At 39.2% G+C, this 60948-nt stretch overlaps 2 protein-coding genes across 2 annotated transcripts in view; one reads left to right on the forward strand and one right to left on the reverse strand.

The window, feature by feature from the left end:
• Window positions 1-1092, forward strand: part of nt5c2l1 (5'-nucleotidase, cytosolic II, like 1) — an 11424-nt gene extending 10332 nt beyond the window's left edge. Inside the window, exon 18 of the mRNA XM_063478651.1 lies at window positions 1-1092. This exon is cut by the window's left edge and continues 677 nt beyond it. The gene's annotated coding sequence lies outside the window, so the exon portion shown is untranslated.
• Window positions 1093-16090: 14998 nt separating this feature from the next.
• On the reverse strand, window positions 16091-60733 carry sppl3 (signal peptide peptidase 3). The gene is made up of 11 exons (XM_063478652.1): window positions 60183-60733; window positions 33153-33230; window positions 28269-28360; window positions 27965-28084; window positions 27661-27739; window positions 26339-26451; window positions 25711-25817; window positions 22538-22701; window positions 20813-21003; window positions 20546-20655; window positions 16091-19335 (listed from the first exon to the last, which is right to left on the reverse strand). Exons 1-11 carry the CDS (start codon window positions 60206-60208, stop codon window positions 19264-19266), a joined length of 1152 nt encoding a protein of 383 aa, XP_063334722.1. The 5' UTR covers window positions 60209-60733; the 3' UTR covers window positions 16091-19263.
• Between the last annotated feature and the right edge of the window lie 215 nt (window positions 60734-60948).

Consider the following 60948-nt stretch of genomic DNA (forward strand, 5'->3'; position numbering starts at 1 on the left):
GGATTGATTCTTGTGTGGTTGAATGAGTTTATTTTTATACCCACAACAAACATATTAAATAGTTTTATCTGCTTAAACAAATATTTAATCTTCCAAAAAGCTCTCATCACTTTTATACCAGAAACATTTATCTCACAGCTGTTGCAGAAGCTCGTCTTGATCGTTAAACTTAAATAAGTTACATTTATTTTGAATACATCAAAGCAGAAGCAGATGTTAATATCAGGAGCCTCCATCCGGGTATGCATTCATCATGGAGAGCACTAACATAAACAGATGTGATGCAATCCATGAGCAAACACCTAAACACACTCACAAATATGTGTGGCTCTGCAGGACACAGGGCACCTGAACATTTAGCATTTGTTCTCCTTCTGTATCTCAGGAACACACACGCACACACACACACACACTTTCTCTCCGTTGTTACTGTAGGATTTCAGCGCTCATGCGTGATTGCGGATGAATTTTCTATCAGAGTGTCACGATGGTGAAAATGGTGAAATCCTGTACCATCAGTGACACTTCACTCTGGAGCCAAACTTCAGCTTCACAGTGATGTGCTGATCGTGTTATTTTATTTATTTATTTATTATTTAATTTATTAACTACTTAGAGCATTAGTAAAGATGATGGAATCTCCTGTGTGAGGAGATTAAATGTGAATCTAACTTAATCTAAAGTCATCAGTGTTTTAAAAATATTTCAAACTTTCAGCTGCTTCAAGATTAACACAGTTGAACTTTTTTGCGTTTTTTCGCTGCTTGCTTCAGATTGTTTTCAGATAAGCCACGAGAGGTAAATCCAATGCTCAGTTTTCAATCCCTCCTCCTCCTCCTTGTCAAAACAGGCACATAAACATTTCCTCGATGATTTCACTTCTTGTATCGGGGCTATTTTGGTTTATTTGGATTTCTGCCTGCCCATTGTCTGTTGGTCACCCGTGTTTATTGTTGCTGTTTCTTGAGTCATTGTGTTCGCTTTGTCCTGTTGTATTTTCTCACCTGCACAAATCAGCTCATTGCTTCTGTTTAATCTGCTTTTGAATGAATGCATTTTGTGAGAATAAACCACACTCGGCGTCCGCTGCTATTTGATGTTCAGTGAAACTAAAGCAGGCTCTGATGATCAGTTTGTCGCTGTGGTAAATTTTCATTTCATCATTAATTATTTATCGCATCAGCACATAACGAGCATTTTGTGATTGTGTCAGATTCACTAGTTGCCTCTGCACTACAGCGCCTGTCCTTTGGATGGCATTAAACTGCCTCTCTGCAGCAGGGATGAATCTTTGAAGAGGGTTAAATGATGAGAACGGTCAGCACATCAGCAGAGAGGCTGTGCATCTTCATTTATCTCTCGGCAAAGAAAAGAGCCGAGAGAAACGACAAGTTTGCTTTTCTTTGCAAATGTACCAGCTCCCATTTTTAATTTGAAAATAAAGCATTGCTTCCTGTTTCAAATATTTTGAAAGTTGCTGAAATACAGAAGAGATTATATAAAATAGGAAACTTGTTCCCTGCCTAATATACAATAATTTCCTTTTTAGACTTGTCCAAAAATCAGACTAACATACAAATCTACCCTATGCATCACACAATAGCCACCATACCGCTCTCTGATGGAAGAACTGTGAATCATAACTGTTTGTCTTTAAAATAATGTAGCGTCTGATCACTCCTTTAATAGCCTAACTGCTTAAATAGAGGAGGAAGAGGAGTGCCATCAGGATCCAAAATAGGGCCGTGACATTAATAGAGTTTCACACCAGCATTATTTTTGGCAAACAAAATTCACAGCAATGATTTTTATCATGATATTAAAGGAGAATTTGAAACACAAGTAGCCATAATACTGTTGGTGAAATCCATTAAAACGCGTATATGTTCTCTGTTTTGGGGGGAAATGAATGTGACTCAAAATCCAAGTGCACAAACATGGTGAAAGAGTCTGTGGTTATGAATTTCTAAAAGCATATAATGGGGACAATTATGCAAATATTTTACAATATATGCAACATGTGTATTACTGCCACAGTTTAGATGTATTTTATCATCAGTCAGGGTTAACGTGGCACCCCGGCTGAACGATGACAGCATGTCTGCTCTCCAGAGAGCTCATCACACCGTCGAAGCATCCAGAACCTGCTGTTTGATTTAAACACAGTGGCTAATGTGCTTTTGGTTGGAGGCCTTTCTGAACTGTTTGTTGCATTTATTAGAACGTGAAAAATGTCACCACACTGAATGGCTTTGCAAAGTGTGAAAATACCAAAGAAATCGTTAATAATTCCAGTTATTTGCTTTGTTATGCAGCGAAAACAGCATCACTGCACGTGAGTGAAAATGAATGGAATGCCAAAGTGGTTTTAGATCTGAGCCTAGAAATAAGATACTATTGTTCACAACAAACTAAAAAAAATCATATTTTATTTCTTGTTCATCATCTACTTTGCAAATGGAAGGTTCAGTGAATATAAACATTTAAAAATAAATTGTGCTTATTTACACTAAAACAAATGGAAAGTCTTGGAGGTGTAATTTGAAAGTTACTGGTGGTTTTTACTGCTCCGGCCCACTTACAGTCAAACTGGGCTGTATAAGGCCCATGAAGTCAGATGAGTTTGACCCCCTAATGTTTGCCATATGAATTTCAAACCTAATGATTTTCACTTGGTTGATCCTTTCCCTTTGCTGTGTCATTGTTTGTGTTTGCATTTACAAACATTTTTCGTCACTGCATGTGAAGCTCTGAGTGTTTTCCCCGTCTTCCATTTGACTGGATAGTCTACACCAAGTGAAATTTAAACCCAAATATATGCTTTTATTTTTTCCACGAAACAATAACACCGATACGGTTCACACGTACTCACAATAGTTGATTATTTAAGGCAGGATTTTTGCTATCTTTGTAAACTTTCTAGTTTCCTCTCAAATTAAAAATGGAGTTCTGTAAGTTTTGCAAAAAAAATCAAAATCAAAAAAATGTTTTTAATAAATGCAACACAATTTTGCAACAAGATCCAGAGCGAAAATCTGTTTGTGCATCAAAACTGTCGGAGCTGTGAGTGCACCCTGCTAAACAGTCCGTTTAAGGCCTGCAGGGATTTCAAAGTTTAGGTACAAAAACAGCCAATTTTCATGTTTGTTTGTTTTTTCACCCTCTACTTTCTAATTACTTTTTAGACTTTGTCACTGGAGTATAAAGGGCAATTTATATTTTTATGAGAATGCTGCATCTGCTGTGTAATCGTGTGATTTCATTTAAACCCATATTTTTGCAAGAAAAATAAAAAACAGACAAAGATGTAAATTTAACTGACTTTATTTAGAGAGAGGGTGACAGAGGAACATGACAGCAGATTAATGAGAAAGGTTTCATAAACCTGTTAAATAAATTATTTAAAAGAAATACATATTTACTTGGTTTAAGATCAATTATATAAATGCTTCATATAATCTAACTTGTTTTTTTTCCCTTTTCAAAAATGTACATTACCAAAAACTAAATCAAACACATTAACTCATGAGCAGTAGCTCCAAAAATAAATGACAAACAAAATAAGCACAGCGTTTGCTCTGTAATTGAGTTCATGTAATCATTTAATTAGCTTCTCTTGCCTGGAGTTTAACCGTGCATTCTCTGATTGAGGTTTTAAGCTGCTCAAAAAGCACTGCTGACATGTTGGGTTTCACTGCAGGATACTTGCTGCTCTATGCAGTCAGTTAACTGCAGAAGCACCACCGTCCCCCATTCCACACATTCCAGGATTTCCCAGCAAGCATTGCAAGCAAGCCTAAACAAGTCACGTTCTTTACTCAGGAAGAATTTCACACAGTCAAGTGACTGAAGCCTGCTTTTGCTTTCCCTCTAGTGAGCAATCACCTAGACCCACCTTTACATCTGAAACACCTCTGTCACCATTTAAAATGTATTATTACTATCATACGTTTTCTTTTTTGTCTTTTTTTTTTTGTTGTTGTTCCTTTCTGGAGAGACCTAATGAGATTCTATAAACCAGCTTTACTACACAGTCGCAGCAATCCGTCTTTTCACCTGAAATCTTTTACTGCAGCGGGGCAATCTGTGCCCCAAAATATGCTTCCTGTCTGTTTTTAATAATGCCTTGAGTCCTTCTGCAGCAGCTTGTAACAGCAACTGGACTGTGGTTAAACATTTCCACCCAGAAAGGTCCGCTGACAGTCATCAAAACAAACGTCTTTGCTCTCCTACTTCAGGGTTCAAACACGAGGCACACACACACGCGCGCACACACACACACGCACACACACACAGGAGCAGTGACACCTAATCTCGACACGGAAAGAGAAGGAAGAAAGAAAATAAAGGGAAGGCAAAAGGCAAGAGGGTGAGAGGGCCTTGCTCCCTACATTCCTCACAAACGTCCCCTCCCCCCATCGACCTGCTACCACCGAGGATGCTCAGAAAGAAAGAAAAAAAAAAAAACAAACCCACATACATTGACCTCCCACCCCTCCTCCTTTTTTTCATCTGCTTATTTTACCCCATCATCCATGCTCACCATCTCATTGACAACAGAACACCATGAAGAAAAAAGGTAGAAGTCTGATAAGAAGAGAAAAACTTGATCATTTAATCATTTTAACATAAATAAACTGCAGTGTCTGCTTTTACTTCAAATCCATCTACAGTTGTGTGTGTGTTTATTTTTTTTAAAGTTAAAGTCACACTTTGTTTGGCGCCTGATGGGAATATGTGATGATTTCCATCACAAGCTTGACCCCTCCTAAAAATGAAAAACCCAACTGTACCATATGTGTGTCTTCTTCACTTCATGTGCCTTATTTGTGTACCATTACCTAAAACTCTGGTTACAAGGACTTATGTCAGCCTAGAAAATGTGTGTAAACTCTGCTCTGTAAATACAGTACTGGGCAAACAGCTTAGGAGGCTTTCTGCCACTACCTGCTATCAGACACTGGCTTTACTTCTACACAAGCTCGTGTGAAGCGAGCCCTTTAAGCACCAGTTTTAGTGTGAACTGAGGCCAAATGCTATGACAATACTATTGCACTGCTAGAATGGATGGTACAGTAGTGCAACATTGTCAAAGCAGCTGACCTCAGCATGTGTCAGCACGTGGACATGGGGTGGGGGTGGGGGGTGGGGGGGTTACAGCCATTCTTCACAGCCAAACTCCAATTACGCTTAAATAAGAAGCAAAGGTGTTATTTATAACAAAACAAGAAGGTGGGTGTTGAAATGCAAATTTACCTGTCTTCTTCTTCCATGTGGCTGATAACGTTTGTCGAGTGTGGACTTAAGTCTACAGGTTTCCGTGCAGCAGGAGACACAGTTGCATCACATTTAAGCACACCCGGGAAAAAAAAAAAAAAAAAAAAAAAAAAAAATCGCTCCACACGCAGGTTAAGAGTTAAGGCAGTAAAGGGAGGTTTGAGTGTCTGTTTCATCAGCCAATGCCCTTTTAATATTGCACTGCTCATCTCAGTGTCCAGTAGTGCAACAGAAAAAGGGCAGTGGACAACAACATGGACACAATCAGCCTCCACTGCACATACTGACTCAACTACCCACCTTGTTTTCTCAGCCCTGCAACAAACAGTCGCTTAAATCACACAAATGAATTAAAACACAAACACACACACACACACACACACACACACACAAAGTTGGATCAGAAAAAAAAGAGGAAAAAAAAGGAAAGTTAGTTTGCAAACTAACTAAATTAAACCAGAAACAAATTATTACTTCTGCACAAAGTCATGGGTTTAGCTCAAAAAAAGTTCAGCCCTGCAAGCGTGCATGTCCTGGAAACAAAAGTTAGGATGTCACAGATTAACAGTATAGCTTTTCAGCTGAGGAGTTAAATGAACTTCCCAAATTAAACAGCATTGGTTACTCTCACCCTGGGAGAATGGGAATTTCCCAGCATGTGGGCCCATACTATTCTCTCCAGTGAATGACATGCATTCTAATTTTGGTGGAGAAATGGGAGGTTGGAAACAGGGGAGGGGGGACACACAGAGACACACACACACACTCTCTCAAAGGTTTCAAAGAGCCAGGGCTGATAATGCCAAACTATAAAAACACATTTTAAAAATAAATAAATAAATATTAGTTTTGTGCAAAACGAACAAATGGTGGGGGGGGGGGAAATGAGCTAAATTATTTAACATATTCAAACTGAAAAATAAAGTTTGCATCAATACAGGAAAAAATTAGTAAACTGTAGCAATCCCTGGAAATAAAAGTGAAGCAAATCCTGCAAGTTTACACAATGGGTGCGCAGTTACACAACGTACAGAATCTATAGCATGACAGGAAAGAGGCGTTGCAAGCGTCCAGAACACAGCGAAGCTTCCTCATTCCTCAGACATCTGACGATTCCTATAAATACACCTCAAGGTGTTCCTCTCCCCCCCACCCCCCTTTTTTCTTAATTTTTTTTTTACCTGTTCTTGGGAGCTTTATCCGCCATACATCTCTGTGAGCGGCCTATACGCCTTCTAGAAGCGCTGGCTTTGCTGTGCGAGCCATTCCGGCCAGCTCTCACAAACCCACAGAACCATACTGACGACTTGTTAGATTGCACAACAGCATATAGGCTGCACTAAACGTACGCACACGCTAGCACCGTGAAAATGTCCCCCCACCCACCGAACCCCCCTCGGAGAGACCCACCGCACTAAGATAACGGCGCGATAAGGTGCAGGACGCGGGGTGTCTGTCCACAAGGCGTTAAATCGTGTCCTGATCAAGTTTTGAAGCGAGCTTCCAGATGCGCAGCGCGCGGGATTCACTCAACTCTTATCGCCGTTTTGCTCCTTTAGGTCACAGAAACAGGAAAATCTTCGTATCTCGACCTTTGCAACTTCCAAGTTTGCACTGAGCTCCTGACAATTTACGCACACAAAAAAGAAAAGAATTTAAAAAAATAAATAAATAAAAAATCAGCTACAACTCACAGTGGCCAACCTCCCCCTCCTCCACCTTCTCCACCTCCATAACCTCCTCCTCCAAAATCATGAATAGTATCAAGCCAGGGAGGGACAATCCGTTATGGGCAAAAAAAAAAAGAAAAAAAGAGAGAGGGGGGGGGGAGAGGGGGAGAAAAGGGAAAAAAGTTGTCCATAAAACAAAGAAAAGCAGCCCTCTCCACAAACCACACTTCGCGTTCCGCTAGTTTGAGGATTCGAGCCGTTATCCTGCGAGGCTGCGGGCGGATACGGATCAAATCTGCGGAGCTCGGAGAGTCAGAAAAAATCGCAAGTCTTCCATGCACAAGCACACGGCCTCGCAGACCCGGACTCCATCTTTGACTACTTGACATTCAGAGCCTGCCGGAGCAAATTCCTCGTTTGCATGCCTCCCGCTGATTGGCCTCTTCTTGCGCTAGTCTTTGCTATATGATGCGCCATTGGTTTGGTTTCGGCGTGTTCGACATTTTCAGCGCGCACGGGATTGGCTGCGGGCGTGGAAGCGTCACAGCGTACAACGAATACCTGATTAAATGTTTCCCATTCACAAATTTCTCATCATCTGCCCCGCACATTATCTGGATACTTAATCACTAATTATTGCGTTTACTGCGTGGCGCACAAACCTTTTGTGCGCTTATAAAGGAGATTATGGTTGGTGTGTAATTGGTCTCTGAGGGGACAGTAAGCTTCTCATTAGTTAAAATGTGGACTAAGTCCAGCTTATTCTCACGGCTTGGATAGCTCGGATCAGACCATCAGGAGTGACCCAAAATTTAAAATAATCGATTTAATATAATTATGACAGGAAGGCGGAAGTAGTATGTAGTCCATTGTGGACGCCGATATGCAACCTTTATTAAAAGAAATTAGAATAATAAATTCAACTTGGACAGGCTTTAAACCACTACGACAGTTTTTCTTTTAAAGAATATCCATAATTAGCCTGTATGGATCAGCTTGTGAGGGATCAATGCTTGGATCGGATCACACGGTGCTGGAGGCGGACCTACTGGGCGCCTCGGCCCCTCGCAGAGCTTTGATTGACGCACAGAGAGGAGTAGCGGGCTGTGAAATTTGGCATTCCTGGCCAGAGGAGCTGAAATAATGGCATTATCCAGTGGGAGAGGGCCCACTTTTTACTCCCCACACACCCACCCGACTCTAGCCCACTCAAAAGGGATCTGATTGTGCAGCCAGTCGGCAAAATATGTTTGATGTAAGGCGAGGCATGATGGATCCGGTGAAGGTTTGGGCCAGTGATGTCCCATCTGAATCCACACAGAGAGGCTTTTTTCCCCTCCTGTGACTGTCCGCATGCTGGACCGAGTCCTGTCAACGTTTACTACTACCTCTGAAACTGATCATAAAGACCAATTATGGTATATATATTCTGATTTTATCACTGCTGCTGAAGCCCATTTTCACACATTGTTTCTGTCCTCATTCATAACCCAATAGAAACAGACAGAGAGGAAAGCAGTTTTAATGAATCTGATAAATACACCAGGAACACTGGAAATCTGTTTAAAAAAAACACTGACATGCAATATGTGAAAATGAGTGGATCCATATTAGGTGGATGTATGAAATGGATCTGTTTTTCACATTAAAAAAATAATTTATTAAAAGGAAATAGACAGTTTCAGAAACAATTTGGAGAAATGAGCTGATTCACTGCTGCTTCAGGCTGGATTTAAAATAAAAATCTGGTTTCACAAGGAGTGAAAATGAATTATTATTATTGTCATTATTAATAAGCATATTTTCAAAAATGTTTGAGGAAAGATTAATGAGTATTTAACAGGATTGAGACATAATTACTTTTACAAAAAACCCATTTTACTGTTTCAAAGACACAGCAACGACTAATCTATGATACGACTTGATTATTTGTTAAAATGAATTTATATGTATATATTTTTTAAGATTATAAAACTGAATACACTTCATTAGACTCTGTTCACACTTGGTTTACTTTGGTAAAATAAAAGGAATCAAATTTAGAACGTACAAAGAGATACTTTCTTTTCAGATTTGTTCATTTAAAATGTGACACAATTACATATTTATATTTTGAAATAAAATAACATCAAACAAAAGGTGATAAAAGACATTTATTGATTGGACAATTTCAACCATTTTACAGCTAAACTCAAATCAGGTTTGTGGTTACCAAAGGTTGACTTTCAGTTGTGTTTAATTCAGATATGACGATTTGCATTCTTCAGTTCAGGGAAATCCAATTGGATTTTTTCAATAACTGTAATTTAAGAGATTTACAGAACTGAATAATTTATTCTGTAAATAACAAAGACTAAAACAACACATGTTTTATGATTATTTCAAACATGTGTTTCCTGATTTAAATGCAGTGTTTGACTCACATTTACGAGGATCCCACAATTCAACCTTTACATTTTAGGTTTAAACTATAAACTGTTAATAAAGCAAATTTGTTTACAGTTTCTGATAAAGCAGCTATCACTGAAAACACGCCAATAATGTCACCATTCATTTATGCATATATATACTGCAGTTCCTGACACATCTATCAGTTAATTTTACACCTTTTAGGACATTTTATCTACAGTTCTGACATTTAGGGCTGATGTTTCCACACCAAATGAGCTAATTAAATCTGATATAATTTAATAAATAAACCATGAGTTAAAAGGATCAAACAATTCAGTTTTATCAGATTTTTTCAAATATTTTTCTTCTTTGGTTTAACTTTAAAAAACATTTAGAAGATCAGTATTTCACAAAACAGAGATAGCTACACTTTAATTAAACTGGTTAATCTAGAGGACACTAAAGAAGGAATACACCTATAGAAAAACAGGATGTGGTGCACTCAAATCCTCCTTTCATTAAGCAAATAACAGAAGCAAAAAAACATATTTTTAAACATTAAAAAAATGTTTCATTTTTCACAAAATGTTTCTTCTGAGCTCGAGCTTGGGAGAAAATTACCAGCTAAAAGCTAAAAAAAAAGGCCTGACTTTAAACTGCTGCCTGTGTGAGGTGTCATGGGGGCTGAGAAAAGCCTTTTAAACATGGGAGTTATTGTTCCCTCTCTTTTTCCCAACCTCCCATCCTCCGAAAATGTACCTCCTTTCTTCCTCTGCCCTTTAACCTCTACCAACCCCCTATCCCTCCATCTTACGTGTCTCTCCCCCTCAACATTTCCTCTCGCCTCTCGTCGGCTGAAGACCAAACAACAGTGATGGATCGTCATTGATAATTTCCCACACACAGAAAAAGGTTAATGGAGAAGGTTTTGGTCGGTGGAAAGAGGTGTTTTCTGCTTCATCTTTTTTCATGAAGTAGCAGCAGTAGTATTAGTGGTAGTAGTGGAAGACGTAGTAGTAGAAGACCCCACCTCGAGCACCGGCTCCCTTCCTAAAAGAGGTTTCCCCACCTCACCTCCCCCCTCTCTCCTCTTTCTTGAAACAGACTCTATGGACTGCATACATGACATTCCAGCTGTGTGGGTGGCACAGCCTTTACAGCTTCTCCAACAGTACACATGGCTCCTAAAGCACAACAGCAAAGGAGCCCACGATCCATCTTCACTTACACTTCATCACTTCAGCTCTGTGCCGCGGTTTTACCTGAGAAATGTAATCACAAATGTTGATGGCTCGTTATCTGATGACCCAAAAGTTCACAGGGCAGGACACGTGAAAGAATAAGTCACAAGGCGGCACATTTTCCCCCTCTTCTTTATCTTTATCCCTGATTTTGTGTTTTAAGAGCTTTAAGGAGCTCAGAAGCATTCCTGGAATTTTGTTTTATCACCTTGATACCTCATGGCTGTTTAAAAATATGTTTTTGTTATAAACATGATTTTTCTAATTAGTTATATGTTTTGGGAAATAGCTGTAGGCAGCAGCTTTAATACACAATTTAATATGAAAGATTTTCATGTGCCCTGTATCTGTGATTAATATGTAGCTTTTCCATTACTGGAGTTTTAAAAGCCTTTAATAGCCAGTTATATGTCATATAAGTAAAGGCAGAATCTACAGCAGTGTGTACATTTGTCTGGAACCTACCTTTGTGTTTAAAGAAAGCTCATATTTTTAATACATTTCCATATCATATATAACATTTGAACTATATCTTTAGTAAGTGTAATCACAATACTTTTCGTTTTGCTCTTCAGTTCACCTCAAAAATGTTCTCCATATATACATGTAATGGCAATAACTATGATATTTAGTGGAAGGAAATAGTGAATTAACATTGCGCATGCACATGTATTAAGTCGCTCAAAGGTTTAATTGCACCTTTTGTACTCTTACGGTCAGAGACTCCCTCGCCTTCACTATACTTTTGTTTTGAGTGTAATTCGTTTGTTAAAAAATAGACAAAACACACAATAAAAGTTGGTGAATAGAAATTTGACTGAAGGCAGAACCATCATTTTTTTCTCTGATAGAGATCATGATAACGTCGTTAATGTAAATTACTCAGCTTCAGGAATCAAGATGACAAAATTGGATACTGGGACCTACAAACCCTACAAAAAATGTTCTTATAGCTGGTCACAACTACATTATCATGCACCACAAACCAGTGATCGAAGGTTTATGGCGGTCTTATAAAAGTTAGGGTGAGGGTTATTAAAGTTAGTAAAGTTGGTAGTTTTTAAAAAAGATGAGTGGAGTTTATGAAGAAGTAAAGGGGATATCAAAAATAAACAAAATGCCTTTCATTGCTCAACTAAAAATTATAGAAACTGTTCACCAGTCTGCTATGAATCATGTCAGCGCAGGTTAATAATTTCTGATTTTGCTTGTTGACACATGTTCTGTTTGTATTTATACAGCTCAGTGTCACAAATTTGCCACAAGGGGCTCAATCTGTCCCCTCTACCCAGAGACTCCCAGCCCCCCTTGGAATAAATAACGGGGAAAAAACTCCTCTTTGACTTCAAATGCATCAGTAATAATTTTATTGTCATCATATTAACCCAACAGCTGAGCTGTAGTGGTAGCAGGGAGTGGAAGCACCAAACAGCCTTCAGCTTCCACAGACCTTCATGCCTTCACTCAACAGCACCCTCCATTAAATCAATTAGTCATGAGGATCACTGCAGAAACTTACTGAAGCTCAAAACCTGCGGGTGGGAGACACTGATTCCTCTCCTACGACCAACAAACAACAAACCTCGTCCATAACTCACAGCGAAGGCTACGTCAGGCTTGGTTTTCCCCCCTCACTTCCACCGGGCGAGTGCAGGAGCAGAGTCCAAAGGATGAAAAAACTCAACCCCATTAGCTGAACTTCAGAGGAATTCCTCACTTTACATACGGAATGCACATTAGGTCAAAGGGCAAAGGGCCAGAGGGGAATCCACCCCCGCCCAGGCAGGCAGGCAGGCCTTATTTAAACAAGCCAGGAATGCCTGGTTTGAGGAGAGGAGAAGAAGGAGAAGAAGAAGGGGAAGGAACCTCTATGCCATTAAAATGAGTTAAGGGGCCACTGCCAATGAATACCAGCACTTTTTAAATTACCCGCACTGGATGAGTTCATCTGCTACTGACTCTGAAATTTATTACGAGCTTTCCCTCATTAGATGTTTACTGCTTAGATGAGTCTTCCTGTAATGATAGGTGAAATTACTATGTGTGCTCAGATGTGCCGTGCAGACTGAGGAAGTGCAATCAACCTCTGAAACAGAGAAGCTCTGAAGATGGACAATGAATACATATAGACTTTATACTCAGTTTAGTATACATACTGACAGTATTGCATAGATTAATATAGGCTTGTTGCTGTTTTTATTAGTTATGCCCAATCAAATCTGTTTTTTGTGACTTTTGCATTGTTTTTTAAAACTCTTGTGCAGAATTCATCCAAATATTTTTGATATTATTGGAAAACCTTTCATATGAATTGTGTTTGGCACTCCTTAAGACACACCAGCGAGGCTTATATCCACATTTGTCTCTATTTCATGTGCAGCTTTCACACTTAGTACTAGACAAATATCCTGAAAGTTCATTGGATTTTATTGATCTTCTGTCCCCATAAATTAAAACAAAGGATTGATTCCTACAGCAGTTGCTGGCTAATTGGGACTGTGTCTTGACCTGCATGTCTCTAATTTTAGGATCAAAAGGAGAGAGCGGTACGAGCGCCTCTAAATACAAAACCCTGCATTCCAGGCAAGGGCCAGCCTCCCGAGTTTTAGGACCATCTCGCCAAAATATCTTACAAATGACATGCTACAATCCCCATGACTGTGGTGGAATTCTGTCCACTTCAGGGCTTCAAAGCTGTGCAGGAATCGTGGATTGCTCTGGCCAATAGGTGGAGGGGGATGGACCCTGCCTGCTTTGACCTCAGAGACCTTCCCCCCCAAAAAACCTCCCCCAGCCACGCACTCAGTGTCCTGCCCTTCATCCACCCCCTCACCATCCACACCATCCACCTATCCACCGAGCCAGTCAATCAGTCAGTCAGTGGGTCAGCCTGTTCATCTGTATGGCAGTTTGAAGGTCTTCTGGGTGTCTTTAAGCAACGACGAGCACTCAATATGGAGCCATTTCTTTCAGCACGAAACCCCAGCCAAATGTTACACCAGCATCTTTTCATTAAACTGGTCCCTGCTAGAGTAAATTGGCTTCCTCTCCATAAACGTTGGAGCTCAATCCTGACCCTGCTTGTACTCAAATATTTTAGTGCTGATCTACCACAGCAAATCAGACAAAATGCCTCACATCCACTACAGATACAAGCATGGAGTGAAGATCTCAACATTATTGTAAACTCTTGACTCAGCGTCTTTGGTCTGTCATTGAGGCAGCCATTTCCCCCCATTAAGATCTCCCTACGGAGCCCTGCAGAAACTAATTACTGTACTTTGATGAGAGCACACCTTTCATTTCTGTTAACTGCTTAATCAAGGGATGATTTCTCTCTTTGATTGTTTGATTCTGCAGCTTTCCGCTTCTCCCAGTGTAGCTTGGCTGTGAAAATGTGAACTGTATAACGCTGCGGCTCATCTGCGTGTTGATACATTGGGTGAAAGCTGCTCATATACACTGGAAAACAAGCTTATAACATCGGCCAATAAGTGAAAATACACAAGCTGAGTTTAAGAGTAAAAACCTTTCATAACTGACTTGTGTCACAGGGTTTTCAGATATTTGTGCTCTGCTGCCATCTGCTGGGCGATGTTCATGTTGCAGAGAATTATGCAACTGATAGTTAATGGAAAATTTCATCTGCGATAGGAAGATATGGGCTCGATTCTGTAGCTGCATATGAAAATCGCCAGAATCTATTACCAGTGCATACATTCTACCTTAAAAATGGCTTGAAATTTCTGTTTCTAGGCTGACAATATATTTTTCTTCATTTTTATCTAACGTAAATGGGAAAACCTGTAAGTTTATTTTTACTTCTTTCTTTTTTTTTTCTTTTTTTTTTTTAGGTTTGTTAGCTAAAGTATTTCTCCACAGTGTACATCATAAAATAGAAATCATAATCCACTATTCTTACTGTGAGCAGTTTCACATGGGAACTATTTTCTTTCTACCAATTTACACCTGCAAACCACATCACTGCGCCTACTGAAGGGTGCGCATAAACGCGAGCAGAGGCTTGGGTGAAGTCTCCGACACACATACGTGGTATATTACTTGGACCAAAACTCTAGCTGGCTTCTGTTCTGCCAGTGGAGCTTGTGGATATTACAGGATGCTGACACACACGTTTCCTCCAGTGGTTTCTTTTAAACGCCGTATATTGGAATTCAGCGGGGGGTGACTTCAAAAACAGTCTTTTCTTTGTTGGATATCTGTTACCTTTACTTGGTTGTACTGCTGATGCCTTCATCATCCATCTCTGGTGTGAGTTGATGATTTACACCACAGAGCTGATGAAGAGTGTGACACCCACTATTTAGTCAATATTAGCATGTCATGTAAAATTGTTGCATACGAAAAAGTTTATTACGCTCACCTGCTATTTTATTAGGCACACCTGTATAACTGTTCCTTAAAGCAAACATCTAATCAGTTAATAAAATGGCAGCGACTCAGTGGATTTACACATTGTCAAGATCACTTGCTGGAGTTCAAATGGTCGCATCAGAAATGGAGAAGAAGGGTGATTTAAGTAACTTTTGAACTTTGTATGAGGCAAGTGTGAGTATTTTAGAAAACTGTTGATTTACTGAGGTTTTCCCACACAACCATCTCTGGAGTTTACAGAGAATGGTCTGAAAAGGAGAAAATATCCAGTGAGCTGCAGCTCTCTGAGACAAAATGCTTTGTTTATTATCAGAGGTCAGAGGAGAATAGCAAGACTGCTTCAGGCTGATAGGAAGGAAACAGTAACTCAAATAACCGTTCAGTACAATCGAAGTATGCAGAAGAGCCTCTCTGAATGGACAACACGTCGAACCTTGAAGGTGATGGACTACAGCCATAGAAGACCACGCTGGGTAGCACTCCAGTTAGTTGAGAGCAGGAAACCAAAGCTACAATCTGTTAAGGCTCGCATGAACAACAGGACAGTATTGGGAAACCTTCACCTGGTCTGATGAGTCTCAATTTCTTCTGCAACTTTCTGACTGTAGGATCAGAATTTGGGATATGAATACATCCTGCCTTGCATCAACAGTTCAAACTGGTGGTGGTGTAATAGTGTGGGAGATTTTCTTGCAACCCTCTGGGCCCCTTAGTACCAGCCGAGCATCATTTAACCACCGCCGCTTACCTGACGTATTGCTGGTGACCATGTTCATCCCACTAGGATCAGTGTACTGATCTTCTGATGGTTGCTTCCAGCAGGATAACACACCCATTCACAAAGCTCAAACCACCTCAGTGTTTCATAGCACATTTGGGATGAAATGAGATTTGCCTCATGGATGTGCAAAAACTGTGTGATGCTTTCATGTCAAAAAGGACCAACCCAGTATTTAATAAGGTGTGCCTAATCAAGTGCTACCTAAGTAGAAGCACAACCTCCCCCCCCCCCCCCTTCTTCAATGGCATTACCGATCATGTATGACAAACCAACACAGGAGATGGAGTGCAATCGACCGTGTTACTAACAGGTGACCCAAAGAAAGAGATGCACTCTTGTTACAGTTAGAGTCATGTTTATTTACAGCAGAATCCTGAATGAGGGGGGAGAGGAGCAAAGGGGGCGGGGAAGAGGGGTTAAAAGGAGACAAAGTGTTTTTAGATCAAGCGCTTCAGGATTCATGTTTCACTACACAGTTCTTAATTTATTTTATTCACCATTTTTCTATACAGAATCCATTCAGCCGTAATATCAACTCAACCGACAGAGCTCGTGTGCTCTGCTGGAGGGGAAGAGAGATGGAAAGAAAAAAAAAAACAAAGAAAAAGAAAAAACCTAAAGCACTAAACTAAAAATACAGAGGGGCTAAAAAGAAAACAAATTTCTATAAAAAAAAACCAACAAAAAAACAAAAAAACAAACAAACCCCAAAACAAAAAACCCCCCAAAAAATCCACCATGATCATCATTAGTTATTTATATATGCATATATACACATATACATACACACACACACACGCGTATGTATATGTGTATATAAATCTATATATTTTCTGCCTTGTCCATGAAGAGGTGAAGGGGGGTTTTCTAGATCCATGATGTCAGTTATGACGACTGCAATGAGCAAACTGCCAGAAATCCCGAAGCAGACAGTACTCAGGTCAAAACTTTCAGTCAGAGCTGACCAATCAGAGTCCTTCTGACCTGCAGCCTTTGTCCTACCCACTGACAGGAGTTCATAGGTCCAATGTCTCCGTGTTGGCCAGCAGAGCTCAGCACTGCAGTAGCCCTGTTTAATGCAGTCTGAGAAATGATACACTGTACACTTAACATGCACGGCCAGGTAGCATAAAAAAGTAAAAAAAAAAAAACAACAACAAACAAACAAAAAAAACAAAACAAAACAAAAAAAACACCCCAAACCCAAAAAGCCAGCAAAATGCATCCAGACATCTTCAATCACACACTTTCCAGTATACATTAGATATTAACTGACAAGCACCACAAAACAGTGGAAAGACCAAAAGAAAAAGAAAAAACAAAAAAACGTCAGTTAATGGTGACAGTAAAAACATCCTGTGGGTTAGCTTCAACCTCAATTATTTCACTGATTTCTGAATGGTGTGACTGATTCATGACTCAGCTCAATGGATTCAAACAGGTCCAAACACACACACACACACACACACACACACACACACACACACACACACACACACACACACACACACACACAAACACACACACCATCCATCCACAAAACCTTTAATCTGTAGCTACTTTAATCTCAGTAAGCCTTCATATCCAATGACCCTCCTCTGCAGCAGGCTTTGATTTCAAACTCTCACAATAGTCAGGTTTTCATCGACTGAGGTCAAACACTGACATTTACAGAGTTCAGATCAGATGTCTCGTTTGATTTGTTCTTTTTGTGGTTTGTTGTTGTTTTTTCTTTCTTCCTTTTGTTTGCCAAAACACAAAAAGACTTGTGTATTCTGGAAAGAAGTGTGTTTTCAAGGCCATATATAAAAGGTGTAAATTTGGGATGTGCAAAATCACTGAAACATGTAGTTTCAGGATAAAAGTAACGTAGCATACCTTCAAGTTACTTCAACATTCATTTATTTGAAACAAACAAAAACAACACTGTTTACATTTCCACCTGTCTGAAGAAAAATGACCTCCGGTGAGTTCTGTGTAAAAGTTCATGCAAGTTTTGATTGAACATCCAGCTCAATGCAAACCTGACTATTGTCGCTGTTTCTAAACGTCAGTGTTCGTGATTTCAAATTAAAACCATGTAAAACAACCATTCACTCATTCGTTCTGCTCGCTCTCTCTCTCTCTCTCTCTCTCTCTCTCACACACACACACACACACACTTTAACACTAGAACAGGAAACTAACTTTGCCATTGATCAGTAACAAAGGAAATTGTTTTTTTGTTTGTTTTGTTTTTTAAACCACACACACACACACACACACACACACACACACACACACAAATCCATCTGTTGATTCTATTGGACAAGTCGACAAACATTTAGAAAACTGTCTCCAATAGATGGACACTCGCTTGTCGACGCAGCTGGCAGTCAAAATTCACCAAAAATTCGGCTGTTGGCTGGCGTCAGTTTCCCACCCTGTTCAACATGCTCCCAAACACAAATACAAACTCAAGATACTGCAAATACATGTGTACACATATATACAAATAGAAGCGCCCCCCACCCGCCAACGCTGGGGGGAGGAGGCAGCTTAACAATTTATAATGCATCATTTCTGTATATGCCAAGAATAAAACTTTTCTAAATAAAATACATAGTTATCTGTGAGGGTGGGGAATGAGGACAGCAGATGAACAGAGAGGAGGAGCTCACAGGGAGTGTCAGAGGAGAGCAGGAGCGCCGAGGAGAAGCCATTATGGAGCGATGGTGGAACAGATGGGAGAAAGCGAAGGTGAACGAGGGCAGACGGATGGAAGGGGAAGACTCTTCTCCTTTACCGTGTCGCTGCTCATGGGCATTCTCCTGTGCTGCTGCAATACTCCACCTCTTCTCCATTTTTTTTTCAGTTGTTCCAATAATAATAATAATAATAATAATAACAACAATATTAATAATAATGACCACGACAATGCTAAAAAAATATATATAAACCCCTGCTATGTCTCACAACTGCAAGTCCACAAAAAGGGGGGAAGGGAGGCCTTGCCCTCGAGTTCATCTGAGTCATAGACAAAGAGAGATGCAGAGGAAATTAAAGACGTAGAAAAAGGAGGAAACTGCAGACAGAGAAGAGGCCTGACGAATGAGACGAGGCCATGTGAGGGAAGTGGCAAATGAGACCAACTATACACGTGTGAAAAAGGAGGGGGGGGGAGGAAAAAAACGAAACAAAGACAGGGAGGGGCAGAACAAAAACAGCATGGGCAGGATGTGCTGTAGTGAAGAGGAAATAAACAGCAGAGAGGAAGCAGAGATGAAACAGGGAGGATATAGGGACCAAAGATGAGTTGTGTCGGGGCGTTGTGATCCACACACTGGTGTCCCATCAGAGGGTTTTCTCAGAAGATTGGTGGAAAGCATGAACGAGTGATGACAACATGGCCTCACTGTGAGTGTGCCCTCTCTCCTTCCCTCGAATTAAGGGAGAAAAAAAACCCAACAACAACAACAACAAAAAAAAAAAAAAACTTCTCCGTGCTGGTCGCTTGTCCCAAGTTGTATCATACCTCTAGGAAGCGAGAGCTGCTAGACTTAGCGTGGAAAGGCTCAGACCACATGCGCCGCAAATCCCCCTGTGGGCCACAAACACCAAGACAAACACAAGTTAAGAGTCTTTAAGCGAATCACTCAAATGTTTCCTAATAAACTGACACTGACTAGATGATGATCAACAGAAAAAGTAAAAATAAATATCTCTGCCCCATACAGCTGTGCACATAAGCTGTAAGTGGTCACTGGCAGATGAATCAGCACCTAAAATTATTCTTCACTACTTAAAAGTACAGTGTATAAAATCTCACCACTAGATGTCAGTAGATTGCAGACAGCAGTCAACTGAATTCTGTTTTCTTACCCCTCCCAATTCAACTGCGTAAGCTACGGTGGCCCCTGTAGGACAAACAACTCTCGCTGCTGTTCATCCGTAGTGAGTGCAGATGGTCAGTCCGCTGTTTACCTCAGCTGTCAATATGCCAGGTGTCCACCTCTATTTAGGAGGAGGCTGTAAAACTTTGTGAAAGTAGTCTGATACGAGGCAACGACTCAGTGAAGCTCACTTCTGTCTCATGAAAGTGATACTGAGGTGAGTTATCGAGGATATCCTGAACCTTTCTCTCAGTAAGCGCTGCCATTTTTGCTGGGTTAGGTCAACATACCTAAAAGACTATCGGCAGGATGGCGATGTCCATCTCAAACACTGTATTCAAGATGGCAGGCCAACATGGTGGCTTCCACAAAGTGGCGCCTGCTTCTATGTTCTGTTTTGTTTGTTTTTTTAAATGGACTAATTTTAAGTTTAAGAGTATTCACTGGTTTGTTGGAAGGCAGGCATACACACACACACACACACACACACACACTGATCTGTATATTTATGAGTATGACAAGTTTTTTTATTAAATAAACTCTGACTGAACCTTTAAATACACAAGTATGAGTTTCTTGTTGAAGTCAGATGAATGTGCGTTGAAAAAGCATGCTGACATTTTATCACTGTCTTCTGATTTTCCCTAGTTTAAAGTCCCAGTAACCAGTTTATTAAACACTTGTGCGCAACATGGGCAAGCCTTTAGCACTTTCGAAGAAAATGTTACCATTTATAGAAACTGAGTGCAGTTTATAGTTTCACTTAACAATTAGATTCACACTTCTCTAAAAGCAGCACAAAGCAAAGAGCTTATTTTTTCCCCCACACGTAGTTTTTCTTTCTTTCTTTCTTCTGTTATTTCTAAATCAGAACTGCAACAGCTAGATTTTTGGCATAGTCCATGGCTGTTATTATACCTTCAGGTAGGCCATGGTGAGCAGAGGCAGCAGGGTGAAGGGCACCAGGTAGAGCAGAGCGGGCTGTGCAGCACGATGGATCCTGGAGGCCACGGTGGCAGTCAGCAGTCCTGAGGAAACATCAACAACATGTCAGAAATGTCACAAATACTTAAGACAAAACATTTTGAAAGGTCACAGCTTAAAAAAAATAAAAATTCACCACTGCCTAACACTGAGACAATATAACCTTGACCTTTTACATCCATCCCTTCATTGATTGCTTACCTACAAAGTATCCGATGAGAGTGCAGTGGAAATAGGAGACGCGCTGCATGCGTCCAGACATGTTACCGGGCCCTGGGACTTCCCCGGTCGCTTGCTTCTTGTAGTTATCATAACGCAGGACAAAGCATAACAGCAGCCCTGGCATCACGATGTCTCCTATTCCCAGCATCGAGAAGTGACTTCCTGTGGAACTGCGCAGAAGCAAAGAGCAAAAAAGAAGAGATGATGGCAAATCAATTCCTGTGTCTTTTATTTCCATTTCATCACTACTTGGCTAAAGCCAACACAAGGTCCTGAGCAAATATCAAACTGAAATCGGACAAAAGTCAGTCGCCGTGGTAGCCGCACTGTGGTTACTACGTTCACTGAAACAGAAAAGGAACTGATCGACAGCTTTAGGTGTCAGCTTCAGCTGTATTATGTTAACTGCAGCTCTGTTAGTGCTACTAACATACTAATTTTAAAGGGGACCTAGAACTGCTTATTACCAGCTATTATTTATAATAATAATAATAATCATAATAATAATAATAATAATCCTTATTTAACTTATAATTCAACCTACACCTGGAAGACACTTGTGTCTCCTCTCCCTTTAAGCCTAGTTTCTTCTGACCTGCTGCGCTGGAGATGACCATATTAAGTATATCTCCTCTCTGACATAATACAAGAGTCAAAAAACTGTCCAAAATGGAGCACTTAATGCAGTCTGAGGCTTGAGCTTCACTTGATTTTACCTCGGTAAAGAAAGTTATGCAGAGTAAGATAGAATATGTGACTGGTTTAGTTTGCTAGCAGGATCATGCAACAAAATTATAGCTGGATTTACAGTTTAGATGATTAACCTCTGGCGTTGGTCCAAATCTGGGTTTAGATTCGGTTTTCAAGTTTCCATTTGTAAGGACTGTTTACCATTGGAAGACGGGGAAAAACATTTCACATCATATCCCGAAAAATATGCAATTCAAAAAAAAAAAATAAAAAGGAAAAGGGAAAACATTAAACTAAAGGAAAGATATTAAACTAATATTGATCCAGGGACTCGATTCATGCAATTCAATCCTTTAATGGAGGTATAGAGAATCAGCAAGGTCATGTTTGCAACTCATTCTATGGCAGGAAATAAAACATTAACAGCTGTTTTCTCAATTAATCAATATAACTCCAAAGCAGAGTATGAGGAAAACATAACACACCAAACCTTTCTGAAGCACAAGCACGTGTTTTGTCTGACGGTGTCTAAGCTCATGTTCAGGGTGTCATCCAACACAAAGAATACATCTTCATTGTGACAAAGGGACACAAACAAACAAAAAAAACCCCCACAAACTGGTATACTAATTCACTGACAGTTTCAGCTCTGTCAGCTATTAGGATGTACCCTTTAGCATTAATCTTGGGGCAGATCTTAAGAGGTAGTTAAAATGTTTGTCCTTTGTTTCCTGAAGGTGTTGTAAATTTGTTGGTGACACCAACAGCCGCGAGATAACAATACTTTAGGATTCACCTCGTGGGACCCGAAAGATGTCTTTTCAGGGGTCGGTAACATTTAGCAAACTTAAATGTCAAAAACCTGAGCGGAGTGATGAAGTGAGCATCAGTGACTAAATAAAGGTCACACATCATGCACACACAGAGGCTGATCACAAGCAAACGACTCGGTGATCCCGAATGAATGTGTACCAATCACACACTGCACTGCTTCATGATTGAGAGCAGCATTACCTGGGAAAGACGAGTTTGCCGGGCAAGGAGAGGCGGGGTACGTCACGGCCCATCCCCGGCCCCAAATGGAGCTTCCTGGACAGAACATCTATGGGATTTTCAGCAGGCTGAGTGGCTACTTTGACCATCACATTACTATTGAAGATGTATGCTGAGAAAAACACCTGGAAAGAAAGAGAGCCGGCCGTTAACATTTATCAGGCTTCACCACAACCCAAAGTGACTGTTGCTACTTTTCTCATAAAACTCAAAACACAATGTTTATGTCATGAAAAGCAAGAAAATCCCACTTAAAAGAAGGTGGCTGCAGCCAGTTTGATATTAAGTAACACGGAAATTCCACAGCAGGGACGGCTTATAAATTTGTCAATGCCCAAGTTTTGATAAGAGGCACCATCAGTATTTATGCACTTTTAATTCACTCTGACAGAGCAACTCATAACAGCTCTTTAATAAAGACAAAGCTACCAGTCTCAGGAGATTATGTCTGACTACTGTGTGTTTGCATTATGTGCTCTTCAGTCATAGCTGACAGGGCAGACTCTTCAAGAGCGTGTGCTCACTTTGATGTATTTAATGGAAATTCTACTGAATGCCATAAATGAAATGTATATGGCACTCAGCTTTCCTTACCTTTTTACCCATGTGAAATTCAAATTTCTATAAATCTGAAGGAAAGCGGCATGTTTGTTTGCAAAGCTGCTGCTGTACTGCTTTCCGATTCTGGTGCTTATGGGATTTGTCAAATTCAAAGGCAACTGACTTGGCTTTAAATTAGGGTAACACTCAATACTGGTGTAAAAATGTCTGTACTTAGCGCAAAATACAATTGACCATTTTTAAGCACTTTTCAAAATGCTGGTTGTTCTGGGAAAAGCAAACGGCTTCATCAGTGGACAGCAGACATCCACTTTTAACCCATTCCTTATTGCTTTACAAAATAAAATCAACAAAGAGAAAAAAAAAATCATAGGGCTGTCATCAAGTTAATTTTGAATTCTTCCTGAACATGAACTGGGGGCTGGAGCCTATTCCAGCTACTACAGGGTGAGAGGCGGGGTACAGGTCACCAGCTCTTTGCAGGGCTAACACATAGGGACAGACAACCATTCACACTTACATGGGCTATTTAGATTCACCAGTTTGCCTAAATAGCCTAACCTTTAGACTGTGGGAGAAAGCCGGAGTACCTGGAGAGAACCCATGCAAACACGGGGAGAACATGCAAACTCCACACAGAGAGGCTTCGAACAGGTGGTTGAATTGAACTCATGACCTTCTTGCTGTGAAGCAACAGTGCTAATCACCGTGCCACTGTGCTGCCCCAATCTTATATATTGACCGTTATTTTTCTTCCAGGTAGACGAAACATAAACAGATTTCATAAAATGGTTGAAGGTTGGTTTTTCTGTCCCTTCCTTTTCATTTAAATCTATATACTGACGGATTGAAACATTTTTAATAGTGGCCCTCCAATAAACTGGCCAGGTTCTCTTCTTAGATATACCGAATGTCACCCAGGTATACAACTACGTCCATAAGTATTTCGATCATAAGACACTTGTTTGTAAGTTCTGTCTTTGCATACCAGAGGCGTAGTTTAATAAGTTTTAATTCAAGAGATTTTAATAAGTGCTGCATCGTCTGTTTAGAAATCACTGCCATTTTCATACACATATATATTTTTATTTATATATGTCTTGACTCTTTTTCTCATTGCAGAAGCCAGGACTGCAGATGTCTCTGATAGACAACTGTCTAATATAAAATATGGATGCAGCTACCGGGTCAGAAAAATGAAGCCAGTGCAGAAGTGGGAAGTGTCTTAATCCTGGAATCGATCTGAAGGCGACTAGATAGTGATGGCTATAATTTCAAAAAGACTTCTGGTCCTATAGAGGTCTAAGGGAAAAAACTGCTTTCTGACTTTATGCCTGTATACACCTTCCTTGAGCTCAAGGGCAGTCAATCATTTTGGGTAATTTTGAATACGAAAATAAATAATTAAAAAAATTAAGCCTGTTATGTAAATCTTCGTCATGGCATGTTTCAAAATAGAGGAATTTCTGTGGTATGAATCACAAGTCATTAGAAAATGAGCATGTGGCTTCACAGTCAGACTTGTCCTTGTCACTTTTGTGGGGTTTTTACAATTAAGGAAGCGAGAGAGCAGAAATGCCTCAACTTGAGGCTTCACAATCAGGACTTAAGAAATGAAACGGGGGTTTTATGACGGCACACTTTTAAAACCGTCTCTGTCATTATTACAGTCGTTGTTCTGCTCTGGAGATCTGCTGTGAGCTGGAGGACAACTTGAACCCACAGTAGGTAAAGGGCTGCTGCTGTGATGCTGTAGCTCATCTAGGTTGCTGAGCAGAACGAGCGGTCTAAGACAGTGGAGCTGAAGACCATCCACGAGATGAACTTACTGCAGAGACAGCTAAATATCGCTCTGTTATTTATAGACACAAAACGTAAACCTTTTGTGCATGTAAACACAGATACACAACTATTTTTTTGTGTCTTAAAATATATTTTTTCCTCTGTTTTGAACAGCTCTAAGCAGTACTCAACACACTACCTACAAAATGGAAGAACTGTTTAACTGACCAGACATGGGGCTGTTGAAAGATGTGTAGCATTGTAAAATTAGAGGTTATTAAACAAAGAAGAGAGACATACCAAAAGTCTGCCAGAAAATGCTAACGAGACTTAGATGCTTCAATGTCTCAGTGAATTAGTGATCTAGTGTTTCCTGGTCTAGCACCCTCTGCAGCAAGATCACCTTCATGATTCATTTAACATGTTAATTCGATCAGTTTTGCTTTCTGCCAAATGAATTTTTAATTTTTCATGATTTATTTACTTTCTGCACAGCAGTCAATGCGATCAAGTTCTCCCCCAAACTCACTACTGTTCAATGTAAAGTGCCTCACTTAATCAGCAATGACAGACACCGGCCTGCAGGTTTGAGGAATAAATACAAAGCCTTTCATAATCGTGAATCATCATGTTTGTTTGTTTTGTTTTTTTTTGTTTTTTTTTTTATAAACAGAGAAATTTTCTCTTTGAATGTGTGCTTCATATATCGCACTCTGTTTGCTGCGTCTCATGGAAGCTGCTTGTATGTCCGCCGTGTTGCAGGTTTAATTTGGGTTGGGAGCATCTCTTACCCAGAAAACATCATAAATGAGCAGTCCTGACAGCAGCAGGCAAGACACCTTCAGACTGGGAAGTCGCACAAACGCTATCATGGCGACACACAAGCCCATGGCTAAAGCTGAAAGGAGAGGACAACACATAATTTCACATTTTCAAAAGAAATGAATGAAAACAGCAACACGATAAAGCTGTTCAAATTATTTTCCTACTTGAAATTGATTTTCTCAGGGCTGCATAACTGAAGATGAATACCAACATATACCTTTATATTGAGCTGGGAGTCTGTCATTACCTTTTTCAAAGTCCAGCGAACTGGAATGCCAGCTCATGGGTTAGTCATGTGGGTAAAATATATAACCAATGACTAATATTTAGCATGTACTTTTCCACCATTAGGAGAAGTACATCTTTAAAACTATGAATCATTACAAGCTGAAGATGTTAAAATGTTTACTTTTAGCATGCTGTGTAGCAGGGCATGTTAAAACAACACCAAATCACACACTGCAGTTACATTTCTGAAACCTGACTACTTTGTGTTTAAATTTCATTGCTGCGGATCTTATCTGTGGATTCTCATTCTGTTTGTAGTATGAACTGAAGCAACATTCATACAAAAGTTAAGGCAGAGCAATGTACCGTCCATGAGAAGCCAGTGTCCAGTCAGCACCCAGATGAGCACCAGCATAACAGAGAGTGAGAAAGACAGGAGCTCAGCCAGAGTGAAGCGCCCACAGCAACCAAACGAAATCCTGCAATGAGACAAAAAGACACAGAAGTGATCCACTTAAATCTCACAGAGCACTTCGGGGTAAAATGCAGTGCACAAAAACTTTTACAGGTGGATATATTTCTTAACTGAGGATCTGCTGCATATCGACTGCTGTACAAAGAACTTATGTTTGAGACAACTGATGTTTGGATGAGTGAGAGTGGGAGGTAAGCCTGTAAACCGCTTTACAGATCAAGTTAACACTAGTTTTTGTGGCAAATAGCGTGCAGGTGTCCATCTTTCAGCTGAGGAGTTTTCCCTGGGGTGTGGCACTGGCAGAGAAACCATTACATTGTGTGGGTTGTAGGGTGGAGCCTCAGTGGGTCAAGCTTGCTCTGGGGCATTCAGCTGATGCTTTGATGGATTGGGATCTGGGAGGGTGATGTCAGGAATTTTTGTCAATTGGCATGTGGGAAGCCGTTGCCATCATGACCATACTTTAATGATAACATTGCTTAAGCTGACTACTTCAAAGTAACACCCACAGCAAGGTTTTGGCACAGATTGTAGAAACAAGAGGATCAGTGTAATTTACTTCCTCTGTCAGTGGCTTTAATGCTGTGGCTTAATTCATATATGGATTTTATCATAATAAAAATCCAACATATGGAAACAGCCTTTGCACAGAATTTATTTGACACAGACAAAACCCAACAAAGTCTAAAGGGATTCTGGGTAGGTATGGAATTGTTTTTGGGTGAGAGAAGCAGACAAAGATTTACTGAAAACTAGATGTGGGGATTTGAATGTTTAAACAAAGTCGTTTTTATTTAAAGCATTTTCTTCCGTGTCAGTTTATTGAGCAGATGGGCTCTCCTGGTGACTCTGTGTGAACTCCCTGGTGGAATAGAATAGTTGATTATTCTAGATGTCTTAATCTAGAGGCTATGCTGAACTTTTAAATGGAAATTATATGGAGCAAGGCAATGCAAGAGAATTTATTTAATTTTTACTACCTCCAAACATTCAAAATAAATTTCCCAGTGGTATTGAGCTTTGCACCTAGTTTCCGTTCTACTCTGTGAAAATAATGCAAAGCATTTCCACCATACCGGGAACAGTTGAGAGGACAAGGACATCTGATAAGCAGTAGTAAAAGACCTTTTTGAATACTTTGTGGAAGAAACGCAAAACAGCACGGAGCAGTTGAGCAAGAGCCAGAAAGACAGTGAAACATGATTTTTCTTACTTGTTCTGTGGGGAGCAGGGTCTGGTCAGATACTGGCACATTGGCAACAAAAGGAATGCAAATGCAATTGTTGCAAGAACTGAGGAGAGGAACAAAACACAGCAGTTAAATCCAAAGCTCAGTTCACCTCCGCTGCTTGTTCCAGTGGTTCCTGTCAGTTTAACGGGGCAGCTAATGCCTTCAGTTATAATAATCAATGCAGTAAAGATGTTTCCCCAGTGCGTAATTACACAACAGTAACTTGGAAGCTTTATAATAACTCTACAGCTTATTTTTTTGTGGTATGTTCAAGACTGGTAGTTACCTGCAGTGCAGATGGTGAAGACCACCTGTACAGAGTCGAAGAAGAAGAACATGACTAGCAGAGACACTGAGGCTCCTATGGGCAGAAACAGGGCCTGTGTGGAGTCTATAGTCTGAATGCCTGAAAAAGAATTCAAACATTAATGTAAGATGGATTAAAATGCACAAAACAGGAATGGATATTATATGTGACTTTAAAAACAACGGTACGGGCAGAGAAGTTAATCATTCATTAGTTATTACCTGAAAATCCAAGAAAACATTTAGCATGCACAGTTCAAATTTGCCGTGTATGTAATACTTACTGTTGTTTGTATTGTTGTTATTGAAAGACCCCGTTGTTGAAGGGTTTCCATCCTTATCCTTGTCCTGGTTCTCACAATCCATGTTTAATGACCTGCACAAGGAAGGGAAAGAAAACCTATGCGTGATTCTGGCTTCCACAATTAGCTCCTCAAAAGCATGTACACTAGTATGAGGTGAAAACGCAATCTCTGCAAATCAGATCTCATTGTGGATGCTCTAGCAGCTCAATTTCAGGGTCTTTTGCATGATAAGCATGTTGCAAAAGACCTTCACATTTAGCATGCAAGCTTTTAATTTTATTTCATTTACTAGGCATAGATTTTTTTAATATTTGGTTTCTACATAAGCAGTGTATCTATTAAAGCAAAAAGACAAGAGAACTGTACCGCCAAATATGCATATTTTAATATTTCTTTGTCACATGTCAAACAGATAATCAATACTGAGTTTCTTCATATTGTGCAGGCCAGTCTGATGACTTGCTAATAAAGAGTGTGGGCAGAAGAGTGTAAAGCTTGCGCCTGAAAAAGCACATCTTTTCTTTGAGTCAGAATGCCTGACTCAAAAATCCAGTGACTGGAAACACTGAGTTCAAAAAAATGTAATCCTTAAACATTACCAAATTTAAACTTGATGCATGTTTTGAATTAATTATGCTTATGTATAATAGCTTTTTTTTAAGTCATACTGTGATACCAATTTTCCATTCTGGTACTATAAGCCATACTACCAGAAGAGGGTGCAAACTGAAAATGTGGAGAAACAGTGGAAATTACGTATGGATGCATGTTTATCTAAACAATTATAAGCAGACTTTATACCATTTATTGTTACACAGACAGAAAAATGCTCACTGGATATCTTTGAAAACTCGTTGCCTTCTCTAGCCCTCTTTTTTGCATTCTTTAACATCTATGGCACTTTTCATGTTAATAAAGTACAAGATTACAGCAAGATTACTGTCACACTAGAGAGGCTGGGATCCTACAGTTCAAACCAGATTTGATTCAAAGACAAAAAGAAAGTTTTAAAGCCCAACAACACAGTAACCAAAAAACCCCTGATATCAGTTACTTAAAGGTGCCACTTGTTTGTGGTTTGGCTGAGGTTCTTTAGATAGTCTTGTCAACAGCTGCAACAAGCTGATCTGAGATGCATGAGTAAGTCAAACTTGCTAATGTAAACCATCTTTTCAAATACACATGAAAATTTGGGAAATTCCAAAGTTTGGGAACATCAGTTCCCACCAAGTCGCATTTCAAACACTTCCTACACAAAAACGTATCTTGCCTTGGAGATCCTGCAAAAATAGTTTGAGGCCACTTATCACTTAATTAGCACTTGTTCAAGTTTTCATACTGACAGATTGTTTTTGTCCCTATTAATATACACACATGAGTGCTGCTGGTTTTCTCATTGTAGTATACTTGTGTTTGATAAAAAATAAAAATAAAAAATACAGAATTTACCAATTATGTAGACATTTGAAAGACTGAAATAAGACATTTTAACACCAATTAAGGCCTCATTTAAGATTACCCAAAATACAGAGTAACAGTCTCTAAGCAAAAAATAAAATAAAGCTCCTCAGTGGCTAGCCATCCTGCAAGGTCCTTGAAATTCCAAGGTATAAAAATGATACCTCCTCCTAAAAGAGGAGGTTAATGATAAAGACTAATGCGACCAAGGGAAGCATTTTAGATTAATACAATTAATGCATACAGACAGCCCTAAAGCCTTGAATAACAAACTAGTTGTTATTTACTATTAAGTTGTTACTAGGTTGTTATTGTTGGGTTTTTCTGGTGCTTCTTTCTTGTGCTATTTCATACAAGGTGTTTTCACATAGAAAATGTTCATTTATTTTTAATGTATCAACTTTAGTGGAAGTCTTTCTTCCTGTGTACATCTTTCTGTGTTTATTTTTCTATTTCCAGAGTCTTTAACATAATTGTGTTTAATGGTATTACGTTGATCCTATTTTTGTATAAATTATACTATGATTATGATTCTTGCCACATGGCCAGTTGATTTGCAGTGGTTCTGTCTGCAGATGTTTTTTATTATGCGATTAGAGCTCTGCTTTCCAATTGGTATTGGAATTTGACTTTTATATATCGTAATTATTGTTTCTCTTAAACTACGCTGATTACAGCTTATGGCTGAAATGTATCTGTCCTTAATACAGTGGAGTTTTTGTTTTGTTTCCCTCCGAGGAAGAGTGAGAGGGTATTCTTTGTGTTTTCTTAATTTGAGATTAATCAGTGTAATTGCTTTCATTTAAGGATCTGCAGGGACTCTGATGGATTGTCTGGAAAATATATGTGGCCGTCCCCATATTTAACCATCATATCTGCGCACTCTCTATAATGGCAGGCTGCAGAATTAAATATGGCCACCCAGATCAGCCACAAAGACTTCTGATTTCTAACGAGTAAAACAGAATGTCACGTTTTCTCTTCAATGCAGTTGACATTTATGTCACATGCATTTCTAATATAATTTTATATACACACATACACACGTCTCTCTCACAACGAGAGAGAGAATTTACTCTCTACATCTGTTTACAACGCACTTTATCACTTTTTGTTTCTAATTAAGATTTCACCTTAGCCAAGTTGGAATTTTTTTACATTTTGATTTATTTTTGTCATCACTGCCAAAGATTTATACTGTGCAAAATTAAATGGAATGCCTCCCAACAGCAACCGTCTCAGACTAGAATGAGCTGAGTGCAATAGGTGTAATTTATTGCACTCTGTTTAGCTGTCATTTCCAAATAATGACTGCAGTCCACTAATGACTATAATATTAACCAACTAAATTTTGTCTGATGCTTTGCAAGCTGCCGTGCTTGCTGGAGTGATGGCTGAGTGGCAGTTTCATGGTATAATCACAGCTATTTCTGTGCAAGTGGGCCTATATGAATGTTTGAAGTGTTTCAACCTTCTTTCAGTACCACAAAGTATATAAAACATTTTAAGGTCAAAAAAAAAAAAAAAAAACGAAAAAAGAAATGCAGTATAAATGAAATAAGACAAAACAGCAATAAATAATCAACTCTTAAGCTCTATTAACAAAGGGCAAGAGAGGCTCCCTTAAGATGCCCAATTTTAAGGAAAAAGTTAAAAATCAGGTTAGCATTTCCATAGCAGAGCTGTGAACTAAGACTTTAAAACAAACTTATTCTAAAACTGTGGCACAAACTATCCTGTTATCAGGAAGAACATTCGATAGCCTCAACTGGTTTCCTGATACTTGGTGTAAAGAAGCTGCCTGAGACACACCCACAGTCAAAGTTCAGCACAATTTTTTTTCTTTTTTTAAATTGAACAAAGTCAGACAGCAGAGTGCTGTATGTTTTTGACACATTCCTGGTCTCTTTGTGTAATGCAATGATGGACTCCATGGCAGATGTTAATGCTGTCAGATTACCTAGCTAGCAAATATTACCCAGCATGTGTGTAGTTTTGCAAATGTGCAGTTATTAGAGTTACAAATTGTTTATTGTTCACAGATTATAGTGTGATTTATTGATTTCTATCATATAATTAGAAGTGTGAATAAGGCACCAGGCACACAGGAGCTAGAGTTGGATGTCTCGAGACCACTTTTACGTGGTCTTGGTCTTATCTTGGTCTTGACGGACTCTGGTCTTGGTCTTGTCTTTGTCTCGGATCACTCGGTCTTGTCTTGGTCTCGCTCTCTCAGTCTTGCTGTCTCAGATTGACATAGTGGTCGGGAGATTTGGAGTCAACAGCATCCATGACACACAATGTATGGTTCAATAATGTGTCATGCGCAAAAGCATCAGCTCTAAGAGCCGTGCTTAGAGAGTGCTTTGTAGTGAATCAGAAGAGTCGACACCCATTGAGCGAGAGCCGGCTCTTCACTTAATTTCCTTTCGCTGCTCAGCTCTCACACAGTGGCTCAGCTATGCTCCAATCCATCCATATTGTGGCCAATCACATGCGAGGATATAGGATAATATCATTATGTGAAAAACAGAGAGGGTGAGAGACGCGACAGTCAAGTGGGGCGTGCGTCTGTCCTCTTAGTAAGTGAGTGAGACAGTAGACAGCGGTGAGGAGGGCTGTGCGAGTGCATCGCAAAAACACAAATATGCCTGACACCCGTAAACGAAGCAGCATCTGGCTGCAGTTTAAAGACTTTTTTGTCTCGGTCTCGTCTCGACTTTGTCTTGGTCTTGACTCAGTCTGTCTTGGTCTTGGTCTCGATACCCTCTGGTCTTGGTATTGTCTTGGTCTTGGTTTAGGCGGTCTTGACTACAAGTCTAACAGGAGCCCATTCCCCCACCCCCAGGCAACCACTGCTCTCTAGGGAAACATTAATATTCCCTGTGTGGTTGTGAGTAGTTGCTGGAGGTTGCTTGTTGTCACTAGGTGAATTTGGTCACAAAGAGTTATACAGTGCTAACTGAAAACCTTTGATAGCTTTGGTCACATAAAGACTGCCGCGGTCAACAGTAAAGCCCCTCAGGTACCAAGTAAGGAGAAATTTAGACTACGTGAAAAGTCATAGGGACTGTTTTGTGGGCTCACTGGTAAAACACTATGTGAAAATGTTATCATCATTTTGATCATCAATTCAATTATGTTTAGTTTTAATGATAGATTACACCTGTTATTACTGGGATGGGAGAAGATAATATATTCATACAGATAAATCACGAAATGTAAATTAGAGAGATGTCGTAATTTTGCTGTTTGCTAATCCAAACAATTAAACTAGAACTTGAGCATTTTTACTGACTTGAACACACACAAAAAAATTAATTTAAAAAAAAATGCCTACATTTTACTGCTCATCTACTGTAATAGAGACACTAAAACCCCTTTTCTTTTTCCTATTACACTCACCTGAAGCTGCCATAGACAATGAGCAGAATGGAAATGAGGAAGGTGGACACCTGACTGGAGTCAACTAGGGAGTACGCCCTATAGAAGAAAGAGAGACATACAAACATTACTTACTGCACAAATGACTATGTATGGACATTTAATAACAACAAAAGCACAACTGTCTCATTACTAACACAACATTACTGCTATGTACTGTTGAAGAGCAGTGACACATTAATCTGATAATTAACTGTGCTGCTGTCGATATTTATTTTACCACAGCTTAAGTTTTCAAATTCCTAACACTCAGATGCTGTTGTCAAGCGATTATACTTGATGTTTGTGTGTGTTTATGTTCTGTACTCTCCGGTCACAGCTGTCAGGGCAAAACTCTGGGCTCCATTCACTACATTCAATAGTGAATAATACAGCATATAAAAAGGTATTAAACAGACCAATGCCAGCAACCTCAATAACATCTCACAAACATAACTGCTAAGAATATGAGGAAATGCGATGAGTTTCACTGCTATAGCAAAGTGGCTGCTGTACTGGAGAGCAGTCTCACAACTGTGATGCTGATGGGATTTGTTTAACTAAAAATACAGTGGTCTGGACTCTAACACTTGGCATTATTAGACTTGATATTTCATCAGTTTAAACGTTTTTTTAATAAGTGCTAAGACATGCAGCAGCCAGGAAAAGAAGACTGAAAATAAGTGTCACATGCTTTAAAGTATGAGCAAAAAGAAAACAAAACACACCAAATTCACAAACACCAAAGTCTCTCTTTTTGTAACCACAAAGGTTAACAACAAAAGTCAGGATGATGCAGTGATGCAGTTTCTCTTCTGCAGCAGGAGACAACAATGTGGAGGAGTTAACTCAAGTGAAAAACATTTTTTTTAAGAGTTTAGGTACTGCTTTTGCTGTAAAAGCAATCAAACCTTTGTGGTTAAATGCTTCTGCTAGAATCCTTTATATATATATAAAAAACAAGACACAGAAAAAGTCAAAGAAATTCAAACATTTTCTGAACTTCTATGTGCCCACTGACACTCTGTTTTACACAACAGTGTTACACAACAAAATAAAAAATATTAACTCTTTACCCCTTGAAAGCCTTAGAGGAACAGTTTCAGTAATGTTTCAGGGCTGTTAGTGAAGGTGGTCTCTGCTTATGCAGCTACTCTTGGAAAAAAAATGGTCATTGAACCACATCTTTATTGATATATACTGAAATGTCAAACACATCATTAAGGGTACAGGGGAGGTTGTTAAATGTCGTCAAATATTGTGTTTATGGGGGAAAGTTTTAAGATAAAGATACTTTCCTGATGAATTTATGGGCTAAATCACTAGTTTCAAGTCCATAAATACATTTTCTTAATATCCCACCAAGATACAAAGTGCACCCTGGACAGGTATAAAACAGTACTAACACAGAAAGAGACAAATATTCAGCTTACATTTAACCCCACAGTAACACAAGATACTGAACTTAAGAAGAAGTTACTTTCCAATGCATCCATTAGACTGGGGATATGTGTGAATGTTAGATAAAAAGCACTCAGGCAGAAAAAGCTTTCCAAAAATATAAATGAATGGGTGGATGAGGCATGTTGTACAGAGCCCTTTGAGTGTTCAAATAGTGATTGTCACGGTCCACATTTTACACGGTCTCTGATTTAACCACAAAATATGAATAGTAGTAGTTGTAATTAGAGTATAAATAAGGACTATCACTATCAATAAAAGGTATGTTCACACAGGAAACCTCATGCTTTGTGGTTCAAATTTGGTCCAAACTCTAGTTACCTAGGTAACCCTCTAAATCAGGGGTCAGCAACCTTTCTGATGATGAGTGCCATCTAAAATTTCCTCAGAAGACAATGTGCCATATGATTGCATTAGCAATAAATTTAATAACACTCTATATTAACAGTTACACACTATATAGAACAACTTTATAGAATTATATTTGTTCGCAGATGTTGGCAGCTATCAGCGAATAGTTATCAGCTATTTTGAAACAAAAAAAAGACACTTTTTATCCATAACAAGAACAACAAATGAACTGTACAACAGAAAATGCAAATGCTTTTTATGGTCTCCTCACAACAATGATAAGAAAAATAAACTGAGCCAATATGGCATGTTTGTTGATACAGGGATACACATGTTAATGTGATCTCTGGTCTCCCACTCAGAGACACAGGTCTCCGAGTGTCCAGCATTCAGACAGCTACCTGAGGACACTCATGTGAGAGAAAATCTGCTCACACAGATATGTAGAGCCAAATACTGTCAATAAGGCCTCTGCAATGTTCTGAAGACAGTTAACCTTGTCAGGTAGTGATGTCCAGCAGGTGAAAATGCAAGCTCCATGAACACGCACACCTATGGATTCCAGCTGTGTTTGTAGTTCTGCAAACTTTGACCCGCTCAAAGTCGAGGTTTTCAGTTCAATCAGCTGCATTCCGATGTCCTCTGTGTCCAGCCAGTTAATGCGAGACAAATCCAGCTGCTCATTAAAGCTTTCTGGTTTGATCAGAAAACATTGGTCCATACACCTGAAAGTCCCGAAAACACATCGAGTCTTCGGATGTATCCGTGTATTTCCGTGGTGCTGATGCTGTGCTGAGCGGACAGCTCCTGAAGCATTTGAAGTGTCGGAATGTGGAAATTTCAGCATCGCTTGAAAAAAAAACAAAAAACTGCCAGCTAGCAACGTCCCTCTCACTGGTAGGCTAAGTGATTTTTAGCCAATTACAAGTTGAATCTGGTAATTGGATTTGTTAGCTAAGATACCGTCATTAAGAAGAGGCACAACTAATGTTTCTATGCGAGCTAATTTGCGATGTGCACCACTGGCCCTGCCATTTATTTTTTAATGCACCTTTTCAGATTAACTCACTGCATGTCGTGCCCAGGGCTGGACTTGGACAAAAAAATTGGCCCGGGCATTTTGACTAGAGACCAGCCCACCAGGTATTATAGGAAAAGCCATAAAACCTTTAAATGAAAACAAACGCTGTTGTGACAGTGATGTACACTGTCTTGTTGGTATATGTATGATTTCTATACATTTTACATCAGATGAAAACTTTGGTTGTAAGATTCAGATAATTATTTATTCAAAGCTAGACATTTTAAATGAGAATAAGAAAGAAAAGTATTTCTTTGTGCCCCCCTTTCCCTGTTAATGCCCTACCTGGCCCCCTGGCAAAGCTTTGCTAGACCCGCCCCTGCACAGTTACCAGCTGTCAGCTACTTAGAAAAGGATCCTGGTGTTATTTGTCTCTCAGAAACAGTTCATAACTTCCCTTCAAGTCATTCATGCCACCTAAAAGGTAAACCTGTTTCTCCATCACCTGTTCAGCTCTGATGATTCAGTAAGGACATCTCCTGGTTTCATCTTCATGTTTCCCTCTCACCAGATAACCAAACCGATATCATGACCAGCAGCTTTTACAGCTGTGGCTCCAGCAAACATCAGCTGATACTAGAAATTAAAATTGAATAAATTCTAACAACAGCTGACCAAGCTTAAACGTGCTGCTGTTGTTTAGCGCGACATTCACTGGTTTCCTCTTTCTGGCGCAAAGTGAGCGATAAACAAACAAGAGAGATGGACTTGCGTCAGAAAAGCCGAACAGCTGATCATTGATCGGTTTCATGATTGAAGTAGCAACAGGAGAGGGAGGAGGAGAGAATAAGAGAAGAAGAGGCAGCTGACAGCGTAAAGACGCAGAATAACTCCAGCTTTGTGTCTTTTTCCATTCTAGCTGAAGTCCGGGACAAACTGTGTTTCTTTTCAGCTCCATATGAAACGAATAATATTTTCTCTGAATACGAGACGATTCCATTTTTTAACGGGACGGTTGCCAACTCTGCTAACAAACCTTATGAATAAAATAGTTCACTATCAGTAACATCATAGCACCCACCCAGCTGTATAGAAACTCCGTCATGCTAGCTAGTACGCAGTACAAGTTATAGTAACTGACTGTAAAAAGTCAGCACAACGAAAATAAACTACACCTAAACTTGGTTTATATCTGACCCACATAGACTGCAGGTCATAACTTCTTACCTGAAGTTCAGTTCACCTGACACTCGGACCGGCAGCCGCCTCGGGTCTCTCCTCCTCCTGCCTCCCCTTTCCCTCATCCACCTGCTGGCCTCTGTGGAAGCTCCGCCATAGCCACCACCAAACAACTAAGTTATTTTTACACATCAGCCAGCATCTGGCCAATCTACCACCTTTCATGGTTTATATCTTTATAAATACAAAAAAAAAAAACAAAAACAAAAAACCAACATCGGCCCGTAAAAACGAAAAATCACAATCGGCCCATCAGTCCTGCTATGGTTGTGCCATCAGCTAACCCTTCGCGTGCCAGCTGTGGCACGTGTGCCCACGGGTGCCAACCCCTGCTCTAAATGCACCACTCACTCTTATGTCAATCAGCGCTATCCCGTACTTTCATTAGTGGCAGCTTTGCTTGCCTTGAAGTTTAGAAAAGTTTAACTCAGGATTTGCCCACTCTTCAGTTTTTTAATATACTTTTGTTTGTTGCACAAGTTGAATTCTCACTTGATGTGATCTGACAACTCGTACCAAAAGAGAAATTGCTTAAAAGTGATTTTAGTTTTTGTGAGGCTTCCTAGCCTCTTCTTTTTTAGCTAAAGGAGAAGAAAATATTCACAAAAATACAAGCATTACCAAAAAGAAGAAAAGGGAAAAAAAACCCAAAAAACTATCACACCAGCAAAACAAATAAAGTTATGAAACAAAATATGTTGAGTTGACAAGGATTATTTAGTGAGTCAGGATGCATGTGATTACTGTCAAATTTACTCAAAGTTCAATTATGGAAGAGGAAATATGAGCTTCAGAGCTGGTATATTACAGGGGAAGAAAGTTCAGCCCTTAGATTTGCTAGACTGTGGTGAATTGTGTAAATAAGCCTCTCTCTGAGAATAAAGGTGGTTTTCCTGCTGGATTCTACTCTGTAATCAATTCACCCATAGAGACATACAAACCATTGGTGATGTCCGAATAAATTATGGCTATGCTGTTCTTTCCATGGAGCATTTTTTTTTTAAATCATCATACTCTAAACACAACAAAAACAGATTCTAGCTGAAAATGGCAATTTGTGTTACTCCTTTCAGACTCTATACCTGACAATGGAAAAATTGGCTGTGGCAATTTTATCACCATGAGACACATTTGTCCCAGCAAAGTAGTGCGGCACCAACAGCAACCACAAAAATGATAAACTGAGTGGAGCAAGTTTAATGCTTGGAAATAAAATAATGAAGTCTGCAGATTGTACCAGGAAGCATAAACTAACTGAGCAGCATGTCCATTCCATACAAAGGTACAGCATTGTGCATTGTGCATACAAAGGGAACTGGGTCAGCAGAGTTCAGTTAACCATCACAGTGGCCTGTTAAAGAATAAGAATAAAAAAATAAAAAAAAATAAAAAAATCACTACATAACCAAACACGCAACAGAACTGGAAAAGAATCTGAATAAATTAATTATGACCACCCTACATCCCACTGAAGCTGCACAATACTGTTGTGCCGCACAACCATGAACATATGTTCCCCTGAGATGACCGGACCTCATAATGCACACACACCAAAGCAGCGAATGAAACCAATTCGACAGCAGAATCTGAATTGCTAATTTTGCTGCATGTTAAAATGAGAACTGAGGAAAAGCAAGCTATCGATTATGAAAATCAATGAGGCAAATGGGACAGAGTTGAAGGCACACTGGAAACTGTATACTAAAGAAGAGGGTGTGAATTTAAAAAAAAGAAAAGAAAGAACTGTACTAATGTTAAGTTCAGGTTTTAGGTCTTACGTTTACTGGTGTAGTTTAAAAGCAAATGATAGGCACATTGGCGTTTTATAAAAGCTGAGCTTGCACTGAATACTAGCTTTGCACCTATATTAGTGTATGCATCTGATGTGTAACAAAGCCCTTTCAAGGCAGCATATGTATAAAGAACTGTCAAGATCCATCAACATCTGAAATCTCATTGTGTGTATAACAATTCCTGATCGGACTGAAATGCATAAGCCAACACTCCAGATAGAAAATATAAATCATGCATTTGGTTCCTGGAATACTCTGTAACATAAAAGATTGTATAGAAAATGTTCTATAGTCTGGGATTGCCAGCTATGATCATCTGCAGATCTTGTTGAAATAATGCCTCTGGAGTGGAATGTATCCCCATATGCTATAGCACTTGTGTTTTTCAGTTTTATTAAATAGCCCAGGAACAGAGCAACAGCCCTCTGCTCAGTCACTATTAAAAAGATGATCCACACAACTCAGCTTGAAAGCAGCAGGAATCTTAGTTATGCACAATGACAGATGCATTGCACTGCTTTGATAAAAGATGAGCATGGTTTTAAAACTTCAGATATCCATCTATCCATTTCAGTTTGTTAATCAGTCATGATTAGAGTTCTGCATCTAATCTGGATGTTTGCACATTAAACAGTGGCAGCTGTTTTTAAACAAATGTTTACTCAGGCTTGTATTTTGACTGATCTTCGTCCCATATCAATATGCGTCATAACACGGCACATCCTTGACATGCAACCTTATTATTCAGTCAAAAACTAGGCTGGTGTTGTAATTTGCCTGCCTTAGTACGAGGTGCAAATTTGACCCAAATCCTGCCCCGTGTGTCTCCTGTCAAACTCTGGTCATGGATGAGGACTGCAGAGTGCATTTAAAAGTGCTGTTGAATTTAATGTTTACTAAAGAATAAATGAAATAAAAATATACAAATTGTTACAAAGTAGAAAAAGAGAAAGAAATACGGTGTTAAAAAAGAGAAAACATACAAACACACAGTGTCAGAAACTATATGCATGACTATATGTACGACATTTAAAACTAATATACCATAGTATCACTTCGTAGTGTTTCAAATGTTTCTCACACTATGACACCTGATGCCAGCAGCTACATCCTCTTAGGTTATTATGAAACAACACTGAATGGATGCAAAATGATTTCCTTTGCAACATCCTGTATTATACACATTACATTTCCGTTTGTGTTGACAGCACCAGCAAAATGTGAAGGCTATATTATAATATATAGCAATCATGACTAACTGAAAATCTGCATTTTTGAAGCCAATTTCTTGAGCTATACTTCAAGAGCGACAATGAACAAATGCAATCATGGATGTTTTATCTCTGTAGTGTGCACCATAATGCCTCTCAGCTTTAATTAAATCAAACAATCCTTGGGTATGTTTTTGTTTATTTTTTTGTTTTGTTTTTTAATTAAAGCCAGTAGAAGATTTAGAACACAAATTTGAGCAGAATATTGATAAGTTTGAGAGCAACTCCATAGGTAGTTGAATGTTATGAGTAACAGTTTCCTTGAATTGGTTATTGGTACATATACCGTAATACACACTGTGTCAACACAGATGAAATACTCCAGCACCATGTACACGAACCGAGATCCAGTTCAGCGACATTAATTAGCTGAGGTCCAGCCCAGGAAATATCTACTGGCTACACCCACATGTCTCGGCAGCCACCTGTCAGACTAGGCTGCCACACCTCCAACAGAATTTAGATTTTGTACAATTCAAACAGGTCAGCTATTAAAACTGGGGGATGTAAAATTGATCCTGCTGGAAAGATGGACATTTTAAGATGGGAGTCTATGAGAGCTGACTTGCTTTTGGAACAAGGTTCTAGTGGCAGAGGAACTGCTGTTTTTGGCCCATGCTGACTTTATTTTACAGGCCTGAACTGACCCGAATGTAAAGCTTATCACACACACACACACACACACACACACACACACACACACACACACACACACACACTATCATGATATAAAAGGGATGCATTTTTAGTTTGGCTGTGCAATTACAAAGATTTATTTTCTGCTGGCATGCAGTTGGGTTGTATAATTATTTTTCCTCCAAACACTGATAGAACATTTAGCATAATGGGCCCTTTATACTCAGTTCTCCTCCTTGCGAGTTGCACCGGACGCCAGAAGTGACATCACTTCCGTTGGCACAAGCTGAACTTTGGTGTTCTCTTGGCCAGTTGTGCACCTTTCAAATTTTATAACCTCACACAAGGGCCACGCCTATTTGCTGCCCAGTTGAAGATAAGTGTACGATTGTATTGATTTCTACTGCCATTTTTATGATACGTCAGTGCTTAGCCCAGAGATTCCCAGATTATACAGGGTTTATTCTGGATTTACCTTCTCCTCCTATACCAGTGCTGATTTGGAGGTTTTATCTGGGTGGCGACACCCAATGATTAAAAGAAACTGGGTGAAGTGATTACTTGCACCCTGAGTGGTGCTATAAATCATACAGTGCTGTGGTGGCATCACTGTTTATGTGCCCAGTTTGGTGAATTTAAGAAACTCATAAGAAGGCTTGCCACTTCAAGTCATTTTTCATTCTGGCAGGTGCTTTAATACAGGATTTCACAGTTCTTACTAGGGCTGGGCCATATCACACCGTTCACGGTAATACCGGTATAATGTTGGGCAACGATAAGAAAATGAAATATCATGATAGAATATGGGTAAAACGCGCATGCGCAGTGCCTTTGTTTTCATACGCACATGGCGGAAAAAGCATGGCGGCGACGGAGAATGAGAGAAGGGTGAAAGCGGATCGTTGAATGAAACGGATGAACCAGAATTGGTTTGTAAAAATGCTGCAACTTCAGTGGTGTGGAACTGGTTTAGCTTTTGTCCGTCAGATACACAACAAAGCACTATTTTTGCTAGAGCATGCTAGCGGGCCGTCGTTATTACCGTGTTTTTTTGGTCTTTTTAACATCAATCCTTTGATTTTTCTGAAAATTGACAGTGCCCCTTATAATCCTGTGTGCCTTATGTATGAATTCTGGTTGTGTTTACTGACCTCAAAACGATTTTATGTGGTACACGACGCTCGAAAATCTGTCAAATGTTTTAGCACCGCTTGATGGATTTTTGGAGCATTACGGCTATCATATGCAGGAGCCTCGCTGAGTGATACATACTGTGCTTCAACATAATATTACCGTATTGTGTATGTATAACTTCTTAAGTTTTGTGGATATTATACATGGTTATGCTGAGGGTATGTCGGCCAATTTCCACTGGAAATGCCTTTTAGTTAAACTGTCAGCAAGGAATTTGCATTTGCACTGTTAAATTTTTATATAACTTTAATGTACATAAAACACCTGCTTGTTTAAGTGAAAATACATTGATGGGGTTTTTTTTGCACTAATAAAGTTGTGGAGTTATAAAGTATTTTGTCTAGTGTCAATTATATCATCAGTTATATCGTTATCACAAATTTTCAAATGTATATCATGATAAATATTTTTGGTCATATCCCCCTGCTCTAGTTCTTACTCTGCAAAAGTGAAAAAAAGCAAGACCGTTGTCGCTTTCATTTATTCAGTGGTACAGAAACTTCTACTGGGTCTCTGAGTCTGGAACACTAACATACAGTTCACTGTGGAAACGGGACACTAGGACAGCACTGCATCATACAGCATTACAATGGGGGCTGGCATATTTGACTCTAGGTGCGGGTTAAAACAACATGGTCAGTTTGGTTTTGAGCATTCATAAAGTGATAAGGGAAAGCTGACTTTGTTTTACAACACACCAATGAGGTCACTGCTCCACTGTCAACACAGCAAGCAGACAGACAGCTAGTTTAATCTCCCACAGACCTAATTCATATTCTAGCATCGAACTGGTTCGTCTGAATTCTGTGCACAGAAGCCTGTAGAACATGGGTGAGATAGATGAATGGAACATTTAAAAACAAAATACAATCCCGGACTGTTAAGGCCTGGACGGTAGCCCGAAGTGCCATAAGACGTCCTTGTTCGCTGACAGACTAGGTTTTCAATAACAATTCCAATACCATTCTTAATCAAAGCAGTTGCATGTAGGACTGGGCGATATATCGAGTTTTTAAATATACTGATATATTTTTATACAAGATATGAGATGTGACAATAACATATACTATATCCATATAAACGATAAGTTATAATTATACTTGAGGAGCCGCAAGTTTGCCTCTCTTTTGTCCACTTTTGTCTCTACGCAACATTACTCTGCCTCGCCTCTCTCCTTCACTGAACACAACTCCCCATCGCTTCACCTGCAGGCAACAACAAGATGGACACGGCAGCTATCAAAGAGGAGCTGGTCGGTAAAAAGAAAACATTTGGAGATTACTATTTTATTGCTGGTAGCATTAATCTCGTTAAAATGACGTTAACGCCATAACTGCATTAACACGTCATCGTGGCTGGACGGCGTCAACACATTAACGAGCTAACCGGGCTAACACTTTGACACCATGCAGCCCCACGCACGGGGGCTGCCCGGCCTAAAACCCTTTCATTTTCTCAAAAATCGACAGTGCGCCTTATGTATGAATTCTGGTTGTGCTTACTGACCGCAAACCGATTTTATGTGGTACACGGCGCTCAGCAATCTGTAAGCTATGAAGCCGCACCGCTTGATGGATTGTTGGAGCATTACGGCTACCGTAGTCAGGAGCCACGCAGAGTAATACCTACTGTGCTTCAACGTAATATTACCGCATTGTGTGTGTGTAAGGACCACAAATGGCACCTGTTAAGAGACATGGTTACAAAGAGGATTTCAAACTCAAGGCTGTTAGTAGTAGAACTTGGGAACAGAGCAGCTGCGAAATCCGTCTTTGTTATTATGCTCAGCGTCTTTTAGTTTACATTTTGACTGCACAATTGTGAGCTTTTTGTTATGCACAAAATCAACATTGTTTTATTTTATTTATGGAGAATTATTATTTAATAAATGCTGATAATTTATTTCTGAGTAATTTTTTCATGTACATCCACGCTGTATGTTAATAAAAGTGCCTGTGTGAGATCTGGGACACAGCTTTGACTAAGAACTCTCTTTTTGTTCTTACTTTAGGGCTTTTAAAAAAATAAAAATAAAAAAAAAATCGAGATATATATTGTATATCGCCATCCAGCTAAAGAATATCGAGATATGAATTTTGGGTCATATCGTCCAGTCCTAGTGGCATGCAGCCCTGACCACTAAAGGCCAGGTCAACAGGCCACAATAAAGACTTTTGCTACAGTGAGGTATAGGCGTTAAAGATTCAAGCATGCAAAATTAACATCTTACTCAGGTCTGGTCTAATACACACAGACAGACACATAAATTAAATAGAAAAAAGGTAAGTCTTCCAGGACTAACATTAATCTTGCGAACAAGTTTTCCCATCAATTACATTAAAAGAGGCACTGAGTGTTTGACTTCCAATTAGGTAGCATTTAGTGTCTCACCTTTATGATCAATTATGGACATTGATGGACTACACCCAATATAAAAGGACACATTTCCTCTGCATTGGTACTGTAATGAGTATTTTTCTATTTTGTGTTTGTGTGAGAATTTAGCATTGAAATGGATCCTGGTCAGATCCAGGCGGTTCTGGTCAGGCTTTATCTCTGGTGTTACAATCCCACAGCCCATCGTTCATCTTAACGTAACAAAGATTGCATCTAGGAGGGGTGTGCGACTGATGGGATTACAATTTTGGAGTCCAGTGACTAGTAAGCAAAAATAATAGTGAGGTCAAAAATACATTCTCGAATTAATCTTTTTTTTTTTTTTTAAACAAAAAGAGAAAATCTCCTGCAAAAAGACATGCTTTAAAGTTTTGTAACTGCATGACGTATGTTAATGAAAAGATAGATGCTTGGTTAGTTGGTTATTTAACCTATCAGTTTGTATTAAGACATCAGTGATAATACTAGCTGTTGCACATACCTATTAAGGCTGGGATCAACATGTAACGATTTTGCTCATTTATTCAGCACAGATGACCACCATTAAAATTTAAGCTCGATTAGGCGTCTGTCTCTCCAAATTAAAACAAATTGAGCTTTTCAGCTCTGAGAGGTTATCTTAGTGGTGCTTCTGTTCAGGACACATCCAACAGGTGCCTTAGCAGTGTGCCAAACTCAAACAGGTCAATGTGTGCTCTTAAGTAGAGAATTCAGCAGGATTAGCTCTGTCTATACAGCTGTAAGATCTACTGAAGAAGCCCTCAAAACTCCTTAAGATTTAACAGGATTATTTAAAAAGTGCAAAAGTCATTTAAGCGTCATCGACTTGTACTGTAGATAAGTCTTCACAGGATTTTGTATTTATATCTTTAAAAACCAGGTTTCCAGGTGTAAAGTTTCTTCTTTAATTTATTAACTCTATTAACTTCTACTAAGGTATTCATAGACTTCCTGGTTAAAATAAACAGTGTACATACGTACAATATTTAATATATAGAGCTGGGCGATATAAGATTTTTTTCACATCACGATATGTTTTTTTCATTTCAGGCGATAACGATATTTATCACGATATAAGCCAAATAACTATATCTGTAAGATTTAAATGTGCCATTGCTCACAAGTAAAATGTGAAATAATCAGCAGCTTGTTTTGATTTAAATATTTATTTCCCATAAGTTCAACAGGGTAGATGTACTTAAGGAACATGAGACTTTTTCAGATAAATAGGCAAATATTGCAGACTACACAAAAGGCAGCCGCTAAAGCATTTAGGTTTCAAAATAGAACAAACAAAACAGACTACTAAATTGTCAATTCCACTTAGAAACAAAATATTAATTCTAAAAATAAATCTTAGTTTGTTTTACAGAAGAACAGACAAACTTTTGTCAATATCAAATACACTGAGAACTAAAAGGAAATTCTCAATCTCTCCTTGTTGTATAGCTTAGCTTTTCAAACAGTTTTAAACTAAAGATATATATAGATATATATATATATAGATATAGATATAGATAGATATATATATATATATATATATATATATATATATATATATATATATATATATATATATATATATATATATATATTTATTAGGGGTGCAACGATACTCGTATCGATATTGAACCGTTCGATACAGTGCTTTCGGTTCGGTACGCATATGTATCGAACAATACAAAATTTTTAATTTATTTTATCAACTTTTCTTCTGACGATGCTGTCTGTGTTGAGCGCTCAGTGGATCTGCGTTCGACCACTCCGCCTAGGCTGCACTGTCGAGCGCAGATCCACTGAGCGCAGCGCAAGCTAGCAAGACAGAAGCTAATCGTTGCAACATGGCAACTTGAACCTCCCCCACCCTCATTCAGATCTGGCGTTTGGAACTATCTTGGTTTTCATGTGAAGTATGACCCTGAAGGTAAGCGCGTCATGGACAAAAGTAAAACAGTATGTCGGATGTGCCACGCAATGCTCAATTACATGGGTGGGAACTAGTGTGTTAGTGCAGTTTGCTCGTTAACGTGTTGCCCCCACACACGGGGCGATCCGCGGTAGGGCGTTAACGGAGATTTGCCTTGTTGTGGCGTTAACGTCATTTTAACGAGATTAACGCTGACAGCACTAGTGGGAACACAATGAATATGACTGCACATTTACTCCGACGTCATCCTAGTGCAAAGACAAGTGGAAGCAGACAAAAACAACAAGCACGCATGCTACAAACTTTACCCGAGTCATTTAGACAGCCGTTAGCACATGATTCTCCTTATGGGGACCTGATATGTTTAATATGCTGCTGAGAGTATACCCCAGAAGAAGCGTATAGTATAGCTTTTATTTTGGAAAGAGCCATTTCTCTGTAATAAACTCTCTTTTCCAAAGATGAGGGATTTCTCGATCAGATTTATTTTTTTATTACTTTGTCGTTTCAGCAACATTAAATTTAAAAATTGTACTTTTGAGTTAAAATATATATTTATAATTTTAATAAATGACAAATTAAAAAAGCATGAACATTCTTTTGTATCGAAAAAATATCGAACCGTGACACCAAAGTATCGAACCGAACCGTGAATTTTGTGTATCGTTGCACCCCTAATAATATATATATATATATATATATATATATATATATATATATATATATATATATATATATATATATATATATATATATATATATAAGATAAATATAAAAATAAATAAACTTTAGTCTGACAAAAGCCCAATGACGAATTAGCGCTTTCCGTCAGAGATTGAGCATGCACCGGTTTATTGTATTTCCAGACTTGCTTTCCGCACAATTTACAGTGCGCGCTACTCTGTTTTTTGTCAAACTTGAAATAGCCGAAATACCTTCACACTACGGAACTTCTATGGCCCTTCCGTTCGACAATCTCTCCGGAATTGGAACCATCATCTGTTTTCTCTTCGGTAACCTTCAGTCACGCTCTCGGTTGATTTTTCTCTAGTCGGCACACTCATTTACTCCATTACCCGGGCGGCACAGTGGCTGGCTGCTTCCCAAACAAATACACATGTGTGGCTTGGCACTTGTGCTGTACGTAACAAGTCACGTGACGTGACGCTGCGGCTGGGATTGGTTCGGCTCTGCACTACTTAATTTGGATTGGCTGTTCTTTTTTTTTTTTTTTTTTTTTAAGAGAGCAAGAGAGATGAGGTCTATCGCAATAGTTTAATTTTTCTATCGAGAAAAAGTTATTTCGCAATACATATCGTTATCGTTCTATCGCCCAGCTCTATTAATATATTAAAAATAATTTGTATTAAGATTATTAAAAAAAAATATGGTGCAGGAAAAGTGCTTCTGGGTAATATGCAAGTCTTGAAGAAAGCACTCCAAACATCTAATAGATGAGCTTAAACATTGCAAATACAATCACTGCATTTGCATTTAACATTCCATTAATGACATGTAATAATGACGTTGTGCTTTTAAATATTGCTGAAGATTGTGTGCTGTGTATAACAATACACACGTGCAGTATTAGATCAGTTTGCCAAGTGTTACATTAGCACTGCTAGCAGCAGTTACCCACCTTTCCTGTTGGCCAGCATCTACAGGGTGGGCCATTTATATGGATACACCGTAATAAAATGGGAATGGTCGGTGATATTAAAGTCCTGTTTGTGGCACATTAGTATATGTGAGGGGGCAAACTCTTCAAGATAGGTGATAACCATGGTGGCCATTTAGAAGTCGGCCATCTTGGATACAACTTTTGTTTTTTCCATTGGAAGAGGGCCATGTGACACATCAAACTTATTGGTAATGTCACAAGAAAAACAATGGTGTGCTTGGTTTCAACGTAACTTTATTCTTTCATGAGTTATTTACAAGTTTCTGACCACTTATAAAACGTGCTCAATGTGCTGCCCATTGTGTTGGATTGTCAATGTAACCCTCTTCTCCCACTCTTCACACACTGATAGCAACACCGCAGGAGAAATGCCAGCACAGGCATCCAGTATCCGTAGTTTCGGGTGCTGCACATCTCGTATCTTCACACCATAGACAATTGCCTTCAGATGACCCCAAAGATAAAAGTCTAAGGGGGTCAGATCGGGAGACCTTGGGGGCCATTCAACTGGCCCACGGCGACCAATCCACTTTCCAGGAAACTGTTCATCTAGGAATGCTCAGACCTGGCACCAATAATGTGGTGGTGCACCATCTTGCTGGAAAAACTCAGGGAACGTGCCAGCTTCAGTGCATAAAGAGGGAAACACATCATCATGTAGAAATTTCAAATATCCAGTGGCCTTGAGGTTTCCATTGATGAAGAATGGACCCACTATCGTTGTACCCCATATACCACACCAAACCATCACTTTTGTTGTTCCAACAGTCTTGGAGGGATCCATCCAATGTGGGTTAGTGTCAGACCAATAGCGATGGTTTTGTTTGTTAACTTCACCATTCACATAAAAGTTTGCCTCATCACTGAACAAAATCTTCTGCGTGAACTGAGGGTCCTGTTCCAATTTTTGTTTTGCCCATTCTGCAAATTCTGTGCACCGATCTGGGTCATCCTTGTTGAGATGCTGCAGTAGCTGGAGTTTGTAAGGGTGCCATTTGTGAGTAGCTAATATCCGCCGTGGGATGTTCGACTAATGCTACTCTCCAGTGACATGCGGCGAGTGCTACGCTGTGGGCTCTTACTGAATGAAGCTAGGACAGCCACTGATGTTTCTTCATTAGTGACAGTTTTCTTGCGTCCACATTTTGGCAAATCCAACACTGAACCAGTTTCACAAAACTTAGCAAGCAGTTTGCTAACTGTAGCATGGGAGATGGGTGGTCTCGTAGGGTGTCTTGCATTGAAATCTGCTGCAATGACCCGGTTACTGCGTTCACCAGATATCAACACAATTTCGATCCGCTCCTCACGTGTTAACCTCTTTGACATGTCAATGGCTGTGAACAAAGAGAAACTTGTAAATAACTCATGAAAGAATAAAGTTACGTTGAAACCAAGCACACCATTGTTTTTCTTGTGACATTACCAATAAGTTTGATGTGTCACATGGCCCTCTTCCCATTGAAAAAACAAAAGTTGTATCCAAGATGGCCGACTTCTAAATGGCCACCATGGTCACCACCCATCTTGAGGGGTTTGCCCCCTCACATATACTAATGTGCCACAAACAGGACTTTAATATCACCAACCATTCCCATTTTATTACGGTGTATCCATATAAATGGCCCACCCTGTACATATGTGCCTGTGCAGAATGTGGTTACACACAGCTTCAGTCTTGTTTATGTTAACTCTTGTAATATCTAACATAACCACTCATCTTCTACATCAAAGCATTGAAGAACCGCACTAGTTCTCTCAGCTGTCTGCCTACTTTCCATCACAAAGAGGGAGCAAGCACCACTGCCTGCCCTTAGACGGAAGACAAGAGATTACAACCAATGGGCAATTTTGGATATCAATAAAATAAGAATCACTTGTTTACCTGACAAGTACTTCTGGTGCTGACTAGCAAAAGCAGCAATGTTTAAACATCTAGTTGACCAGATGTTTAAACATTGCTGCTCTTGCTAGTCGGCAAGAGCATGTGTTTTAAATGCAGACGGCGCTTTCCTTCCACGACAGCACTACTGCAATGTACAAGCATTTAAAGTACCGGCACCCTGACCCTGGAGCTGTGACGTCAAGTCTGCATTTGTCAGTTTCAATGACCCCCACATACATTAGGTGATACTTGATCATAATGGAAAATGGCCGAAACAGAGTAGGGTCGAGTCGAGCAGGTAGTAGTGAAAAAGGGCTATAAGACTTTAGGTTAGCATGCCAAACCTGAAGTGTCAGGTAGAAAGCTTGTTCTACAGGTTTGTTCTGAGAGAGAACATATGTTGACATAAATCCACACACAAGTTGATCTCTGCTTTTCTCTCCTTTTGTTTTTTGTCAACTATTAAATGTGTCAGATTGGCACTACTAAAAGAAAAGTTCTATTTTTTAAATATGCTGTAAATTTTATTGGATATGACAGTCAGCAGATATGCAATGTAAAGTCTAATATTTTAGGAACAAAAAGCCCCAACAAAAAGCAAAAAACACCAAAATTATTAGTTTAAACAAATAATTCTCTACAAAGATTCTGCTGTACATCCCTTTACACCTACATGCTGTAGCATTATGTTATTATTTTGTAGTAAACTTCGTAGTTCTTGCAATTATGATAAATTACAGTAAAATAGAAAAATAAGTACCACCAGGTCCTTAACTATTTGTACTGGCTTTCCACTCAAGTATCGGGTCTTGTGGCATCTCTACACAAGGACACACTAATTACATGTGCAATAAAATATTCATGTTGCATATCATAGTGCCCCATCTTGCTATACAATTATAGCTACACTTCAGACATACTGATATTTTTAAAAACACGCAGGCACTCTTAACTCTACCGCAAATGTATCTCTGTGGTAAGTGAGCCTGTTGTTTGTTTCAGTTTTGCTCGTTAAACTGCGCAGTAACCTAACTTAAATCTTATGATTATTACGAGCTCCACTATCTTCTCTTCATTTTTCCTCAGCTTCCTAATCCTGTCCAACATTAATTTTTTTTTCTAAAAAACCTGAGCCTTTATAGCCTTTTTACTTTCATTTGTCAGTAACAAAAAGGAAATGCATGGGTACTTGAAATATAATATAACCTGTTAATATAACCTTGAAACTATATGGCATTATCCCAAAAGGTTGATTCAACCTTTTGGGATTTACTTACCTGGATGATTGGACATGCGTCAAGATATATAGCATTATATTTTAACATTTTAGCCTGATCCACAATCTGAATTGACAGAAATGTATTTTAACTAACTGAAGTGTTTCAAAGATTAGACAGATTGATTCAATTTTAGCATGGTGGCTAGCTAGTTAAATTCCTCAAGTGAACTAACTTGCTGAGATACTCACACCGTTTAACTTGACTGCATGACTGCACAGGCTTGTTATGCATAAACAGCACTGCACTACCGATGATACGCTGGCATTCAGGTAACTACTTGTTACCTGAATCATCCTTAACATCCTCCACCCTTCAGACACACTGACACAGAAACGACATATGACTTGGGTGTAGGCTATGTCAATTATGGAGAGATGGTACTTTCTTGGAGAACTCAAAATGTTTCTGACATGTAAATTCAAGTATTTCCTTTTATACACTTTTTCATTGTAATCTACCCATGTCTATACACCAAGATGGAAGCCTACATATTTCAATTTAAAGGAAACCCATTGAACATAGCACTCTTCTTCACTGCAACACCATCCAAGTCATCTGAAGGAAAACATACCTACTGAGCAATTTTTATGCCTTTGGAGAAATTTCTCAGACTTGGAAGAATTCAAAAGCATGACAAAGGAGATGAAATCATGATTTAATTAAGGAAAGTGCCATCCCTCCATAATCGTCAGGGCCTACATCCATGCTTTAGTATCTTCAAGATATTAACTGCTTAAGCCTTAAAACCTTAACAGAAAAAAACCCCAGAAAGAATAACTTTCATCACTGAATTGAACCACTATCATCAGAAACCCAGGGACATAATTAACAGACACTGGCACATCTTAAAAACTGAACCATCACTGAGTGGAATCACTGAAATGCCTCCTCTCCTATCATTTCAAAGAGCGCAAACAATCAGCGATAATCTTGCACACAGTTTTCAGGCAAGCAAACCTAATCATACTTGGCGTCACCTAAAAGGAAACTTAAGATGTTGGTAAATGCAGTCAGTGTAACACTATTTCAGATATATTTTACCCATCCACATACTGGTAAAATGTTCCTTATCAAACAATTCATAAACTAAACTACAGTACAACATCAGTAATCTGTATTCTTGAATGGCCCAATGGTTAAGCTTACACTGAAAAAACAAAGAGCAGCCAACCAATGAACTTCAGAACATATTAGACGCATGCATACTGGGAACCAATGTTCCCTCTAATTTTTCATGTGTCTGAGCGAACACACAAACTCCCTGAGCGATACCTTGGACCACTGTGAGCGACATCAGACGTGTGCACTGTGGTCACGCCAGCATCTAATCCATCCAAGTTACATGGTTTATTAAAGTAATCAAATTACAGCATTTACATTTATGTTAGACTACTTTTAAACTGCTTTAGCCCACTTACAATGAAAATGTAAAAAAAAATCTAGCCATTGGCCTGTGTAGTATGTTAACACTATTGGAAGTAAAAATAACTTGAACTCCAATTTCGAAAACACAACTTTCTTTTTTTTTTTTTTATAAAGCTCTGACTTGTATTATGAGTATGAGTCTGTGGTCTGGGAGAGAGTCCTGTGACTCTCTGTCTGTAAAATACAGTATATAATGATCAATGTTGGGCAATTAATTATATAGTTACTCCTCAAAAAAGTAACTCAGTTTGGCAAACAACAAAGTTTTTTGCAGCTATTTTGTTAAATGCAGCCTAAGCATTTTTAAATAAACATTTCAAACTATTTACAGAACAATCAGCTGTTCTGCATCAAATTTGATGCCATACAAATCATTGGTGCCACTCCAAAAATAATTTCTGTCCACATAAAGGAGAACAACAGCCTGATACCTGCAGGCCTGACAACAGGAGATGTATCACTCCTGTAACACCTGTAACATTCAGCAGTCGCCTCATTGCTCTGACACACACAACAAAACTATTGACTACACTACACACTAACTACACAAGATTTGCGCTAAACGTCTCAAATCTCTCACATCCCAAAACACCGCCGTCACTCCTAAAACTTCCCCCAGTTTCTTAACAACTAGATGCCACGCTGCCATATCATTTTTTGATTGGTCGACATGGTACTTTTTTTGGACAAATAGGAAAGAGAGAGAGAGGGGGGGGGGGTGTTTTTGCTCACAGGTGGAGAGTGCTTTCGATCGTTTTCCTTATAAAACGCCGTTTTCACCGTTTCTTCCCGCAGTAAATATAAACAACGATGGTATTCAGGAAGAAAACCAAACATTGCATATGTTTTTATCATAACTCTGGTTTTACGTGGCCTATCAACACAATTTGAAAACTGGTATAAAGTCCACACTTTTTCCGTCAGTTGTTCCGTCTGTCCTGCTCACATCTCCAATGGTTGTACACGTTGTCATTAACGTGGCTTCACTCCACATCAGCCACGCCGCTTTGCTAGCTAAAACACCGGTGTCGGCACATAAGGACGCTGTCATAGCCTGTCAACGACGTTGATTAGCTGCGTATATACGTGAATGTGAATCGCGTGATTGGCTGGACTATGGGATAAGGTGGCATCGTTCTAATCCCAAGGTGGAGCAGCCAGTCACTTACTGACTAACACTGCAAAACAGAATTGTTAAAGTATTAATTTTAATTTCAATTCAGGTTAGATTTTTTTTTGTGCGCAACGCAGATTTTCTGTGCGCAGAGACCGTGCCAGCAGTGCGCAATTGCGCACGTGCGCAGCTTAGAGGGAACATTGCTGGGAACTTGGAGTAGTTACAGCCAAACACTACCAAGAAGCCAAACATCAGTCCCTTGCCACTCTGCATTTCATTGGATTTGACTTCTCAGAAAGAGGTGTATTGGGTCTCAACACTCAACACAATGATGCCTGCTGGACTGAATGATGATTTTAGTTTAAAATGTTTTCTGAGAACAAGTTTATATAAAAATACAGAATATTTACAATAAAACTGATAACCTAAGACATAATCATACTCAGTCATATATATCACTATAGCATTAGTTTGTTTTCTTTAATGCTCTAACAGAAAAAATGCCACTTATTACCTTTGAGTACTTGACACTGGACACAAATAACTGTGTTATCCTCCTAATATTTTATTATTAGCCATAGCTGCTAGTTCCTAGCTTAATGATGTTGGCTACTGTGGCTATTGGTTAATTGCTAATAGTGAAATTGCTACTGTTAATGTGATCTCTGGCTATGTTAACATTTATGAAACCGTTTAACAATTCTGTTGAAATGGCAACTTTGCTGTCAACTTTGGCAACTTTGCTGTCCTTTCAAAATTCCACAATGCTCAGCAATAAAGTGTTGCTGAGCATTGTGTAGTGGTCATGTGTTCGGCAAATAGTGAGGTAAGGGATTTGACTGGAGGCAAAGATGGCACTGTTGCCATCGGTACTTTTGCTTTATCTAATCAGATCTGTAATTTTTAGCTTATTATTATTTAAGTTTTTTTTTTTAAACAACTTCACTCAAAAATATGTGAATTTACAAGTAATTCAATTGCTGATGGCACAAAACTATTTAACGTTAGTTTCCAGAGGAATGAGATGTAGTACTCTTCTTGCAGTCATATTTCAGCAGCAGTATAGTACTGCTGACAGAAAGAAACATTATACCAAAGGATATACAGTAGTGATATACGTAAACACACACACACACAGAGAAAAAGGCCAATACAGTTTTACTGCCCCCTTTGGATATTTTTGCTGCCACTCTTCCCACCCACAACTGGGCTGCTTAAACTAAAATAATAAGCTTAATGGCTTTTTACCAATATAGGTCTTGATTGTGATTATAAAAACGAGCACTGTTGTTGTCAACTTAAGAAAAAAAATTAAAGTCCAGGTTAAGTGAAAGAAAGTTAACGGTCTTAGCCCAAGCGCTGTCTCTTTGCTCACGGCTGTGTCACAAAGGTGAGGCTCCAGCTCTACCATAAAATACAACAACGTCATCTTCTCTGCTATTGTGCTACTTAACCCAGTTTTCTGTGCAGATGAACTGATAACTGTAACTGGTGTAAACGCCATCACTAGCCTAAACATGTCAGCAGGCAGGGGTTATGTCAAATCTTCCAACGCTTTATATCTTTACTGGGTCTCTCTGGTGGTGGCAGGGCTGAAGACAGTTATATTAGGAAAAAAAAAAAAGTTTTCAGTATATTACAAATAGGGCAGTGCCCCATCAGTGTGTCAGAAAGAGTGCCATACAACAAAAACACAACTGAATAGTTCTGCTACTCTGTGCTTTCACTTCAGGAAGTGTGACTTTCATAATTTGATCTAAAATGTCACAGTTGAAAATTTCTCATTTACACTGCATGCACTGTCAGCTACACAACTAAAAGCAAGGAAGAGAAACTAGAACAAAACAACTACTAGTGGTTAGTAATCTAACTTTAAAGCAAATTGCTGCTATTGCAAGAGTTGATAGTGGCAACAAACGAATACTCTTCAGAAAGATTGGTCAGCTGGTTATTGTGAGGTTGAAAGGGGCTCACTGTCGTTTGCTCCGGACAGCAATACACTTGATATAAAATTAGCTGCGCACAACAGAAATTAAGTGCACATTTAACAAATGTCTCTACAAATTGCGGTGAGAGATCGGTCTTCAAATATCTGCTCTTTGTCAACACTATTAATAAACTTAGGCATGTGATTTAAAACAGTAGTGCTTTCTGGTGTCTTCTGAAAGTTACTGGGAACACATTGCATTCAGTGGCTCAGTGTGCGAGGTAGCTGCACTGGGGTTAGCCTAGCTGCTGCTCTTCTGACAAACGGGTACTGAGGTGAGGACAAAAGTGGCATCATTTACTCTACTGTAACAAGATGACTTAAAATTGAACTACAGAAACTACTGCAGATCATCTAGTGCAATATTAAACTATATTAACCTGATGATGCTGATATGAAGAGAAAACATCACTTACTTACTAGATAACACCAACAAAAATGTAGAAAATATGAAGCCATTTTCATGCATGTACTCTTAACTTCTCTAGATGTAATCTGATAGAAGTGCAGGGCAGAATGCAAATATCCCACGCAACTGGATCGGATGGTTTTTTTTGTTTTGTTTTGTTTTTTTGTTTGTTTTTTTTTGGGGGGGGAGGGGAGGTGTTAAACCTGTCAGCTTCATGGGTCCGTGTGATGTTTGAACAGAGCACCTAATACTGCAGCAAATCTAACATTTCCAGCACACTGCAAATGGGTTTGCGAATTATTTCCTGTTGTTCACTACAAGTGAGAAAAGCAGAAAATATCTCAACCAGATTGTTCCAAAACTGTCCTAAATTTGTGTTTGAAAACAGCTTATGTCTACAAACACTGTGATATTCTGCCCTGATGGTTGGCTGTGCACACTGTAGTAATTAAAATAAATCTCAGGTTGGCTGCAAAGCAAAAAAAAAATTCAGTGCGAGCACACAAGCTCTGAGATTCAACTATAATTCCATATTCACTCATTATTCATCTCTGAAGCTCCTCAGTGACATTTAAGCTATTTCAAGCACAATAGATAGTCACGGTCTAATGTTTTTCTGCTGAGCTTGCAAATCAACACAAGCAACTATGCATCCAAACCCCATTTAGACTAATTTCTTTTGAGGAGGTTGAGTTAAATCATAAATATTACAATAAATACACCTCTAAGCAGGAATCCTTATATCAACAGCTCTTTAGCCATGCTTAACACAAAATCATTAAGTCACAAAATGTGCAAGGCCTTGTTGACACTACGTGTTTAAAAAACAAAACAGATTTTCCTTCTCCCTGGACTTTAGCCTTTTAGCCACACACGCAGTTTTAGGTCACTGAAACTGGCCTTTTGGAAATCATGGGTCAAGAAATTCAGAAAAGGCATTTGCAGGGTTGACAGTTTTTGACGTCGCAGAGCCTGTGGTTCTGATTGGCTGACATGGCTTTGTGGTTTGTCCACTTGGCATGTTCTTATCAGTGCTTCTATTGTGTTTCTGTATGTTTTCTTTTTTTCCCCTCTATAAACTGCCTCTGTGGATGTGTGTGGTTCTTTTCTTCCTCTTTTTTCTCAAAAAAAATAGACTAATGTATGCAAATTAGACCAGAGAGAATTTTGAAGTGGCTGAATTTCCCCAAAGTCCTTCTAGAAGAAAGTCTTGCCACTGAGCAGCCATCTGGGTAAAGCTTTGTGGCACTTGTTTGGGGAGTTAGTTTAAAGCAAGTATCTAATGAACTCCAACTTCAGCGGCAATTGAGACAAACTGCATTCACAAAATAACTAAATGAAATTTTTTAAATGATTATTAAATTATGTACAGATTCCCCCCCAAAAGCAAGGGGTTTTTTTTTCTTCCTTTCCCCCCCCTCTAAGTTAAAATTTCATAACCATCTTTGCTGTTCTGGATAAATTTCAACCAGTATAATGTCTCTGATTCCTCTTTTTCACTCTCTTGGATGGAGGTTATCTGTTTTTCAGATTCCCTTTGTACTAAGCTACCTTCAACAAGTGTTAAAAAGTTGACAATGAACAATACATTAACACTATTAAAGCAAGGCCTGGGGACAGATGATAATAAATATGTTCAGAGCAATCCCAGATAGCTTACCAATCAAGAGGATTGTTACAGGTTGTTTTCCCAATAACATTAAATCATCATCATTAGCTTTTGATTCATACTTGATTTAATCTGCCTCGCTATAACTTTAATATCAGCATATATAAAACCGACACATGCAAAATGGTCATGTGTAGGAGTGCACATAAAATAACCCCAAATCATTTTTTATGTTTGTAAAACAGTATAGATAACAGTGCTCCTGGAAAATATTCTTAATTTGATCATATAATATAAATTTTAAAAAAAAATTATATTTGATTATGAAAATTCATATTCAAACGTGGAAGTAAAAAAAGATCAGCCCTATGAAGACGTTGGGCTGTGAGGTTGATGGAGTGTTATCCACCCACATTACTGCAGACTGTGTGTCAAAGTCAGAACAGCTGTTTGGGGCATATAAGGCATGCCTGAATGTTTCTATTCATACCTTTTAAAAAAATAAATAAATAATCAAACATAAAGTTAACCCTCCTCCCCTCCCAGGCAGAGATGATCTCAGTCCTATAAATTTAATTAAAAAAAGAAAAATGATGGGGCTGTAATATTGTGAAGACATATTTCAATGTTAGCCCCATTTAAAGCAAAAGAATAAATGGACATTATGTGCTGTATTACGAATCAATCCACTGATTTAACCACATCTGGAGGTAGTTTTGCTTGTGCTTTGATCCGATCTCATCGAGGTGTAAATCCATCTTGATCGGCAGTGGGTTTTATTGCTGCTGTGTCACATAAATTAGGCTTACTATGTTAATTAATCCTCACCAGTGCTTCCCTTATCTTCTGATATATCACAGCCGTTGACAAGTCAAACAGGATCATGAAACTTGTTTTTTTTTGGACACCAATTTACATTCTGAGATCCAATCACATTGCACACAAAATTAATGACAACAACCCTTTCAAATATCAAGTTTCATTGTAAAAGCCTGTGGACTGGGTGTAGTCATAAAAATTGTGCATTAAAAAATATATACAAACGATTTTCTTTCTTTGGCCTCACATTTTACAGTGATTTGGACTTTTTATACAAGACATGTACAACACAAACAGTTTTTTGATAGATCGCTTATGAAGCTAAAAGCACACAGTGGCATCCTGCTGGCAAAAACGTTGGGAAAAACTTTGTTTTATCTGCATTTACAGATATCGCTGTACCGGGAAAGGCTTTTGTTCACTGATCTAAAACTGATGAAAGATATTCGATTGGGATTTTTTTTTAAAGAGCATGAATACTGGGATTTTCAGAGGCAGAAGGTTCACAGAAAGTGTGACATTAAATAAAGGTTAGTCTATGAAATAAACACAGTCGACTCGTACAACTCAATGAATGCACTCTCTTAGGGAAGACCCGGTTGGCTCGGCCTTCTCAGACTCAAAACAATCTTGTAGTAGACATGACACAAACACTTAATCTTTAGTTCATAGATCAGACAAGTATAACCTAGTATAGATTAACTAGGCCATAAGAAAGAGGTCGTTTTCGGAGACAACGCATTTCACTTATCACATAATCTCTGAATGATTTCGTGCAATCTATACTTTCGCCGACCACAAAAATTACTATGACACTATAGTTATATATGGTTTCTATACCTCGAGACCTGATGGTGCCATCTGTGACCGCCTATCGCTTGTCACTGTATGGAAAAACTGCATTTTTGTGACATGACACCGATGCTAGCTTAGCTACAGCCGAACCTTTGTTATTGTGTGAGCAGCAGGTCGACGACGAATGCCAGCTAGCGCTAATTTTTTGGCACGGACAACAAACTGAGCCTTTTAACACTGTCATGAAATGCTGCGTTTATTGTGCACAACTGCGTTTACCAACAAAGCCAGCCGTACTCCAAAAAGCGAACGAAAATTCGCAAAATGACCACCCCATTGTGCTTTAGCCATTAGCAGGGCAGCTAACTCGTTAGCATTTCCTTACAACAGCCACCATTGGATTTAACCGATGCTGGACAATGTTAGCACGGCATCAGCTGGGGCTGCTCGTTAGCTACGGCTAGCCAAAGTTAGCGGTTTAGCAAAAAAAAAAAAAAAAAAAAAAAAAAAATCAAGCTGATGGAAAAATATCTGGATGAGTGACCTTTTGCTCTGAAGACGTTGATAAATGCATGTGAAAGTGTCGATGTGAAGAGACAAAGGTTTCTGTATACTGACAGAAATACGGTTCGTTGGTTTAATGACCTATTGCAATCTGGTTTAGCAGTAGCAACAGCGGCTACCAGTCGGTAGCGCAATGCCTGTACGCACTCACCAGGATGAGTAGCCTTGCTCCGCCATATCGCCAAAAACAGTGGGTTCCGCGACTGTGGCTAACACAGATTCAGGTCCCAGTGACAACCCGTCGGGACCCGGGAGATGTTTTCTTGCGTTTCTTTCACAATCCGACGTCTTAGCGGTTACTTTTTGGTGACAACATGGTGATACATCCCGGCAGCAGCTAGTAAGAACTAGCTGAATATCTTGCGGTTAAAACGACAGTGATGGTTTGCTATCGTTATGTGGACTAGACAAAGCACCCCGAGAAAAAAAGACACAGCTGTTATTTTCAGTGGTTTCGCTAATGTCCTGCTGTCACCCCAACCGAGAAGGCTCGGTCTCCAACGATGCTACACCCACAGTAAATCCATATTCAGCTCGCTGTATGCAGACTAAATTCGGATATTCCTCAAGTCTGCACCCCTAGCTGTTATGGAAGACGTTCAGCTTTGTTTTCTATGGCGAGTCCACGGGAGCGCGCAAAATCGCCCTACTGAAGAGGTTTACAAATAGGACGTGCACTGAAACGCTTTCATGCATCGAAAACGTTTGTAATGGTTTCCCCTCCCGGCAGCACTGCAGCCTATCATATACACAACGATTGTGAAAGGCAACGAGTTGTTGCAATTAATTGCTGAATTATGTGACATACAAAATACGGAAAAAACGGGCCGTGCATGAATATTTAACCAATTTACTTTAGTATTATGACAAAAAATAAAAGTTTAAATTAAATTAAAAATAAAAAAACTTTTTTTCAG

This window comes from Pelmatolapia mariae, linkage group LG7 (genome assembly GCF_036321145.2).
Source record: "Pelmatolapia mariae isolate MD_Pm_ZW linkage group LG7, Pm_UMD_F_2, whole genome shotgun sequence".
Classification (NCBI taxonomy): Eukaryota; Metazoa; Chordata; class Actinopteri; order Cichliformes; family Cichlidae; genus Pelmatolapia; species Pelmatolapia mariae.

Coding starts and splice junctions, on each gene's coding strand:
- sppl3 (XM_063478652.1), bottom strand. CDS start 60,208: ATGGCGGAGCAAGGCTACTCATCCTG. Junction 27,740..27,964: donor CTTCACCATCTGCACTGCAG/GTAACTACCAGT, acceptor TCCTCTCCTCAG/TTCTTGCAACAATTGCATTT. Junction 26,452..27,660: donor CCCTGCTCCCCACAGAACAA/GTAAGAAAAATC, acceptor GTCTCATTGCAG/GATTTCGTTTGGTTGCTGTG.